The sequence below is a fragment of the Mixophyes fleayi genome, chromosome 1, assembly GCF_038048845.1.
Source record: "Mixophyes fleayi isolate aMixFle1 chromosome 1, aMixFle1.hap1, whole genome shotgun sequence".
Taxonomy (NCBI): domain Eukaryota; kingdom Metazoa; phylum Chordata; class Amphibia; order Anura; family Limnodynastidae; genus Mixophyes; species Mixophyes fleayi.
The window spans coordinates 300,339,061-300,411,149 of NC_134402.1; the positions used below are offsets into that span (position 1 = coordinate 300,339,061).

Consider the following 72,089-nt stretch of genomic DNA (forward strand, 5'->3'; position numbering starts at 1 on the left):
GCCCCCTACACACTCACCTCCCCTTTGCAGCTCCCGGAAGAAAAATAGTAAATGTTGGCAAGTATGGTATTAGCTCAAACCCACCACACCAGGGGGTAAATGTATAAATCTGCAAATTTCCAGCGTGTTTGAAAAGTGGAGCTATTGCTTATTGTAATCAGATTCTAGTTACCTTTTGTTTAGTACATTCTACAAAATGAAAGCTAGAATCTGATTGGTTGTTATATGCACCACCTCCACTTTTCAAACCCACCAGAAACTCGCAGCTTAATACAATTACCCCCAGGTGAGTGGAAAGACACCTAGGGCTAGATTTACTAAGCTGCGGGTTTGAAAAAGTGGGGATGTTGCCTATAGCAACCAATCAGATTCTAGCTGTCATTTTGTAGAAAGCACTAAATAAATGAAAGCTAGAATCTGATTGGTTGCTATAGGCAACATCCCCATTTTTTCAAACCCGCAGCTTAGTAAATCTAGCCCCTAGTGTTATTGCATAGGGCTGTTTTCCCTAGGGGAGTAAGGTGGCAGTGCAACACTGTAGATTGTTGGGGCCCTAGAGCAGCTAATTGCAATGGCTGTTTTTTGTAATGCAATGAAGAAAACAATAAATACAATATTTTATTAGGGAAACATAAAAACATTTATATAGAGCATACAAACAAGTCAATGCATAGTGACAACAGGTATAGTGACAGCAAGCAAAACATGTCTTTCTCAACTTCTTTGAAGCAAATTCATCAATGGTTTTGCTGAAGTCTATTTTTTTAACTCTGTCATTTTCTACAGATGACAGTGCCTCGGCCCTTACCGACCTATAGAGCTATGTAGTTCATTTTAAAATATAAACAGAGCAATAAATTATATGGTAATATCCACACCCACTGAGCAAACCCAAACCCATGAACTGAGGAGTTTGCAATCCCAGGAAATGTTAGTAGTTGCTAAATTCTTAAAAATTAGCAAACTGATCACTTTCAAACATAAATAAAATGACACATGTAATCCAAATTCACCTACTTGCTTGAAAAGTGCTTGAGAATTTTAAAGTACTGTCTATGGGGGCATTTTTTGGCCGGTGAGTGTTAGGAACTCCCAAGTCAGTACAGTGAAACTCGGAAACTACTCTGAAGGCCAGGTGTTCGCTGGAGCCCCTAGTGGTGGGGACAGACTGGGCTGCGGGCCGCCCGAGGGTCGAGTAACGTATACTGACTTAAAGGAGTTCCCAGAAGTGGAGTGATTGGTGGACTGTAGTATAAGAAGAATCCTAGGTCAAAAAGGTCACAGGCACAGATGCAATATCCAAGGGCAAGCGAAGGGTCAAACTCACAGGCAGAGAAGCAAAATCCGAATTCCAGGCAAAAGGTCAAGGTCAGAAGAGAAGGGTCACAGGTCCAATAACAAGCAGGGGTCAAAACACGGGTAGTCAAATCCAAAATAGCAGGAACCAAAATGGATAGCACAAGCAGGCAGCAGAACTGAGGACAGAACGCTATAACCGGCAATGAGACAGCAGACCTCCTTGCATTAAATACCAACACAGACCAATCAGTAGTTGGATACACAGCTGCAGGCTAATTACTCATACAGAACAGGGCCAATCAGGGCTTGTCCCTGAAATACACAGATGCAGGCTAATGCCTGTAATATCAGCCCACAGCCTGCCTGTCATGCGCATGCGCCCGCCTACCGCCGCGACGCAGCGCTATAGTAGAGGCGTCCGGCCGTTGCCTTGGTGACGGCCGGGCAGGAAGAGGAAATGATGTCCCGGTTGTCATGGTGACGGCCGGGATGCCAGGGCGCACGGGAAGCGAGCCGCGGCGGCTGTGAATACCGCTGCGTGTCACTCACCAGACTGTGAGTGCTTCTTCCCGTGTGTTTAGGAACCGTGGATGTCCACCATCCTGAGGGTCTGCGCATGCGCAGCCCTTTCAAAACCTTCAGTACCTGTTCCTTTAACTTAATTGGCTGATCAGGCAACACTCCCTATTTAAAGCACCTGCTGTCCATACCTCGTTGCCTGATCTTGGAGTCTCATTCCCCATGAGCCTCTGAAGGTGTTCCTGTGTTTCCTCGTGTATTCAGCGCTGCTGATTCCTGTGGTTTCCAGACCACTTCTACTCCTGTGGTTTCCAGACCACTTCAACTCTCCTGTGTTTCATCGTGACTGTTAACTGATTCCTATCCGCTGCCTCCGTGCACTACAGTCTTCAGACCACTTCAACTCTCCTGTGTTTCATCGTGACTGTTAGCTGATTCCTATCCGCTGCCTCCGTGCACTACAGTCTTCAGACCACTTCAACTCTGCTGTGTTTCATCGTGACTGTTAGCTGATTCCTATCCGCTGCCTCCGTGCACTACAGTCTTCAGACCACTTCAACTCTCCTGTGTTTCATCGTGACTGTTAGCTGATTCCTATCCGCTGCCTCCGTGCACTACAGTCTTCAGACCACTTCAACTCTCCTATGTTTCATCGTGACTGTTAGCTGATTCCTATCCGCTGCCTCCGTACACTACAGTCTTCAGACCACTTCAACTCTCCTGTGTTTCATCGTGACTGTTAGCTGATTCCTATCCGCTGCCTCCGTGCACTACAGTCTTCAGACCACTTCAACTCTCCTGTGTTTCATCGTGACTGTTAGCTGATTCCTATCCGCTGCCTCCGTGCACTACAGTCTTCAGACCACTTCAACTCTGCTGTGTTTCATCGTGACTGTTAGCTGATTCCTATCCGCTGCCTCCGTGCACTACAGTCTTCAGACCACTTCAACTCTCCTGTGTTTCATCGTGACTGTTAGCTGATTCCTATCTGCTGCCTTCGTGCGCTACAGTCTTCAGCTCATCTCAACTCTCCCGTGTTTCCTCGAGACTGCTACAACTGATTCCTATCCGCTGCTCTCCTTGCTCAACAGTTCCAGCTCAGCTCTACTCTCCCATGTTTCATCGTGGCTGCACCTGCTGGTTGCTATCCCCTACCTCCGTGTACCTGCAGAGTCCTGCTGGCTGCTACTCCTCAGTTCTACTCGCGTCTGCAGCAGCTGATCCGCTCTCCGTGCTTCTCAGTGTTCCTGCTGGTCTCTACTCGCCAGTCTGCATCGGATCTGCGCCTCACTGCTTTCATCTCGTCTAGACCATCGCTACTCTTCAGGGTCCTCCAGGAGTCCAGTTCTACATACTACTGCTTCCTGAGTATTTGTTCCCCTGCTGGTCTACCTACCTGTGCGCTGCACCTACTTGATTACCGCTTCACCCTTCAGGGACTTCGCATCCTGCCGGCCTCCAGCCGTTCAGGTATCTCTGCACTCCTGTCTGACAGCCTGCTCCTGAACCACGGTATGCATACTTCTCTTTGACTGTGCTGGTGTATTGCATATCTTGCTGGACTGAGTTGTTCTCCTCTGGAACTTACTATCCGCTGGGACTTTTGCCATCATTGACTGTGTTATCTTTTGCCCAGATAGTTTCTATGACTTTGTATTATTGCAGTGCTGTTCAGTCATTACTATATTGTGCATGTCATTGTGGATCAAGTTCAAGGTGCCCGTGTATCCTCTGTATTGCAGTCTCTCCCCGTGCTCCTCCTCACGTATATATTCAGTGGTACAACTTGCTAGAGGCAGACCACTGATTCCTGTTTCCAGTGTCACCTGTTCCAGTGTCCTCTCACATAGCAGTGGTACAACTTGCTAACGCAGACCACTGACTTCCCGGATACCTTCACCTGGATCCCATTCCTTCACCCAGACAGCGGTACAACTTGCTAAAGGCAGACCGCTGACTCTCATCACCTCCTCGTTTCTGTTGGACATTCCTCCTCACTATAGCAGTGGTACAACTTGCTACCGCAGACCACTGACTACCCTCACGTGTCCTTTGTCCATTCAGTTCCTCGTGTATTACTACATATATATTACCAGTGCTGCTAGTCATAGACTTTCCCGAGCATCTCTATCCTCAGCTGTCTCCTGTTCCGTGATCACCCCGCTACCAGAGTACCATATTACCACCTATACTGCTCTGGTAAGCTTATCACCTGGTGATCCCTGGGTAAAGACTCCTAGTGCCCGTGACAGTGAGCTTGTGGCACTGCTCCTGCCGCCCCAGCCTAGATACGGCCCTGGAGAGGTGTTGCATTTTTGTTGTGGGCCGATTCACATAAGGCAGTTCAGTCCTGTGCTGAAAGGGCTAGGCCTGTGTGACGTTATGACAGGTGGTCTCCACAATGCGGTTTTCCCTGTCATAACGTCACCAGTCTGTCATAGCCTAGTGCTGGTAGCGGCCTTTTCCGCTACAAGTCTAGACTATGAATGCAAGTCTCAAAATGGTATTACTGTACCATTTTTTCTTCAAGTACCTGGAATGTGTGGGAAGCACTATCATATGGACCCTTTCACCTTCTGAAATAAAACAAGGTCTTTAGCATTGTAAAAGGACTTCCATGCTTTTCACAATTGATGTTATTCATTAACCGGCATGGCCGCGTAAGTCCCATATTCATCTGTTTAGAGAAATCATGCCACATTGTAAATATGTATAGTCATTCAATATCATGATGGAAGAAGTGACCTCTAGATCAGATATAATTATATTTTAGAAAAAGGAGGAAAATGTTCACTTAAGTCATATAAAAGCGGTATAATGCTTTAAAAAGAATCAATAATGTGAAATAGAAACAATGAAGATTGTGGCAACGAAAAACAAATAATGAAAATATGGCCTGCACTTCTAACGTGCAAGCATACTACAATTCAAATAAATACAGAGATTCTTAGTGCTAAATAGGCCAAGTTAGAAATCTCCCCCACCAGCGACAAGGTTATCTCTGTAAGGGGGAGACCTAGCACTAGGCTATACTCCAAGTCTGTGCAATAACAGGTTTTATAGAATTAATAATAATGGGATCAGCTGCAAACCTAGAGAAGGGCTAAAGTCTCCCAGTGCAACGGCAAAAATAAACATTTAAAAAAAGAAAAAGGTGTTCTAAAGCCATATAAAAGCAATGTTGCTCTTATAAAAGAATAATTAAATATAAGGCTTATATGAAAATGAAAATGTGAATTTTAAAAAAACCTCAGCATGTAATTCTATTTTATTCTAAATAGCGGTTTTAAATGCAGCTGCAAACTCACACACATAGATCTATTAGAATAATCTATTAGAATATTTTATCAGCTACTAATTGCAACTGGACTCTGATAAACAGACTCTGAGAAGTGTAGTTGTGTCATCTCAGTGAAGGCTCCAGGCTTTTCCAAAGCAATTTGCACTGAATCTGAGTGACTGATCAATAAATGTCAAGATAAGAAAAGCAATGCAATTGGATCAGCCACATTGATGATATAAGAAAGACAAGACAGTGCTGACCTCAAAGTAAGACACTCAATTGTTATCTTTGGTCTTGTGCTAAATAAAACCCTGTAACTGACAGGAAAACCAAGCCTGTCAGCATCCAGCTTATTTCCAAGCAGCTCAAATTTCAGTTTATTTCATTTTAACCCCATCATTATCTCAGCCATGTTTGCTTATAATAACAATCAGTTTGACATGATAGTAATTGTTCCTCTTAGAAAAATCTCAGAAAAAAATGAACATTAATAAATCAGCAGTGAACATAAGCTGCCGCTCTGTTAGTCCTGAAAATGACATGACAAACATATATTACGATGACAGTGAAAGGGGTCATGTCAACAGTTATTGATCATGACCCCTGTCACCTAAACTATGGCTGCCTTGGTTTTAATCTATTTGATACCAGTGAATCTTCTAAGAATGTTTGTATATCTTGTTGACATACTGCTAAAGATGTCAAACACATTTAATTGATCACTTTTCATTTTAAACAGGGGAAGCGTGAAATATAACAAGAAAGATGGCTGTTCAATGGCTATCAATTACTTTCTTCATGATGCAAATATTGCTGTAAGGACGCGTTGTAGTAGGGTTGTTATTGTTGTTTTTTAACAGCAGCATCACACAATACAAATGTGTTGCATGCATTTTGATCTGCTATTATCTAAATGTGATCTATTAAGTTTATTTTCCTAATGAGTTTGCAACACAAGAAAAAATCTCTTTATTGGTTCTATAAGTATATATTTCAGTGAGCATATGCTGTACTAAATGTTTAATTTCTATTCAGTACACTTCTTTTGGAATAAAAAATAACTGGTACTAACATATGTTTTCTTGGGGATCATTCTGTTATTGATATGCATAAAGGATCATTTCAGTTAATTGCTTCATATCCATCCACAAAATTGTGCCAGTGGGATTCTTTTAGATGCAGACAGATCACCTACAGAAACTACAATTCTGTATATTCCTTCAGGTTGAGCTCTTGTCCCCGGGGTTCTTATTCACAATTGCTCAAATACAATACCATTTTTTAATTTGCAATGGTATTATTTTTCACCAAAAAGATATTTAAAAGTCATTTATAGTCATCATTCTTTAGTTTTAGGTGGTAAACTATACTTAAAAGGGGAATTTTACCTAAATATTATATTTTCACAATAAACCCCCTTCTCTCAGTGAATAGAATGGCAGGGTTCAATGACCAAGACTTCCAGGCTGACAGCTGGGGGCAGGGCCACCAAGAGGAATTTTGGGACCCGATACAGCAACTTCATGGGGCCCCCCTGTTGTCGACTAGGGTCGAGAGGTATGTGCCGCCGCACATTGTTAAATGGGGTGTGGCCATACTATTGGGGGCGTGACTGTGTACCATTGCGGACGTGTCTAGGAGGTGAAAAGTGCTAAGTCATATAGAAAAAACCTGCATTGCTGCGTACACTATTGGCAGAAGTGGGTAGCATTTGAAAAAGTAGCAATTTATGTGGTTATTTCTAGCAATTTATGGAGCTATTTGTCTTTACTGGAAAAAAAGTCGTGATTTCTGCAAATCACCCTTTATTAGCTTGCCCCTTGGTACCTTGTATGTTGCACTAGTTAAAAACACATAATTTCCTATATAATAAGTAACAATTAATTAGTATATAAGTATAGTTACAAAAACAATTGGACATAAACAGCTCAGTCTGCGCTGTCAAAAGAATCTACAATTGATAATGGAGAGCCTGTATACTGTTAGACAAAGTTCAGATTGATCTTTATATATCCGATTGTTTTTGTAAATATACTTATATACTAAATAATTGTTATCTATTAAATAGGAAATGATATGTGTTTTTAACTGGTATACCCATATGAATCTCTAATTTCTCAATTATGATTAATTTTATAATAGAGAAGGGAACAATGGAAAATCTAAAATTATATGTATAGACTATAGAGAGCCTCAATGCAAGAAACTATAAATGAAAGAAAGTTCATACTAATAATCCCACTTTTTTAAAAAAAAATATATTATTTATGCAACTTTATCATTTACAATGTAAGTAATGAAACATTTGTGGGATCTAATCACATTATAGAAATATGTAAATATCCATAGAATACCAAGAGGTTTAACCTTAACTAAGAAGTCAACTCTTCAAGCCCATAAATTAAATGATTTTACAAAAAATTGTGACTTTTAACATGATTTGTTTAGGTGGATATTTAACATATAACTCACAATTCCCCCTGTGGTTCTGGCAGAGTGGCAGTCAGTATCTAATGGACTTTTGCCCGGTTGAACCTGGAGACAGCATTACAATTTCCCCTGCAGCTACAGGTTCTGTGTTCTGACAGTGGCAGTCTGTGTTGTACACAGCTGCATAAGGAGCCTGTCACTCACCGGACTGTGAGTGCTACTTCTAAAGTAGCTAGGAACCGTGTCCGTCCATTATTATGAGGTACTGCACATGTGCAGTCCCTTTTAACCTTCAGTTCTGTTCCTTTAACTTAATTGACTGATCAGGCAACACTCCCTATATTAAGCACCTGTGGTCAATACCACGTTGCCTGATCTTGGAATCTCATGGAGTCTCATGGAGTCTCATTCCTCATGAGTCTCTGAAGGTGTTCCAGTGCCTCCTCGTGTGTTCAGCTAATGCTGATTCCTGTTTGCCATTTGTGGTTTCCAGACCACTTCTATTCCTTGTGTTTCCTAGTGACTTCAGCAGCTGATTCCTATCCGCTGCCTCCGTGTATCTACAGTTACAGATTACTGCAAACTCTCCTGTGTTTCTTCGTGACTCCAGCAGCTGATTCCTATCCGCTGCCTCCGTGTATCTACAGCTACAGATTACTGCAAACTCTCCTGTGTTTCATCGTGACTCCAGCAGCTGATTCCTATCCGCTGCCTCCGTGTATCTACAGCTACAGATTACTGCAAACTCTCCTGTGTTTCTTCGTGACTCCAGCAGCTGTTTCCTATCCGCTGCCTCCGTGTATCTACAGCTACAGATTACTGCAAACTCTCCTGAGTTACATCGCTACTGTTCCAGCTGATTCCTGTTCGCTACTTCAGCGTGTCTACAGAGTCTGCTCGTCTCAGCGCTCCAGTCTGCATTCTACCTGCCGTCAGCTGACCCGCTGCCTACTGCTTCTACAGTGTGTCCATTTGTGTCAACTCGCCTGTTGCTTCGAGTCTTCGCTCCTCGGCTTCCAGCTTTGCTACATCGCTTCAACTCTTCCGTGGTCTCCTGCTGTTCTATTCAATATACTACTGCTTCCTGAGTATTTGTCATCTTTGCTGTCCTACCTACAGTGCGCTGCACCTACCTGCCGCTTCCATTCTGCAAGGACTTCGCATCTTGTCTGTTCCCGGCCGCTCAGGTATCCCTGCAGCTATCCCTAACAGCCTGCTCATCTGAACCACGGTATGCATACTTCTCATTGACTGTGCTGGTGTATTGCATATCCATCTGGACTGAGTTGTCCTCCTCCGGAGTTTCCATCCTCTGAGACTATTGCTATTATTGACTGTGTTTCCTTTTGCTGGACTATTTGAGTGACTTTGTTTATCTGTGCAGTGCTGTTCATTCATTATTATCATTGTGTGCAGTTCAACGTGGGATCAAGTTCAGTGTACCCGTGTAGACTCTGCATAGCATTTATCTCCTCGTGTCCTTCCTCACATATATATTCAGTGGTACAACTTGCTAGAGGCAGACCACTGATTCCTGTTTCCCTGTGTCACCAGTTGCATATATCCTCTCACATAAGCAGTGGTACAACTTGCTACTCGCAGACCACTGACTTCCCCGTGACCTTCACCTGGATTCCATTCCTTCACTACAGACAGCGGTACAACTTGCTATACGCAGACCGCTGACTTCCACCTCCTTATTACTCCTGGACATTCTTCTCACTATAGCAGTGGTACAACTTGCCGTGCGCAGACCACTGACTACCCTCACGTGCCTTGTCCATCCAGATCCTCGTGTTCAGTTACCCATTGTTTACCAGTGCTGCTAGTCATAGACTTTCTGAGCATTCTCTAACCATCTGCTGTTTCCAATTCCATTATCACCTTGCCATCAGAGTATCATATACCAACTCTACTGCTCTGATAAGACCATCAGCGGGTGATACTGGGTAAAGCCTCCTAGTGCCCATGACAGTAAGATCAGGCCATGACAGACCCAGATTCGGAACCCACAGCTAAAGAGATGCTGCAGCATCTGGTCACCCGGGTGCAGGGCCTGATTAAGGGTTCTGGCCGGCCTAGGCTAATACGGCCGCAGCGCCCCCCCCCCCCCCCCTCCGAATATATAGGTGTATAGGAACACTCCTGAATATGAATGTTCAGGTGTATTCTCCAGCATTCAAATTTAGACAGATTGTGCCATTGTCTCTTACCTGTCCTTGCTCTTCTCTCTTGCAACTTTGTTATCCTCTCGCTGGCTTCTGGAAAGTTGGCGTCCTTTTTTGAAAATGCAAAACTGTATTATAATGCAAACCCTGAATGATTAGGCCCTTTAGTTAAAACAAAACACTCCATTATGGCCAGCTAAAAGTACCCCATTGGACAGGCATATATAAGCAATATCTGAATATTTGTTGTCAATCAAATACAAACCTCTACCAGCCCCATCTCACTAATATTTAATATTCTAGTGATTGCTGAGACCACCCATGTGACCACCACACAATCATGAGATTCTGCCCCCCAAAGCTGCTCTATTTTTTAAATACCCCCTGCATCCATTTTCCTTAACCACAACCCCCCCCTTCCCCGCACAGCCATTTTCCTTAACCCCTGCTGCAGCCATTTTCTTTACCTCCCACCCTGCATCACAGTCCCCCTCTCCCTCCCTATACATATGCATGACAGTCCCCCCTCTCCCTCCCTATAGATATGCAGGGTAGTAGTCCCCCCCTCCCTATAGATATGCAGGGTAGTCCCCCCCCCCTCCCTATAGATATGCAGGGTAGTTCCCCCCCTCCCTATAGATATGCAGGGTAGTTCCCCCCCTTCCTATAGATATGCAGGGCAGTTCCCCCTCCCTATAGATATGCAGGGCAGTTCCCCCCCTCCTTATAGATATGCAGGGCAGTTCCCCCCCTCCCTATAGATATGCAGGGCAGTTCCCCCCCTCCCTATAGATATGCAGGGCAGTTCCCCCCCTCCTTATAGATATGCAGGGCAGTTTCCCCCCCTCCCTATAGATATGCAGGGCAGTCCCCCCCCTCCCTATAGATATGCTAGGCAGTTCCCCCCCTCCCTATAGATATGCAGGGTAGTTCCCCCCCTTCCTATAGATATGCAGGGCAGTTCCCCCTCCCTATAGATATGCAGGGCAGTTCCCCCCCTCCTTATAGATATGCAGGGCAGTTCCCCCCCTCCCTATAGATATGCAGGGCAGTTCCCTCCCTCCCTATAGATATGCAGGGCAGTTCCCTCCCTCCCTATAGATATGCAGGGCAGTTCCCCCCCTCCCTATAGATATGCAGGGCAGTCCCCCCCCTCCCTATAGATATGCAGGGCAGTTCCCCCTCCCTATAGATATGCAGGGCAGTTCCCCCCCCCTCCCTATAGATATGCAGGGCAGTTCCCCCCCCCCTATAGATATGCGGGGCAGTTCCCCCCCTCCCTATAGATATGCGGGGCAGTTCCCCCCCCTCCCTATAGATATGCAGGGCAGTCCCCCCCCCTCCCTATAGATATGCAGGGCAGTCCCCCCCCCTCCCTATAGATATGCAGGGCAGTTCCCCCCCCCTCCCTATAGATATGCAGGGCAGTTCCCCCCTTCACTTACCTGTAGTTGTGCCAGCATCGCTCCTCTCCTCAGATCAGCAGATAGGAAGTGAAGACGTCCTGCTTCCTGTCTGCTGCACAGCAACAGGCAACCTGGCGATTGGCTGTGTGTTGCTAACCACTGACCACCAATGCTTTTGATCGTCGAGCCCTCCACCCCCTTGCGGAGATCCCCAGCGGTGACCCCCCCTCCCCCACCCTGAAAAAAAAAATGAATGAAGAAAAAAAAAATGTAAAAAAAAAAAATTTTTTACAATTTTTTTTTAAAAAAAAAAAATACCCACAGTGCAGCGCCCCCCGGGACCCAGCGCCCCAGGCTGCAGCCTGGTCAGCCTAGTGGTTGATCAGGCCCTGCCCGGGTGGAACAACAGGATGTTCGTCAACAACTATTACTACAATGTTACCAGACGTTAGTCTCCCAAAGAACGTCTGGGCAGAATATTACACCTTCTGTTGATGCTCCTGTGCTTTCCTCTGTTTCCCCAGTGCCATCCCAGGTGTCTACGGCTTCCACGCTTCACCTGCCAACTCCGTCAAAGTATGATGGAGATCCCAAAACATGTAGAGGTTTCCTCAACCAATGCTCAGTACATTTTGAGCTCCAACCTCAAAACTTTTCGACTCATCGTTCCAGAGTGGCCTATCTCATCTCATTATTCTCCGGACAAGCTCTCGCATGGGCTTCCCCTCTGTGGGAAAGAAATGATCCGTTGTTACAGATAGTGCCAAATTTATTTCCATGTTTCGTAATGTATTCGATGAACCAGGTCGTGTTATTTCCGCTGCCTCCAGCATTCTACGTTTACGACAGGGTTCACGTACAGTAGGACAGTACGTCATTCAATTTAGGATCTTAGCCTCTGAGCTTCAGTGGAACACTGAAGCGTTAATTTCCGCCTTCTGGCAGGGGCTCTCGGACAAAAATAAAGACGCACTGACTACTCAAGAACTCCTTACGTCTTTAGAAGATTTGATTTCTCTTTGTCATCGTGTGGATCTCAGATTTCGTGAGAGGGACTCTGAAAGAACTACTTCAGCTAAAACATCTCTTCGTCCCACTTCTCAAATTCGTCCTGCTTCAACTCCGGTAATACCGATGGAGATTGGACGTTCCAAACTAACCTCTGCAGAGAGGAATCGAAGAACTAAGAATAGACTTTGTATCTATTGTGCTGATGCCACACATATGCTTCAGTCATGCCCCCAAAAAATCGGGAAATGCCAGGCCCTAACTAGTTCCGGAGAGGTGAAGTTAGGGTCCCTGGAGTCCTCTCCATCTTCTACGAAATCAAAAATCTGTGCATTTGACGTTACCATTTCATTTGCTACTAAGTCTTTTGAGTCCCAAGCTCTAATTGATTCAGGAGCTGCGGGAAATTTCATTTCTGAATCGATTGTAAATCAATGGTCCCTACCAGTGATTACCCTGAAGACTCCTGTTACGGTGACCGCTATCGATGGATCACGTATTATCAACGGTCTCATCACCCAAAGTACGTCTTCAGTTACCCTTCAGATTGGTGTTCTACACCGAGAAGAAATTTCGTTTTTAATCCTTCCTCTTACTACATGTCCGATTGTTTTAGGCCTTCCATGGCTTCAATGTCATTCTCCCCAGATTGACTGGCGCACTCCTCAAGTTACGTCTTGGGGACCCGAATGTCACCAACATTGTCTTTCTCGTGTTGTTCCTCGTAGAATACAGCAAACCTCCATTTCACCTTCCTCACCGGGACTTCCTCCTCAGTATGCTTCATTTGCCGACGTCTTTGATAAAGCTCAGTCTGAACGTCTTCCCCATCATCGTTCATGGGATTGTCCGATTGACCTGTTACCTGGCAAGATTCCACCTAGGGGTCGTGTTTATCCACTTTCATTACCTGAGACTCAGGCTACTGCTGAATACATCCAAGAGAATCTCCAGCGAGGATTTATTCGACCTTCTACTTCTCCCGCTGGAGCTGGGTTCTTTTTCGTGAAGAAGAAAGATGGATCATTACGCCCCTGCATAGATTTTCGTGGACTTAATGCTATCACTATCAAAAATCGGTACCCCATTCCTCTGATTACTGAGTTGTTTGATCGGATCAAGGGAGCCCGGATTTTTACTAAGTTGGATCTTCGTGGTGCCTACAATTTGATTAGAATCAGGTCCGGTGATGAATGGAAAACAGCTTTTAACACCAGAGATGGGCATTATGAATACTTAGTAATGCCCTTCGGGTTATGTAATGCCCCTGCTGTTTTCCAGGGCTTCATTAATGAGATCTTTTGGGACTTGTTATATGTATGTGTCGTAGTATATCTGGACGACATACTCATCTTTTCCCAAGACCTGCCTTCACATCACCAACACGTGGCCGAAGTTCTTTCCAGACTCCGGAAAAATTCATTATTCTGTAAACTAGAAAAATGTTCATTTGAGTTGCCCCAGATTCCATTTTTGGGTTATATTGTTTCCAGAGTTGGTCTACAAATGGATCCAGAAAAGGTGAATGATGTGTTACTTTGGCCTCAGCCAACCACTCTTCGGGCCATTCAGTGTTTTTTAGGTTACTATAGACGCTTCATTCAAGACTTCTCTTCAATTGCATCTCCCATTGTGGCTCTTACTCGCAAAGGGGCCAATACTAAGCAATGGTCATCTGAGGCTCTCCAAGCCTTTCAATTTCTTAAATAGTCCTTCTCCTCTGCTCCCATCCTTCGACAGCCTGATGTGATGCTTCCCTTCTTCCTAGAAGTAGACGCCTCTAATGTTGGTTTAGGAGCCATTCTCTCCCAGAAATCGGAGCAACAAAAGTTCCATCCTTGTGCCTTTTACTCTCGGGGTCTTCTGCCTGCGGAGAAGAATTACACCATCGGGGACAAGGAGTTGCTGGCTATTAAAGTAGCATTGGAGGAGTGGAGATATTTGTTAGAGGGAGCTCGTCATCCGGTGACAATTTTTACGGATCATAAAAATTTGTCATACCTACAGTCTGCTCAATGTTTAAATCCTCGTCAGGCAAGATGGTCTCTTTTCTTTTCCCGTTTTGATCTTATCATAACCTTCAAACCAGCTGCAAAGAATAAAAAAGCAGACGCTCTATCTCGGGTCTTCGTGGCGTCCTCAGACGTTGAAGAGAATCCCAACCACTTTATATTAGACCCCAAATGTGTTTCTCTGGCTGCTTCTTCCACGAAAGTGCTACCATTTGGGAAGACCCTCGTGCCTCCTGCTCTTAGGAAAAAAATCCTTTTATGGTTTCACTCTTCTCGTTTCTCTGGACACGCTGGTGAACGCAAGACCTTTGAAATCCTCTCTCGAAGTTATTGGTGGCCTTCTATGAGGAGAGATGTCAAAGAGTTTATCGCAGCATGCGATTTATGCTCCCAGTTCAAGACCCCCCGCAGAACTCCAGCGGGGTTGCTTCAGCCACTACCCATTCCATCTAAGCCTTGGACCCATATTAGTATGGACTTTGTCACTGAGCTTCCTCCTAGTAAGAATTGCAACACCATTTGGGTAGTGGTGGATAGATTTTCGAAGATGGCGCATTTCGTTCCCTTGTCTGGTTTACCTTCTTCTTCTACCCTGGCTGAACATTTCATTAGAGAAATTTTCCGTATCCATGGATGTCCGTCCGAAATCGTGTCAGATAGAGGAGTACAATTCGTGTCCAGATTCTGGCGGGCCCTTTGCAAGACCTTGGGCATACGATTGGCACTCTCATCGTCCTACCATCCCCAATCGAACGGACAAACTGAAAGAGTCAACCAAGATCTTGAGACTTTCTTAAGGATGTTCTCGTCAGCCAATCAAGACAACTGGGTAGAATTACTTCCTTGGGCTGAATTTGCTCATAACACCATGTACCACGAGTCATCATCTAAAACTCCATTCTTTGTGGTTTACGGTCACCATCCGTCTTTCCCGGAATTTCCTGCCCTCCCGCCCACCCAAGTTCCTGCTGTTGAGACTTTGTGTCAAACCTTCAAAAATATTTGGGCTCAGGTAAAAACCTGTTTAAAGAAGACATCTGCCAGATATAAGTCTTTTGCGGACAAAAAGAGACGGGCTATTCCACCATTGAAAGTCGGAGACCGGGTGTGGCTATCTACTAAGAATATTCGTTTGAAGGTTCCATCCATGAAATTTGCTCCCCGTTTTATTGGTCCATAAAGGATCATTCAAGTTATTAATCCAGTTTGCTTCAAACTTTTACTTCCCAAGAGTCTTCGTATTTCCAATGCCTGCCATGTTTCCTTGCTCAAACCTCTCATCATCAACCGTTTCTCGGTCCCTCCTTCAGCACCACAGCCACTTCAAGTTCATCAGGAGGAAGACTTTGAGATTACTCAGGTTTTGGATGCTAAAATTTCGCGAGGAGTTCTTCGTTTCCTCGTGCATTGGAAAGGCTTTGGTCCTGAGGAGCGTTCATGGATCAAAGCTGAAGATCTCAACGCTCCAGCGCTCTTGAAGAAGTTCTATACCAAATTCCCGGACAAACCCGGTTCCAGGTGTTCTGTGCCCACCTTTAAAAGGGGGGGTACTGTCACTCACCGGACTGTGAGTGCTACTTCTAAAGTAGCTAGGAACCGTGTCCGTCCATTATTATGAGGTACTGCGCATGTGCAGTCCCTTTTAACCTTCAGTTCTGTTCCTTTAACTTAATTGACTGATCAGGCAACACTCCCTATATTAAGCACCTGTGGTCAATACCACGTTGCCTGATCTTGGAGTCTCATGGAGTCTCATGGAGTCTCATTCCTCATGAGTCTCTGAAGGTGTTCCAGTGCCTCCTCGTGTGTTCAGCTAATGCTGATTCCTGTTTGCCGTTTGTGGTTTCCAGACCACTTCTATTCCTTGTGTTTCTTCGTGACTCCAGCAGCTGATTCCTATCCGCTGCCTCCGTGTATCTACAGCTACAGATTACTGCAAACTCTCCTGTGTTTCATCGTGACTCCAGCAGCTGATTCCTATCCGCTGCCTCCGTGTATCTACAGCTACAGATTACTGCAAACTCTCCTGTGTTTCATCGTGACTCCAGCAGCTGATTCCTATCCGCTGCCTCCGTGTATCTACAGCTACAGATTACTGCAAACTCTCCTGTGTTTCTTCGTGACTCCAGCAGCTGTTTCCTATCCGCTGCCTCCGTGTATCTACAGCTACAGATTACTGCAAACTCTCCTGAGTTACATCGCTACTGTTCCAGCTGATTCCTGTTCGCTACTTCAGCGTGTCTACAGAGTTTGCTCGTCTCAGCGCTCCAGTCTGCATTCTACCTGCCGTCAGCTGACCCGCTGCCTACTGCTTCTACAGTGTGTCCATTTGTGTCAACTCGCCTGTTGCTTCGAGTCTACGCTCCTCGGCTTCCAGCTTTGCTACATCGCTTCAACTCTTCCGTGGTCTCCTGCTGTTCTATTCAATATACTACTGCTTCCTGAGTATTTGTCATCTTTGCTGTCCTACCTACAGTGCGCTGCACCTACCTGCCGCTTCCATTCAGCAAGGACTTCGCATCTCGTCTGTTCCCGGCCGCTCAGGTATCCCTGCAGCTATCCCTAACAGCCTGCTCATCTGAACCACGGTATGCATACTTCTCATTGACTGTGCTGGTGTATTGCATATCCATCTGGACTGAGTTGTCCTCCTCCGGAGTTTCCATCCTCTGAGACTATTGCTATTATTGACTGTGTTTCCTTTTGCTGGACTATTTGAGTGACTTTGTTTATCTGTGCAGTGCTGTTCATTCATTATTATCATTGTGTGCAGTTCAACGTGGGATCAAGTTCAGTGTACCCGTGTAGACTCTGCATAGCATTTATCTCCTCGTGTTCTTCCTCACATATATATTCAGTGGTACAACTTGCTAGAGGCAGACCACTGATTCCTGTTTCCCTGTGTCACCAGTTGCATATATCCTCTCACATAAGCAGTGGTACAACTTGCTACTCGCAGACCACTGACTTCCCCGTGACCTTCACCTGGATTCCATTCCTTCACTACAGACAGCGGTACAACTTGCTATACGCAGACTGCTGACTTCCACCTCCTTATTACTCCTGGACATTCTTCTCACTATAGCAGTGGTACAACTTGCCGTGCGCAGACCACTGACTACCCTCACGTGCCTTGTCCATCCAGATCCTCGTGTTCAGTTACCCATTGTTTACCAGTGCTGCTAGTCATAGACTTTCTGAGCATTCTCTAACCATCTGCTGTTTCCAGTTCCATTATCACCCTGCCATCAGAGTATCATATACCAACTCTACTGCTCTGATAAGACCATCAGCGGGTGATACTGGGTAAAGCCTCCTAGTGCCCGTGACAGAGCCTATCACTCATTATAGGCATGGCTGGCATCTGATCAGTGATGTATAATCTCGCAAGATTATACATCAATAACCAGCAAGCACATCTCGCGAGCACAGCGGACCTAAAAGCCCAATGAAACCATCAGTGACCCCCTCCCCGGTCAACCCCCCCCCCCTTTGGTTAAAACACAACAATAACAAAAAAAAAAAAATGTTAAGAAAAAAATAAAAGGATGGCCGGGTTCCCTGGAATGCCTGGGCCATGGGCATCCCCCCTTCTTGGCACCCTTGGCTGGGGTTGATTGTCAATTCAGGGCTCTAAATGATTGTCAATATAGCTGATAGCTGATTAGATGGCTATCATGGATTGTCCAGTTAGCTGGCAGCATGGGGAAGGGTTTGTTGCACAGAATATGGATGTTGGCATATAACTAGGGCCGCCTTCAGAAATCATGGGGCCCGGTACGGGCCCCCCGTGTCCTCCGGGCCCCCCCCCCATGAGCAACAGCAACACATACTTACCTGGGGCCCCGTCGGTCTCCGGTACTCTGTCTTCAGCTCGGCTGTCACCGTGACAGCCAGGCACCAGGATGCGATCGCAGGGGTGGAGGAATCATTCCCCCTGCGATCATGTGCTCTGGCTGTGACAGCCAGATCACAGGTGAGCCCGTACCCCCTTGATGGCGGCCCTGCATATAACCAATACAGTTCTAATAATAGTTGGGGAAGGGAGCTTTTGCACAACTATTATTTCTATAAAAGTACCCATTAATAGAAAACAGGATTTCCATTTCTTATGTACTGCAATGCTTAAAACTTAAAAGTCAGCTAAATGATCCAAGAGCTGCATTAGCAAACATTTCAGTAGCATACCAAAACTGAGATTTTTAGAGATAATGCACTTTTGGGGAATTCAGAATAGTACCACAAAGAGGCACTCTGAACCTAAATGGGCTGATAATTCTATAGTTAAATGCAAGATACTATTAGGACATAACACTGTAATTATGTTTGTGAATGACAAGCTAGTTCTTTTCATATTGTATTATCATATATTTTATATTTTTATATGCCTACTTGTTTACAAGTTTATCAGAATTGCACCTGGAAGTAAAATCTAGTGTACTGTATGTGTACTACCACCCTTTTCCCCCTCCCTTTCCCCTCTCCAACTTTTTTTCCTCATTTTAATGATTTTAATGTTTCTTTTCCTTTATACAATGTAAATGAAAAATCTCAATAAAAACTATTATTAAAAAAAAAAAGAACTGCACCTGGAAGATCAATCTGTACCTGTACCTAGCTTTGTGATTTCTCAGATATACCTCCAATGTGGTTAAAACAGCTAAACATCACTCCAAAGTCCAACCTACTAATTAGGATCTCACCATTTATTCATTTAAACGTATTTACCACTTATTAATCATGTTGAGGATACATTGGAATTGTCCTCATTACATGTCACATTAGTGTATTAGTGTATTTAAATTACATTGCTTGAAGGGTACCATCAAATGTCACTGTAAACTTACCATATCTACCCCTTTATTTCAATTATTGTTTTGTAAGGTAGGGACTGGGTGAAGCAGTATATACAGCATAGGCGTGGGATTTCGGGTGAAGCACAGCTTTTAGGGCTATGCTGAGTATTATGAGTATTATGAGTTATCATAGTCAGCAGGTCTGTAGTCTTGCAGGTCCAGTGTTCCTTTTATTTGCGCTTTGGTAGTCCATAAATTCTTTACTGTAGCCAGATTGTCAAAGTCACTTCCTGCATTGGGAATTAAGTTTCAAGGAGAATGTAATCAAAGGGGGGTATTCAATTGTTAGCCAGAACCGCTAAAATCCCGCGCTCTAAAAATATTACCGTTAATACAATAATATCTCGCTGGATTTCAGCTCGCAGCTCCCTGAGCGGATCTTGCTAACAATTGAATACCCCTCAAAGAATGCACTGCTTTATTTGTGAATGTGAGCCTATTTCTCCTCGAAACCCAAGAATGTGCCTAGCTTGCCCTGAGCACATAGTTGGAGTAATGAAATTCCACCTCAATGTCCAAATTACTAAGCTTTTAGGAGTACCCCGTAATCATCATCAGCTATTTATATATCGCCACTAAATCCGTGATATATCCCCTGATATAGGGGATAATCAGATCAATGTATCTGTTTCACTCAAATGGTTAATATCTCCTCTTTCTAAAGTAATGCAAAATATTATTTTATCACAGAGAACTCACTCACATCAGTCCCTGCCCCATTGGAGCTTACAGTCTAAATTCCCTAACATACACAATTAACCTACTAGTGTATTTTTGGCGTTTGGGAGGAAACCGGAGCACCCGGAGGAAACCCACGCAAACGTAGGGAAAACATACAAACTCCACACAGATAAGGCCATGGACGGGACATCATCTCCCTTCTTGACTGTTGCAACCTCCTGCTCTCTGGTATTCCTGACACCCATATATCCACACTTCAATCCATCCTAAATGCTGCTGCAAGACTGATCTTCCAGTCTCTCACCGCTCCACATCTGCTGCACCATTTTGCAAATCCTTACACTGTCTCCCTGTGTCCTCCAGAATCAAATTCAAATTACTCACCCTTACCTACAAAGCCTTCAACACACTACCCCTGTATACATCTCAAACCTCATATCAAAATACTCTCTCCTGCCCTCTTAGATCTACCTCTGACCCAGGGGCGGATCTAGAAAACTACTGTACCCGGGGCGATGTTAAACACAATCAGAGCAGCCGGGCAGAACACTGTCTCTGCCTGTCACAGCTGGACGGACCTGCTCATACTGTGCAGCCATCGGCAGCAAGTGTCTGCTAGGGGGGGGCCATCGCCACGATGGCCCCCCCCTGGATCCGCCACTGCTCTGACCTGCGCCTTATCTTGTCTCTGGTAACCACCTCTCACTCATGCCCATAAAACTTCTCCCGTGCTGCTCCCCACTTATGGAATTCCCTACCATCCTCAATCAGCCTTCAAATCTTTAGACACTCTCTTTAAACCGATCTCTTTTTTAGGGGTGACCTTATCCCTGATAACACTTTTCACACTAATGCACCCTCACAACTGCCCCAATCTCCACTCTAAAGCTGGGTACACACTACACTGTTTTCATCCAATAATCGGCTCAAACAGCCGACATACGACCGCTCGTTCAAAAGTCGGGTCAGTGTGCACAGTGACACGATGGTCGAAAGTCTGCCCAAATGGACGATTATCGCCTCGTTTGGTTGGTCGTACCATTTAGTATTTTCGGTCCAATCTCGTTTCCGCTGTGTAGTGTGTATAAACTTCCGACCGATCCACAACAGTGAGTACGAAATTATAGTCATTGCTCACGACAACATGGCTGTAAAAAGTCGCTAAAGGGACGTCCGCTCTTCCCTTTATCGTCCCAAACAAGGCTAGTGTGTATGCAGTCCATGGACCGAGCAATCGGATCATCGATCGCATGTAAAATCGCTCTGCATAAAAAGTTGGTCGAAATTTCTGTAGTGTATACCCAGCTTAAGCCACACTCACTCCTCTTGTTTCAGCTGTGCCCACTTCACTTAGAATGTAAGCTCTCTAACGAGCAGGGTCCTTCATATCATTTGTTTTCATGTCTGCATTTATTTTGTCTGGCTTGTATGTCCATGTTTTATGTATGCACTGTTTTCCCTACTGTACGGCGCTGCTGGCCACTGTGGCCCATTACAATTCTATGATATTATAATAATCTATTTGTAAACAATATAATAATGTAATGAAGTGTCATATACAAAAGAGTGAACACTGTCTGAACGAATATCTGTTTTTTTTTCACCCTGTAAGAATCAAAAATTATTTTTTTTTCCTGCTACAATACAAATGGATAAATCGATTAAGTCATGCAAATAGACGGGCATAGTCTTCATATAATATAGCAGTCACACTAACGAATGGTATACCATCAGGGTGAGGGGTCAAAACACAATCAGCAGCGGGTAGTTAGTGTTGTCCATTGTCCTCATCACTGCATATTGTTGCACCAGCCTTCCAGCACCGTAAGAAAAACACCCCCTGAAAAGTATATATGGGTATACGTCCAGGTCTGCATACAGACACATACATATGCATTTTTGGAGTGCTTTCACAGTACTGAAAGCTGTATATTACGCAGAAAAGCCCAGACATGCATCCAACTATACATGAACTCCATAGTGGTTTGTAAAAAAAACACAACAATATTACGTTAAAAAGAGCATTCTACCTATTTTGGGGTGGCATTGGGCTGGTGAAGTATCACTTTAAATTATTCATGGGAGGGATAGGACATTGGGCCTGATTCATTAAGGAACTTAAGTAAGAAAGCTTACTCAAATTTTTTACTAAGATTTATGGACAAAACCATGTTGCAAAGCAAGGGGTGTAAATTAGTTTATTATTTTGCACATAAGTTAAATAATGGCTGTTTTTTCCATGTAGCACACAAATACCTGATAGCTTATTTGTACTGAAATTTAAAGATGATATTTGTGTGCTACATGAAAGAACAGCCAAAATGTATGTGCAAAATAATAAACTAATTTACACACCTTGTATTGCAACACGGTTTTGTCCAGAAAACTTAAGTGAGAAAACGTACTCAATTTCTTGCCTAAATTTGTTAATGAATCAGACCCATTGTATTTACATTTTTATTACATTTGTAAGTACAACTAGAATACCTGTATAAATTCTCCTCTCCACCCATTTATCTCATGTAAATAATCTAGTCCAACAAAAAAGAATCTTGTTTTTGCATATCGGTGCACAAGTAGGCACACTCGTGTACCTATGCTGTACTTAGCAAGGAAACCCTAGGTCCAACTTACTCCTCCCAGCAGATCATACAAACTTTTGAACCCATACAGATGTGGCTGTCTTGCCTGCAAATCTCAACTGTGAAGATTAATATATTTATGCAGAAGTAAGCTACTACATATTTAGCAATTAAAATTAATCTCTTCTAAACTACTTTTGATCTTTACATATATGCAAAGCTACTATATTTATCTTATGTCCAACAAAGTGTCAATATTTAGTAGTTCAGTTATTTAAAATATCTTGATATTTATGTTTATTTGCCCTTTAATATTGTGTAGTTAAATGCACACTCATTTTTATTTATAACTCGCTCATTTTTATTTGCAATCCATGGTAAGTTAGGATTTGAGGCTACTTCGCATTTCCTAATGCATATTTGTTTACTGAAGATTGATATTACACATGTAGACTTCTGTTGTAGTGTATACGAGTTGATCTAACATTTAAAATGTCATGTTTTCACCTCCTTGCCTCAACGGTTTTAAAGGCATTTTATCGGCAAGAGTAAAACAACTCTGCAGTGTAGTAGTTAGATTTGCAATATACACTCACTAGTGGTAAAGCAAATGCTTTCTTTTACGGAACTGGAAGATCACACTATATTCAAGTTCTATCAAGCTAGTTATATAAACTTCATTTTACATCATAATTATCCTGCATCAGTTTGGCAGGAGCATCAAATCCTTCCCCTGCCCTGTTCAGGGACGCTGCTCCTTTGATCATCAGCGTCAGTGAGTGGATTCCCTGCCTCCTCTCCACACCACACATCATGACATTCAATTAAATCTCATTTTTGCACTCTTCCACAAACTCAGCACCCAGTAATGGAGGGAGTGTGGGTTATTATAATAACCATTACAGCATCATCCAAAAGGTCTGTCATGAAAATCCCCAGCCCCCACTGAGTGCTCTCAATTACTTTGTGAATAATGCCTTCATCTGATTGGCCAGAGAAATATACAACTGAGAAATCAGACATGAGATGTTCCCACATATACCTTTAGAGTAGAGCTAATAAAAACAATTATTATAATAAAAATGCTTTATTTGTGGATTACATTAAATGTCAAAATGTTTACAAATTTACCAGGCAAATACACATCTCTTCAAAGTAAAATAACAAACAAAATAAAAAAAAAACAAGACGCAAAAATATAAAATTCTCAAAATTACTTAGTTGCCGATTGAATTCTTAGCTATGTGCTGCCGGACACTGAACTGTCCGACTACACACATTTCCAGGTACTATGGTATCCCATTATCACAGATTTTTCTGAGCACCTCTGAGGGGTGCAAGGAAAAATGTAATCTGCAATGCTGCATCACTATGGAGTGTCTTTGCAGCTATTGCGTGTCATATCGCTAAGGATTGAATCAGCCCCATAATGCAAAATACATACTAAAAATATTTTTTTATTTAACAGTGTGGTTTTTTTAGATTTAAAATCAAACTGATTCTTTAGAAAAAAAAATGTTTGTTTACATTAACAAAGTGCTACCTTTTTTCATCAATAAATTACAAATTGAATAAAGTGATTACTGCAGAGAACACTAGGTTAAGGGATTATCATGCTAATTGCAGTCAAAACAAACATCACAAAAGGGAGAGAGGACTTTGCAGGTGCGCCAGACTGTACCATTTCCACATCTTCAGTATATTCTTTTGTATCTATATTGTAAAATAAATAAATGTAAAACAATTACATTTCAGTCTCCTCATTCAATTAAGTGGGATGCAATAGTGAAAAGAAGAATGGAAGGTGTAAGGACATCACACAGAGAAAGCAAGGTCTATTTGCATGGGATAGAGAACCTAGATCTGGAATAAAGAGATGTTTGATTGTTATTGTGCACACACATGCAGGAAACCCTGTACAATTGCAAATTAAAAGAACATACTTCCTGCTTTGAGAAAGCAGAAGATGATGTAGTTCTTATTTTATTCCAAACCTTTATAGAGGCCCTGGGGCCTTTATGTGAGGTAAAAGGTGTTTAAATGTTTGCAGGCGATTTCTGAAGCTCCCTTTGTAGTCATAAAGGACTTTTGATAAGATAACTAGCGCATTGTCATTTTCCTGGTATGAAAAGGGCATACAATGCATGACAGCAGTGATGGCCTCCATATGCTCCTATTTTCTCACATAATCTAGTTTATCTGTCCATCTTAACCTGATCTGCTAGGTGACAAATGGAATCCAGGACAACTTATTTCTGACTGACATTTTATTGCTTGCAATATTCAGGTGCAGGATGAGTCTGTCAGATGCATTCCAATTCAGTGCGCGGTCAAAGTTTATTTCACTTTTTATTTTTTTAACCCTACACAGTAGGCTGCAAGCAATTTAACAGCAATTATTTTGAGTTTTTGTTTTTAAAGTATGGGAGTGGCAGAGTCTGTATGAAATATAAATTACAAATTAATTTAATTACTACAAAGTCAATTACAGGAAACACTGTATTCCTTGATACAATTAGTTTTTGTTTCCCGTTCTTGTAAACCTAGCATGCATGTCTTGTGTGTTTGTAATGCTTATAAAAGACAAACATGCTCTCTCAAAACACACTTTGGATCAGTTGGATTTTCTAAAATGACAAAAACAGAAGGCAATCATTTTCTGCTAAGCAGAGAAGATTGCCGCAGGCACAATTTAATTCCAACAGCTTATTGCTACAGCTTCCCAAGAAACGTGTACTTATATGTACACTTTGTTATTTTTATGTGTATATAAATGCCTGCACTGTAAACTGTGCTGTTGTTACATGGAATGTATTGCAACCTGGAGAGTCAATCATTTTACATTGCTTATATTTGCAAACTTCTATATTTAGACTTACCACAATCCCCAGATGGGAAGCAGTACATCACTCCATAAAAACATCTGCATAAAGCACATTTTCTGGGCAGCCAATGACTGTGGGCTATAGAACCACAATGCCTACATGTGAGAAATAGAGCAAAGATCAATTCGGTCTTCAAAGATAAAAATAGGGCATTGTATATATAGTAGTTTACATGCATACCACGTACCTGTTCCGCTCATCAAACTCACAATGCCTTCCAGTGAAATGCTTAGGGCAGGCACAGAAACTGCCCAGCATACAGGTGCCTCCATTCTTACAGCAGTGTTTGTCCAGGGTACTGGCTGAAAATAAAGTACATATTAACAGGCTGCATGAGACATACAAAGGTCGCCAACAAATCAGTCATGTCAACAGGGATGGACTGATAACCCTTAGCAGAGGGAACAAGCCCAGCTAAATGACCCAGAAAAAATGTAATGCTAGCCATGTCGGATGGTCCTGACTACCCAGCTGCCTGTTTTTTGTTCAAACCGGACACCATCAAGCTTGCACTCACAGGAGTCTTAGGAGAAACGTACATTTCTTAGTGTCAGCACTGTACATATTGACAGGAAGACTGAAATCCTTTGCCAAATCCTTTACTAATCACCAGTTCCTGCCAATATCTTCATTCAAGAAATTATTCATGAATGGGGCTGCAGAGAAAGCTATTCCTCCCAAAGCAGGTTTGGCTCTTATTACCTTTATAATCAGGCATCGCTCATTATGTTGCACATTGTTGCTAAAATCTATTAATTAGAAACAACATAAAAAATAAAGCTACAGAGCCAACCATTTTTGGCAGCGATCTTAGTTATTGTTAATAAAGTAAAACTGAATGCAGTTTCTAAACAAAGCTATCAACTATTTTTCTGCAACAAAGTCAAAATAAAAAGTACTGAATTTCCTTCCTTATAAAATATATGAAAACAAATAACTACTACTACAATTACTTTTGTACTTGCAGTGCTAATTTAATACTGCTTAAGTTATTATCCGAGATTACAATATGATTACAGATTACACTATACGACATAAAAATGTTTACAGGAGAAACAAGTGTTTAATCCTTTCAGGAATGTAGCTGGTTGTACATGACCTCTTATAATATGTAACAAACAGAATGCATATAGGGAAGATAAAAAAAATACACATTGTGGGCCTGATTCATCTTCTGACGTAAGTACCTTTACTTGCCGTATATTGCGTGAAATTGCTCTGCGCATGCTCAGAAATGACCATTATACCAATGAACGCAATTCCATGAAATTCCTATCTGAACGCAAATGACACTAAACTACTGCCTATGGCTTGAAGGGCAGAAGGGGGCAGGGAAGGGCCGGATGAACGTTGGCAATTTACAGTAGGGGGGGAGCGGAGGGTGTTTTAAAACATATTTTTATTAATGATTATTGTATTATGAGTTGTTAGTTTTTTTGCATGCTTCCAGTAGGGACTTTATATTGCACATATGCATGTGCATATTCTGCAGTTTGTTCTGGCTGTTAACACACGACAAGTACTGTTTAGGCAGAGTGTACTTATACCCAATTTCAAATGGAATCATATCTTGAGACCCACTTGGATTTGAATATGGACGCACTTATGTTCTGTGCTCGTTTTAGAAATGCAACTTATATCCTTCATATCAGTTACAAATAGAGATATAGGACCTCATTTAGAGTCAGATGCAAAGTCCGTTTTAGGCGCATCCAACAAAAAAACACTATCATGGATGTGTAGAAAGCACCAAATCCGCCTGCATCTTGGACACTTGCTCCTAAATGTAGGCAAACTGAGGGGGGATTTCCTAGTGCCTGGAAACCCCCTCCAAGTCTGGGGCACTGTATAATTGAGGTGGCTGGACCCTGCTCCCGCTTCACATAGCTCTGCTTGAAAAGGGAGAGCTGCGTGCACCTATCAGTAGTGCATGCAGCATTGCCCATGTATATTATGGGGATAGGAAGAGTTGGAGAGCAGCCAAGCACTGTCTAAAATAATAGCCACGCCCCCACGCATGCTGGTCACACCCACTGGCGGCATGGTGTGGAAACCCCTCTCTACAAATCCTGCGTTTGCCCCTGCTAAAACAGACTTTGCGTCCGACTCTAAATGAGGTCCACAGAGAAATACAGATATAAAATAGTTAAAATCTTTTAAACAACATTTTTTGTTCTTAAAAACAAGACACCCTTGCTCAGCAGTAGCTACCTTGTTTTATAGCAAGGTTTTGCAAGTCCATCAGTTTAACTATTCGTGTACTTTTCTAGGCATGACATTCATATAATTTTTAAGTGTGACATTCATATATTTTTCAAGGCGTGACATTTATATTTTTTTCTAAGCATGACATTCATTAAAAAAATACTAAGAGAAAAAAAGGAAACATGCCTGATTGATGGGGCTTTGTTCAGTAGTTATTTAATGTTTATTTTGACACCTGGGGCACTTTTCCATAATCAATCGTAGATGAATGAATGAATGATGCCAAAATGGATGAATGATTCATGTAGACATCATTTTTCTCACTGAGTTACAATGTTTTTAAGAAAAAATGCATTTAGGCACATGTTTATCTTACATCTCAATGAAGACAATGGGCAAGCATTTTAAATACGATTTGTATGGAAGCATTTTAGAAGCATACAAGACACTTATGAAATGCTAGGTAACAAATACAAATGTAAATGTGCATTTATATAAAAGTACAGTGAAAAAACACTAAATTAGGGTGTATTTTGTGCTTAATTCTAGACGTTTCCTTGGTGACTTAGGAAAACTAACTTCAAACTACTTGGTATTGTAATGCATGAAGCACTTCAACATTTCACTTTTAGAATACAGTTTTAATACATGATATTGTATTAGTTTCATATTGTGAGAACCAGCATGTAATAATGAAGTATTTTCACCTGGGAGGCTTCACCTGTGTACTCGGATTTACCGCAGTGTGTATAATACATATACAACACCATTTTGGAAGTCTGCCAATAACATGCAAGTTTCAGACAGTGCTAAAGCGTAACTTACTTTTTGTGAGTCCAATAAATGGAATCTTTTCTCCAAAGGTTTTATGCTTCCGAATCCCAGTGTGGTTAATGTCCCTCACAGGCCTCTCTAAATAGGTTTCTAAAGACAGCATGGAAGTGCCAGCATTCTTAGTTCCATGCTGAATTGCTGGTTTTAAGCAAGAAAAGAGTTTTAATAAACACATGGATCTTTGAAAAACTGGGGTTTTGGGATCTGGAAACTTAGTTAATGGACAGTTGTATCTAAAATATAGATTCATATCATAATTTTCAGTTTATACTGATCAGGATTTCTGTGATTCCTTACCACACACACCTCTGGATAGCTGCCCTTGTTTTTTTCCCCAGACATAAAAGTGTATCTACCAGCAGGAGGTACAAATGAGAACGCTACCACGGACCCTCTGGGGCAGGGTATTGTGACTGTTGCTAGAAGCTATGCTTCAAGGGTCCACATGATGCATGAATTAATATTATCTATTGAATGCACATATCAAACTGCTACACATCAAATGAACACAAAACAGAAAAAAACTGTGTTTATACAGAAGCAGCTGATTCAGTTTCTAACTGGCATCACAAAAATAATAATAATAATAAATTTCTCCGTGTTTCCTCATTTCACAGCTTGTTTAGCACTTTTAGACAGCTTCTGAGAGTGAGAATATTGATGTGACATAACTGCATCCCTTAAAAATCTCCAATATGTACTAAAGAGGCTCTGATATTTTCTTACACAGAAGCCTTCTTGTCAATAATCTCAGTAAAGGGCACTGTAGACAGCCACTTTATAAACAACTTTTGCAGAAAAAAGCTGACAACAGAATATTAACATGCACTTAACTTCACAGAAAATGTAAATACAGTGTCAAACGTCAAATTCTATCAAGGTAAGATAACACACACTTTACTATAATATATATATATATATATATATATATATATATATATATATATATATATATTAGTGAGTGTTTGAGAAGATCTTTTATAAAAGACAACTTGCATTTCATGTGTAGTTCTACACATGATGGGAAAGTGGTCATATAACCTGGAATTAGTCATCAATTAACCTATAATCCATATGACAATCACAGGTTTTTCTTTAATGTGATTTGAAATTGAGCAAACATTCATAGAGGTAAACAGCAAATACTCACCAATTCCCAGTTGAATGACAATAAGAAGCTGAACAACCAGGTAGAGAAATCTAGTTAATACAAAAAACAACATATTTAATTCATTTAATTTTCAAGTGTGAAGGTAAGTCTCTTAATACAGCAATTTGGCATTTTAAAATCCCATAGGCCACACATCTAAATGGCCTTGTAGGGATTTAAAGGGGCATCAACCCCAAATATTTTCTTTTGTTGGAGTATTTACACTAACAATCCTGCCAATAACTTAAGTGTGTTTTTCTTGTTGTAAATTGAAATAACATTTCCTTTGGGCAGACAGTTTGTTTATACTCCACATCAATGGTTGAAGTGGAAATTTATAAGTGATGGTATGGAAAATGTAAGAGGAATTTAAGTGGATGAAACATGATAGTTTTATGTCAGTAAAATGTCAGGGTCAGTATGGCACACCACTATATATGAGTGAACTTTAACCAGTACCCAAATCTCAGTAACCAGCCCTATTCAGACTCTGACTCCTATTGACCTAACCTCTTCCCCTCCTGCATAGGCTTCATGCACCACCATGGGTGCACTCAGGGCTGGATGCTGAGTTAGGAGCAGATTAAAAAGGGAATAAATTTGCTCTTGGACAAACTATGATATAATGCAAGAGGTGCAAATTACTTATTTTTTTGCATGCAGGGAATATACTAGTTGCTTTTTCATGTTGCAGACAAATATTTGATGACTTTATTTTTGCACTGAAATTTAAAGTTGATCTAGGACAGTGTTGGCTAATCTGTGACACTCCAGGTGTTGTGAAACTAAAAGTCCCAGCATGCCTTGCCAATATATAGCAGTTTATTGCTGGGACTTGTAGGTTCACAACACCTGGAGTGTCACAGGTTAGCTAACACTGATCTAGGACATACTCCCACATTGTAAATTTACCCTTTTTCGCCATAACAAAGTGGTTTATCCAAAGGGCAAATTTGCTCTTTTTTTTTTTTTTAAAACTTTGCTCCTAACTCAGCATTAGGCTCTCAGTTCATTGCAAATAGCCTAGTAATCAAGGACTGAGCAGGTTGCTTGGTTTACATTACTATAATCAATGGCAAACACATATCACATGTGTGCAAATCCTATTCATTTATAGCAAGCATCCTGTGCAGTCATTCATTTTCAGAGCATGCTGATTGTTATAAGACACTATGATCTGTGCATATTTGGTATGTGTCTGGTACCGAACAAAGGACAAATAGAAACAGTTTTTCAAATAGATCCTCTTGGAAAACCATTTAGAGTGAGCATTCTGCAGTTTTGCATGCTAACTGACCACTATGTGGCACTCTTCTACTAATCTCTAGTAATAATAAGCCACTGTAAAAGATAATTTATTACAGGTGCTTACATTTCTAATAACAAATGTAAACATGCAAAGATGGTTACTGTGTCAAATACAATATTTTCATGTTTTGCAGAACACTTTTAAGACCTTTAACTACCCCGAACAATTAGAGTATATGTTACTTTTACAATTTTAGGGTGCCCACAAATAATTTCAAGTACATTTAAAGTAATAAAGTAGACTCTTACCTGTTAAAACACATCTTCTATGATTACCAACTTACTCCACAACTAATCTGAAATTCAACAGCACCTTGCAGTCTAAAAAGGAAGGCAGTCCCTTGTCTTCAGGCTTTAAGTTGCATATCAATTGATGAAATATTTAAATTCAATCACACTGGAAATCACTTCAGGCAACACCCAGGAAACAGAGGTATTGTGCTAAAGAATGAAATTTATTCAAGGAAAACGTGGGTATTCAAATAAGTAAATAGTATTGCAGAGGCAACTAGATCAAATTCATGCTTCTATATATCAATATGGTATCCTTACTAGCCAAGTCACTTTGTAAGTGCATATTATGGTAATATATATATATATATATAATTATCTAATTACATACTTTCAATTACTGCATATCTTAAAACATAAAAAACATCATTTGATAAATTAGTGTTAAAAGACTCAAAATCAGTTAATCAACTGCATGCTGCCTGTGATCTATGTTATATTTATGCAAAAGTCAAGGCCAATGTGAAGGTTTGGCTTCCTCAGACATTATAGCAGTATTTATTATACAAATTCATATGTTGTTTGAAAAAATATGTGAACATTTGAACAACTTCTAGAGTCAGATATACCTTTGCTTTAAAAATAGTGGGCCTGCTTCATTAAGGAAAGTAAAGTAAAACATTCAGTAAGTTTTCTCTTGGATAAAACCATGTTACATTGCAAGGAGTGCAAATTAGTTTTCTATTTTGCTCATAAATTAAACACTGCCTGTTTTTTTTTTATGTAGCACACAAATATCAACTTTAGATTTTTAGTTTACAAATAAACTATCAACTATTTGTGTGCTTTATGAAAAAACAGACAGTATTTACTTATATGTAAAATAATAAAACTAATTTGCACCCCTTGCACTGCAACATGGTTTTGTTCAGAAAACTTACTGAATATTTTGGTTAACTTTCCTTAAAGAACCAGGCCCAGGATGTTTAGCTTAATTGCAATTAATTTGCATGCAGTTTTTACTATGCATGTGAAATAATTACAATGAAACCATACAACTTATATATTTTAGGTGTATCTAGATACACATGCTTGTAACCAAAAAGTTGATTTATTAGAAACAACCAGATTGTACTGATTTTCAGATGGCGACAGATGAAAATAATTTTCTTGATAATTTAGGTCAATGTGGGTAAGTAAATGTAATAGGTTTGAGATTAGTACTTTCTTGTGGGTAAAAGGTATATTTAACCATAGTAGTAGAAATTTAGATGTCAAAAGTATGGAATAAAACGCAAAAAAGATATTAATATTTATCATACTGATATCTATAACCGAATAAGTATTGACTAAAGGTATGTATATATAGAAATATAATTATGAGTCTTTGGTAATCTAGGGCTTTTCTCCCTATAGTAAACAGACCACTAAGTGAACTGTGCTGGAATTTAAAGTTAGAAGATAATATTCTGAGAGAGATGGTTTGGAAAATCTTTATTTCAGTTGTACACAGCTTCACTTACTGTTGCTGCACTATATGTACTTTGCTATTAAGCCTGCATGTGCAGATGAACCTGTTTGCTTAGCGTCATATTAAGGCATAGTGGGCTTGGAGCTGATAAAGATGGCAGGCCTGTCATGTGATGCATCAGTGGGTATAGTTTACTGGATGTGAGTGTGGTTTTACACACCAAATAAAAGTTATGGCAATTTGGCATTTTAGAGAGTTAGTTAAATACAACACTGTGCCATCAGAACACTGTAGAATGTAATGCCATCATCTGTTGATTATTACATTAGGTAAAGCCCCATTAACAGGACCAATATACTAGGCAGAGTCCTGCCAACTGGTTGCCAGTATACTAGGGAGAGTCCCACCATTTGGTTTCCAGTATACTAGGGAGAATCCCACCATCTGGTGTCCAGTATACTAGTTTGATACCCACAAACTGTTGGGCACTAGGACCCAGTGAAACAGAACTGGACTTTAAGACCCAAAAAAGTCCAGTCTGTGAGGGCTGCTAGAACGTTTTGTGTGACAGGAAAAATGATGAGACTGTGGATACAGTGATTCAAGGAAGCAGAGTAACAGAGAGAGGGCTGAAGAGCCATGTGAAAAGAAAATATAGAGGGAAAACAGATAAAAAAAAAGACAGCTAATAAACTGAAGTGACAGCAGCAGTGACCAGGAAAACTGATAGAGTGACAGAGGAGCAGCAGTGAGCAGAGGTGATGAGACCACAGTGAGAGAGAAATCTGAGAGAGACATTAAAAAGTGTGAGAAAGATAGCACTATAAAGAGATAGAAAGAGATAACAGAAGAGGATGAGACAGTGAGATATATTTATCGGTTTGTAAGTGACATTTACTCTGACAGGAAAACAACAAATAGTTTCACATATTTATCAGAATATCAGTATTATTTATTGCTCCCAATTTATAAGAAGAAATGTACTGAATATTTGACTGATACTTATGTTTAATCACAAGATAAGTGTGATGTGTGTCCAGTGACAGACTCTTACCTTAGTCACACAGAACCTCCATTATAACTGTAACCAATTATTACCTCAGAGACATCCTCCATCTTGTGGTGGTCATCCATATTGCCTAGCTATGTCCATGATCGGACCCTGCAAATACGCGCTTTAATTTTTTTGCGGGGTCCTTCAGCCTCCACATTTAAAACCATTAGATGTAATGTATTGGGATGCACAGGTATCACCTGAAGCCTTCTTTTATTAACCAAACCTTTGCTAGTGTCCATAATAGCGCTTAGTTTTAAAGTAAGGTCATATGGTGACACCTCACTTCAAGTAATTGAAATAAGGAATTCTACAGGATAGCGAGATGACACATGAAACTAATGAATCAGCACTTAGTTAAGTTTGCGATGTTCCTGGAAGTTGGAAAATAATCGTAGTGTTGATATGAGTACAATGTTCAATTCTTTTGGACAAAATATAGCTTTTCTATGAGTATTCTCAAGCGAATTTGGAAAGTCATATGCCGTCCTATAAGATCATTGTCTGGTTATAGGAATACATCAGGGGGTAAATGTATGAAATTGTGATTTTGCAAAATCAGCGATTTTCTCTGTAGAGCTGACACTTGCAGATGTATGAACCTGAGATTTCCAATATTGATAGAGATCAAACTCCGACTTTTTGCCACTCTAGTTATACAAGTCTCAAATGTATGAAGCTGCGATTAACCAAACTCTCCTGAGTTTACTTTAAAACACGCCAGATACAACACGCTGCATTCTAGCAGCGTGTTCAGAAAACACATCCCTCTTACACTGTCTGCCTATACAGACGGATGTCCCGGCAGCTGTCAAAACTGTTAAAAATAAATAAAAGTAAGAAAAAAAAGGTGGGGTCCCCCCGCCCGACCACTGTTAACCCTAGTGCTGCCAGCCTACTGCCGGTTACGTGAAAATTGGGGGAAAAGTTGCGTAGGGTCCCCCCGATTTTCACTGAACTGGCACTCGGCAAACCAGCCGGGGTTGTAGGAACTATAGCAGGGGGACACGCGGCAGGGGCCCCCTGCCATAATGACAACCAACCCCAGGCTATTCAGCGCTGGGCTGGATTCCCTGGGGAGTGGGGCCCGCCCAAAAAATGAGCTGAGCCCCCCCTCCCCTCCTTTCTAGGGACAACCAGCCCAGTGCTGAAAGCACTCGGGCTCTTCCTCTCTTCCTACACCCCTGGGCCGTTGGTTAATAACGGCGATAAAATAGTTAAAAAAACAAACAGATGCCAAGTCCCAGCCAGGTGGCCATAAACAGTGTGGGCATGCTGATATTTGTATAACTACAAGCACCAGCATACTCATGGCAGCCAGGGCATAATTCACATCCCACAATGCTATATATATATATATATATATATATATATATATATATATATATATATATATATATATATATATATATATCCACACACAATGCCATACATACATACATGCAATACCATGTATACATGCAATACCATGCATACACACACAATATCATATAGTGTTGTGGTATCTGTGCTTCTTCTACTGGTATTCCCTGTTGCTTACAATTCTGTGCACAAACATAGTAGAAACTCCAAAACATATATATAAGGGCATAGGCCACTCCATACAATGTGATAGAGTGTGAAATGAAACAAAGGTGTCTTTTGCACTCCTTCACAGATTTAAAATAAATGCATATTGCACAGAGACATGTTTATACTCTATTGATATAATCGCGGTCAGCAATCTAAGAAGTGATCTTGCCATATTCTTTCCCTGTTGCGCTTTTCCAGACAACATTCGGAACTCCTTCTTGTCAAATGCGTTCAAATGATAAAGATTCCCGTAGATTAAATGTTTGCTCGTGCTCTCTTGTTGCCTGGATGGCTTTTGGAGCACAGATGGAGTGCAGACAACTTTTGGTGATTACTGATGTCTGTAGGGGCCAAAACATTTCTGTTTGCTCTGTAGTGCTGGTCTGTATCCCACACACACACACACACAATGCCATACACATACACAATTGCATATACACACACACAGTGGCCTAGTGGTTAGCACTTCTGCCTCACAGCACTAGTGTCACGAGTTCGATTCCTGACCATGGCCTTATCTGTGAGGAGTTTGTATGTTCTCCCCATGTTTGATTGGGTTTCCTCCAGGTGCTCTGGTTTCCTCCCACACTCCAAAACATACTGGTAGGTTAATTGGCTGCTAACAAAATTGATCATATCCTCTCTCTCTGTCTGTGTGTGTATGTTAGGTAATTTAGACTGTAAGCTCCAATGGGGCAGGGACTGATGTGAATGAGTTCTCTGTACAGAGCTGCAGAATTAGTGGTGCTATATAAATAACTGATGATGATATATAAACACACAATTCCATATACATACACAATGTCATACATACATACACACACATACACAATGCCATATACACACACAGTACCATATATAAACAGACAATTCCATATACATACACAATGCCAGCCCCCTCTCCCCCCCCCTCCCCACAGCCTCTTGTACTTACCTACTGACATCTGTTGGAGACAATCTCTGTAGAGGATAGTAGTTCTGCTCCGCGCTCTGCAGTGACAGGCAGCCTGGCAGCAGTCTAATTTGGTGCCTGGCTGCCTGTCTCCATCAGATCACTGGGGCCCAACCGAACAACTCCACCCCTCCCAATTAGCCCTGTTCCCTCACGCCGGGTGAATAGAATTTTTTTTATGAAAAAAGCCAAAACAAGTTTGTGGTCTGCAGTCCACCCTCTCTACGCCCCTGGATCCAGCCGCCATAAAGCAGAACAATGTCGGGGACAGCCATTAAAAGCCCAATGCTGGCCTCGATTAGCTTAAAAAATTAATAACATTAAAGACACTTTATACAGAATTGACATGCTCCCGTCATGGGTCTATTTATGAAGAGGACCTGGAGCTGCAACTCTATCAATCCCTATGTAATCAGGCCCTCGGTTTACTGATGGATCCACAGAGGCCTGATAGAACCAGGTGGTAGACCTAAGAGTGTTCCGGAGATAGGTATTGTTGTGAAACTAGACTTAAACCATTTTGCAGACAGAAAGGGTGCTACATATACATAATAGATTTATGGATATATGTTTTTTACTAACTTCCAAAGTTTTCCTTTCCAAAGGGCCGCACATTACCATTAATCTCAATAATGCATTTTAAACAAGTATTACAAACTATATCAAGCAAATCTGACAATAAAGCAGTAAGGAGCTAGGTGCTGCAGGTGAAGACTTGCCCATCATTGTTGTAGAGGAACCAGGCGCTGATCTAGAATATTATTTTACGGGGGACATTTAGGAAGGGGTTATTTAGTCCCCACCCCCTTTTTGACCGCCAAGGCTGCCTGCGGCTGCACACTATATGCAGGTCCATTCGGCAGAGACAGGCAGGGACAGTGTGCTGCCCGGCCACTTTGATTGTGTATAAAACACAATCGGAGCAGTCGGGCAGGACTCTATCTGCCTGTCTCTGCCGAACGGACCTGCACATAGTGTGCTGCTACAGGCAGCAAGCCCCTGCAAAGGGGGGCGATTGCCCCGATCACCCCCCTCCCTCTTTCTTAGATCTGCCAGTGAGAGGAACACAATGTTTAAAACTGTATCTATTAGAAGGTGATCACTGATCAGAAACTTGGGGAGAATGGAATCGTAAACTAACAGCATGGGTCAATAGCAGTAGCTGATGCAAACATAAACAGGACACAGACACAATAAAGTTATATTGGCAAGAATAATAGATAGCTGAAGAAAAGAGAGAACCTGACCGTTAAATCACTACTGGGCAACCAAATTCTCAATCTAAGGAGTATATTTACTAAACTGCGGGTTTAAAAATGTGGAGATGTTGCATATAGCAACCAATTAGATTCTAGCTGTCATTTTGTAGAATGTACTAAATAAATGATAGATAGATTCTGATTGGTTGCTATAGGCATCTCCACTTTTTCAAACCCGCAGTTTAGTAAATATACCCCTTGGTGTGCTCTAGGGCCTATAACAGTGGTTAACATTGCTACCTCACCTTATTGGGGTCATGGGTTTGATTCTGACAGGGCACTAGGGATGTGCACCGGCGACTTTTGAGGTCTCGTGTTTTGTGTTTTGGATCCGGATTTTCATTATTTTTGGGGTTCGGATTTGTCTCGCAAAACACTTGACGAAAGGTCTCGGTTCGGATTTAAGGTTTTGGATTCGGATTTTTTTTTGGGAAAACATAAAAAGTTTAAAAATCAAGTTTTTGGGCTTATTTTCACTCCTATGCTATTAGTAACCTCAATAACATTCAATAACAAGCATTTCCACTAATTTACAGTGTATTCTGAACACCTCACAATATAGTTATTAGTCCAAAACGTTGCAACGAGGTATCTTTCTGGACTGCGTAGAGGAGTGGGTCACCACAATATATATAATAAGAAAACCATCAACTTGTATGATTCGCACCAATAAATGTACCTGGACTGCGTAGAGGAGTGGGTCACCACAATATATATTAAAAACCCTGAACTTTTATGATTCGCACCAATAAATGTACCTGGACTGCGTAGAGGAGTGGGTCACCACAATATATATTAAAAACCCTGAACTTGTATGATTCGCACCAATAAATGTACCTGGACTGCGTAGAGGAGTGGGTCACCACAATATATATTAAAAACCCTGAACTTTTATGATTCGCACCAATAAATGTATCTGGACTGCGTAGAGGAGTGGGTCACCACAATATATATAATAAGAAAACCATCAACTTGTATGATTCGCACCAATAAATGTACCTGGACTGCGTAGAGGAGTGGGTCACCACAATATATATTAAAAACCCTGAACTTTTATGATTCGCACCAATAAATGTATCTGGACTGCGTAGAGGAGTGGGCACTAGGCACCACAATAAAATATATAAAAAACCTTCAACAGGTCTGCATTACACTGCACATACGGCTGCTCCTCCATCCTCTCCATCATATACATGTTGGAGTTTTAGCGTGTGACAACCTCTTGTTTTTGATAATGTCAGTGCATTTTGAATATTTTTCAATTTGCCCCACACCACTGAATGTACTTTATCTATGATACGCATCTATCTATCTTGACTGCGTAGTGTGGTGGCCCCGGTACACAATTTGGTACCGAGGCCACAATATAATTAAAAAACCCTCCACGGGTCAGAATTCCACCAAAAAAGGGTATGGACTGCGTAGTGTGGTGGCCCCGGGACACAATTTGGTACCGAGGCCACAATATAATTAAAAAATTGGGCATCAACTGTCACCGTTGTTTAATATCTGATACACCTAAATATGGACTGCACAGTGGAGTGGCCCCGGTAGTAAATTTGGTGCCGGGGCCACAATACCTCCTCCAACTTCCAAGTGTAGTGTTTATAAAGACAGACAGCGTCGAAGTGTTATTAGTTGACTTTCTTAACCCTAAAATTGTCCCTGTTGCAAATATTCTTGCAATGGACAGTTACTTTTTTATTGAAAGACTCAATGTCAGGCGCCGTCCGCACGGCCGCCTGACTGCCTGACCGCACGTCTGGTTGCTATGCAACCAGACGCATCACTTCCGGATCCCCCCTGCCATCCATCTCCTAGCAGTATGACGCGCCCCGTTGCTAGGCAACGGGACGCTATGTGATTCCCGGCGGCAGGCATGACAGCGCTGCAGCGCTGATGCTGATTGGATCCCCACACTATTTAAACCTCTTCCTGTCCTCTAATCAGTGCCAGAGTATCAGGTCTTCCTGTCTCCAGCGTTTGTGTGTACCAGTTGCTGTATTGTTCCTGACATTCCTCGTGCTGCTTGTGACCCTTTTGACCCGGACCGTTTGACCACCCCTATCTGGATTCTGCCTTTGTACTGCGCTCCCTGAAAGTTACCGACTCGGCTTGCCTCACCATTCTTCTGGATTTCCCTTTGTACCTCCTCTACCTGAACGTTGCTGAACCGGCCTGTCTGACACCCCCTTGTATCTCGCTGTGGACTCTAGGAAGGACCGCGACCTGCGTGTCCCTGCAGCGGAGTCCATACTTCCTTGCGGGGGTTCCTGGTGAATACCAGGGGCACGTTAGACTCTGCGCCTTCCTCTGAGTTGCGCCAACAACAGCAGGTACCCACTATCAGTCATACACCCACTTTCAGTCGTGACAGTATACTCTGGCCATGACAACGGAGGGGTCTGGTGAACCGTCTGCTCGTGACCTACTCCTGCATTTGGCTCAACGAGTGAAGCAACAAGAAGCAGCCCAAGCGCATCTTCTACAATGTGTCCAAGGGATTGCTACCCGCTTCGATACATTTCAGAATGCTGCACCCGCTACACCAGCCATAACCTCTGCGGCATCCACAGCATCCAGTGTGGTTACGGTCTCTACAGCGGGTTGTGTCACTCAAGTCTCCATCTCCTCCATGACTTCTCCTGTTCGGTTGAGGGTAGGAGTACTTCATAGCGAAATGATCCAACTTTTGGTGTTGCCGAGGTCCATTAATCCCCTCATCTTGGGGCTACCGTGGCTGAGAAAACATTCTCCTCAGATGGATTGGGACCACGCTCAAGTTATGTCGTGGGGTTTAGGATGTCGCTTTGAATGTCTGTCTAGAGTCTTGCCTCCAAAATGTCAAGTAATGGCTCATTCCGAGCTAACCCACCTTCCTGAGGCCTATATGGAATTCCAAGATGTATTCAGTAAAGTGGAAGCGGAGATCTTGCCTCCTCATCGTCCCTGGGATTGCGCTATTGTTTTATCTCCTGACCAACCCATCCCCAAAGGGAGGACCTACCCTTTATCTCGTCCAGAGACGTCAGCCATGTCTCAATATATTTCAGAAAACCTGAAACGGGGATTTATCCGCAAATCTACTTCCCCAGCGGGTGCAGGGTTTTTTTTTGTTAAGAAGAAGGATGGGTCTCTTCGGCCTTGTATTGATTATCGTCCTCTCAACCGCATCACTGTCAAAAATCGATATCCACTACCTCTCATCTCCGACCTCTTTGACAAACTCAGTGGATCTCAAATCTTTTCCAAACTAGATCTCCGTGGGGCCTATAATTTGATTCGCATCAAAGAAGGAGAGGAATGTAAAACGGCCTTTAACACCAGAGATGGACATTTCGAGTACCTGGTGATGCCCTTCGGCCTCTGCAACGCCCCAGCCATCTTCCAAACCTTTGTTAACGATATCTTTCATGACCTGTTATACACTTCTGTGGTAGTGTATTTAGACGATATATTAATATTTTCTAAAGATCTGAAGACTCATCGGGAACAAGTAAAAGAGGTCTTACGTAGACTTCGGAAACATCACCTCTACTGCAAGCTGGAAAAATGTGTGTTTGAGATTAGCCAGGTACCTTTTCTTGGTTTCATCGTGTCGGGTCAAGGTCTTTGTATGGATCCCACCAAGGTGTCAGCTATTCTGGACTGGCCTCAGCCACAAGGCCTTAAAGCTATTCAAAGGTTCATCGGCTTTGCAAACTATTATCACCAATTTATTCAGGGATTCTCCACCATTATAGCCCCCATTACAGCTTTAACCAGGAAGACTGCCAACCCCAGGGTTTGGTCCTCGGAGGCCATGTCTGCCTTCATAACGTTAAAGAAAGCATTTTCTTCAGCCCCAGTTCTGTCCCAGCCAGATCAAGAACAACCTTTCTTCTTAGAGGTAGATGCATCCTCGGTAGGCATTGGGGCGGTGCTTTTTCAAGAGTCTCCGGCTGGCTCACACAACCCGTGTGGGTTTTTCTCCAGACGATTTCTTCCAAGTGAATGTAATTATGGAATAGGGGACAAGGAGTTACTGGCCATCAAGGCGGCTCTGGAGGAGTGGCGGCATCTGTTGGAGGGGGCTATATTTCCTGTTACTGTGTTTACCGACCATCGGAACCTAGTGTTCATTCAAGAGGCTCGTTGCCTTAATCCTCGGCAAGCCCGCTGGGCATCCTTCTTTGCTCGATTTAACATGAAGCTCACTTTCTGCCCGGGAGCCAAGAATGGACGTGCCGATGCATTATCTCGCTCATTTGACGATTCCGATCGTTTAAGACCGTTGGTTCCTCAGCATATTATTGATCCTTCTAACATCGTAGCCCTTACTAGGACCAAAACGTCCTCTCCTCCTCCAGGCCGGTCATTCGTGGAACCCCATCTCCGGTTCAAGACCCTGCAGTGGGCTCATTCATCCCGCATTGCCAGCCATGCTGGAATAAAGAAGACAACATCGCTGCTTTGCCGACGCTTCTGGTGGCCTAATGTACGTGCCGATGTTGAGAGATTTATTGCTTCCTGCACTACTTGTGCTCAACACAAAACTTGTAGAAGAGTTCCGGCAGGCCTTCTTCGTCCACTCCCTATCCCCGATGCTCCTTGGGAAAGTGTGGCCATGGATTTTATCACAGACCTACCCCTCAGTGCAGGGTTTACCACTATCTGGGTGGTTATTGATCGATTTTCGAAGATGGCACATTTTACTCCTCTAACTGGACTGCCCACGGCCAGTCGTCTGGCAGATATCTTTATCAAGGAGATATTCAGACTACATGGTTGCCCGAAGGAGATCATTTCGGACTGCGGAGTCCAATTCACATCCCAGTTTTGGAGAACCTTTTGTAAGAGATTGAACATAGAATTGAAATTCTCTTCGGGATACCATCCGCAAACCAACGGACAGATGGAGCGAATCAATCAGGATCTCGAGACATTCCTCCGCTGTTTTACCTCCGACAACCAGAATAAATGGTCTCAATTCCTTCCTTGGGCGGAGTTCTCCCATAATCAACACATTCATAAGTCTACCGGATTCTCCCCTTTCTTTATTGTATACGGAAGTCATCCTGTGTTTCCGGATCCTTTTCCAGTGTCCTCTTCTCCGGTTCCAGCCGTAGATACTCTTTATCGGGAGTTTTCTCTCATTTGGGCTAAGACTAAGACGGCTTTACTCAAGGCTACTCAGCATCACAAAATCTTTGCAGATCGTCATCGGAGGGCCACTCCTCTCTTAAAGGTGGGAGACCAAGTATGGCTATCCACCCGGGACCTAAGACTAAAGGTTCCTTCTATGAAGATGGCTCCTCGATTTATTGGCCCGTACACCATCATGCAAGTCATTAATCCTGTATGCTTTAAATTGAAACTTCCTCCTTCTCTGAGATGTCATAATACTTTTCATGTCTCATTACTACGACCAGTGGTACTCAATAAATTCTATCGACCTCCCGGTCGTCCCCCACCAATACAAACCTCTTCTGGAACTGAATTCGAAGTCAGTCGGATCTTGGCCTCTCGTATTCTTCGTGGCAAACAGCAATTTCTTGTCCATTGGAAAGGATTTGGCCCAGAGGAGAGATCATGGGTGGACAAGCAGGACCTTCACGCTCCTAGAATTCTCAAAAAGTTCCTTCAAACAGGAGGAAGAAGAGGAGGGTATACTGTCAGGCGCCGTCCGCACGACTGCCTGACCGCGCGTCTGGTTGCTATGCAACCAGACGCATCACTTCCGGATCCCCCCTGCCATCCATCTCCTAGCAGTATGACGCGCCCCGTTGCTAGGCAACGGGACGCTATGTGATTCCCGGCGGCAGGCATGACAGCGCTGCAGCGCTGATGCTGATTGGATCCCCACACTATTTAAACCTCTTCCTGTCCTCTAATCAGTGCCAGAGTATCAGGTCTTCCTGTCTCCAGCGTTTGTGTGTACCAGTTGCTGTATTGTTCCTGACATTCCTCGTGCTGCTTGTGACCCTTTTGACCCGGACCGTTTGACCACCCCTATCTGGATTCTGCCTTTGTACTGCGCTCCCTGAAAGTTACCGACTCGGCTTGCCTCACCATTCTTCTGGATTTCCCTTTGTACCTCCTCTACCTGAACGTTGCTGAACCGGCCTGTCTGACACCCCCTTGTATCTCGCTGTGGACTCTAGGAAGGACCGCGACCTGCGTGTCCCTGCAGCGGAGTCCATACTTCCTTGCGGGGGTTCCTGGTGAATACCAGGGGCACGTTAGACTCCGCGCCTTCCTCTGAGTTGCGCCAACAACAGCAGGTACCCACTATCAGTCATACACCCACTTTCAGTCGTGACACTCAAGCTTTCAAGTGTAGTGTTTATAAAATATAAACAACAATACAGTAGTTTTAGAGCACGTCAATACCTCTTGTTTTAAATTATGACAGGGCATTTTACTTTTGGTTTAATTTCTTGAATTTGTTTAAATTTGGTTTTACTTTTTGAACATGGCAAACGACTGTTGATTGGTCATATAATGCAAAAAAAAAAGTTCCAAGATGGAATTGTCCTTGGGCCCTCACACCCACCCTTATGTTGTTGAAATAGGACATGCACACTTTAACAAACCAATCATTTCAGCGACAGGGCCTACCAAACAACTTTGGCTGAAATGATTGGTTTGTTTGGGCCCCCACACCAAAAAAGCTATTCATCTCTCCCTGTACAGACTAAACAGGCTCTACTGAGGCAAGATGTCGTCCTCATCCTCAACCTCTGATTCCTCTCCCCCTACAGTGTGTACTTCCTCCTCATCACACATTATCAATTCGTCCCCGCTGGACTCCACAACCACAGGTCCCTCTGTAGTATCTGGAGGGCAGTGCTGTACTTCATTGAGGAATTGATTATTCATTTTTATAAACATCATTTTTTGAACGTTATGAGGAAGCAACCTCCTTCGCCGCTCACTGACCAGGTTCCCCGCTGCACTAAAAACTCTTTCCGAGTACACACTGGAGGGGGGACAACTCAGGTAAAATAGAGCCAGTTTGTACAGGGGCTTCCAAACTGCCTTTTTTTTCCTGCCAGTAACAATATGGACTGTCTGACATGTCTACTTGGATGGTGTCAGCAAAGTAATCATCCACAATTTTTTCTATTGTGACAGCATCCAATGCAGCGAGAGTAGACATGTCTGCAATGGTTGGCAGGTCCTTCAGTCCGGACCAGATGTTATCAGCATCCCCGCCAGTGCCTCTTTTGGGAAAACTGAGCTTTTTCCTCGCAGCCATAGATGTGGAAGAAAATGAGGGTGGAGCTGTTGGCATGTCACGGTCCTCTTCAGAGGACAATCTCCTGACCAGCAGGTCTTTGCACCGCTGTAGACTTGTGTCCGCCGGAAACAGAGACACAACATACGCTTTAAACCGAGGATCGAGCACGGTGGCCAGAATGTATTCCTCTGACTTTAAAAGAGTGACCACCCTCGGATCCTGGCAAAGCGTACGAAGGGCTACATCCACAAGAGCTACATGCTTGGTGTAATCGCAATGGCTTACCAGCTCCTCCCTCACTTTCTCCAGCTGCTTCTGCAACAGCCTGATCAGTGAATGACCTGACTCAAGCTGGCAGTGTCGGAACTGACTTCTCGTGTGGCAAGTTCAAATGGCTGCAGAACCTTGCACAACACGGAAATCAGTCTCCACTGCGCTTGACTGAGGCGCATCCCCACTCCTTTGCCTATGTCGTAGGTGGCTGTGTAGGCCTGAATGGCCTTTTGCTGCTCCTCCATCCTCTGCAGCATATAGAGGGTGGAGTTCCAGAGCGTCACAACCTCTTGTTTGAGGTGATGGCAGGGCAGGTTCATGCTTTTTTGATGTGCCTCTAGTCTGCGGTAGGCACTGGCTGAATGCCGAAAGTGTCCAGCAATTTTGCGCGCCACCGCAAGCATCTCCTGCACACCCCTGTCACTCTTGAGGTAATGCTGCACCACCAAATTAATGGTGTGGGCAAAACATGGGACGTGCTGGAAATTGCCCATATTTAATGCCCGCACAATGTTACTGGCATTGTCTGACACCACAAATCCCCATGAGAGTCTAAGTGGGGTAAGCCACTGGGAGATAATTTCCCTCATTTTCTCTAATATGTTGTCAGCGTTGTGCCTCTTATTAAAGCCTGTAATACACAATGTTGCCTGCCTTTGCAGCCATTTTGTAGTTGCTGCTACTGATGCAGCTGTTGCTGTTGCTGCGGAAGGGGATGCATCTACCCAGTGGGCTGTCACAGTCATATAGTCCTTTGTTTGCCCAGAACCACTTGTCCACATGTCCGTGGTTAAGTGGACAGTGGGTACAACCGCATTTTTTAGAGCACTGAGGACACTTGATCGTACTTCTCTGTACATTTTTGGTATCGCCTGCCTAGTGAAGTGGAATCTCGAGGGGATTTGGTACCGGGGACACAATACCTCCATCAACCCTCTAAATCCCACTCCACTGATGGCGGACACCGGGCGCACATCTAACACCAACATTGCAGTTACAGCCGCAGTTATACGCTTTGCAATAGGGTGACTACTATCGTATTTTGTGGTCATGGCAAACGACTGTTGGACGGTCAATTGTTTTGTGAAAGACTTAGCGGTCTTACGACTTCCCCTCTGGGAAGATGACCGACTAACAGCAGCAACAGCAGCAGTGGCAGTAGTAGGCGTACCGCTGCAGGATTCCTCGGATGAATCCCGTATTGAGGAGGACTCAGTCTGGCTGCTGACTTGGGCTGCAGGACTGAATCTGATGGAGATTGTGGAGGAAGTTGACGAGGAGGGTGTTGCTGGTGTGTATCCAACTGGACCACGGGATTTAGGTGTCCCTGTACCGATGAGGGTCCTAGCCCCAGTTCCTGAACTAACCACTGAACTATGAAGGTTATTCAGGTGACGTATAAGGGAGGATGTTCCTAGGTGGGCAAGATCCTTACCCCTGCTTATTTGAGCTTTACATAAGCTACATATGGCCATACATTGGTTGTCTGGATTTGGATAAAAATAACTCCAGACCGAAGAGGTGCATTTTTTGGTCTTCTGACCAGGCATGACGATGGGCTTTTTCATCCCATGGACATCAGCTGTTTCCCCCCCCTGGTGCCTCATTTACAATAACCACATCACCATCCTCATCATCAAGTTCCTCCACAGCGCCAGCTACATCATCAATAGCCTCCTCCCGAGCCACCTCTTCCCGCACAGTGATGGGAAGGTCAGGCTTGACAACCACCAACATCCTTGGACTCGCCTTGTGGATTTGTGATAATTTCTCTTTAGAAGGCAGAGTTGTTTGCTGTTTTGTTGCTGACAGCATAACTCTCTTCAATTTTTTGTAGGGGGGGGAGGAGGAGGAGGGCTAAGATCCGTGGGTGAAGCTGAACCACTAGTCATGAACACGGGCCAGGGCCTAAGCCGTTCCTTGCCACTCCGTGTCGTAAATGGCATATTGGCAACTTTACGTTTCTCCTCAGATGATTTAAAGTTTCTCTTTTTGCTACTTTTTCTTAACTTGGGCTTTTTGGATTTTACATGCCCGGTACTACGAGATTGGGCATCGGGCTTGGAAGACGACGTTGATGGCATTTCATCGTCTATGTCATGACTAGTGGCAGCAGCTTCAGCATTAGGAGGAAGTGGGTCTTGATCTTTCCCTACTTTATCCTCCAAATTTTTGGTCTCCGTTATATGTAGCACAAGATACTGCAGAATGTGTGAACTTGGTAATATTGCAGTACCAATGGACTTATACTGCTGGATTGGTTTTGCAAATTTGGTTATAATTATATATTTTTTTTTTCATTTTTAATTTTTTTTTACTTTTTTTTTATTTTTTAAAAACTTGGGAATAATGGGGAAATAACTATGCCCTTAGAAGCACAGAGCACAGGACACAGCACCACTGGACTGAACAGGACACGGCACAGGACCCAGCAGCACTACGGAACTCAGCAGGACAGAGCACAGGACACAGCACCACTGGACTGATACTGCAGAATGTGTGAACTTTGTAATATTGCAGTACCACTGGACTTTTACTGCTGAATGTGTGAACTTGGTAATATTGCAGTACCAATGGGCTTATACTGCAGGATTGGTTGTGCAAATTTTGTGGTAATTAAAAAAAATTAAATTAGTTTTTGGTATTTTTTTAAATAACTTTTTTTTATTTTTTTAAACACAGGGGAATATTGGGGAAATAACTATGCCCTTAGAAGCACAGAGCACAGGACACAGCACCACTGGACTGAACAGGACACAGCACAGGACCCAGCAGCACCACTGACCTCAGAAGGACAGAGCACAGCACACAGCACCACTGGACTGATACTGCAGAACACAGCACAGCACAGCACAGAACTAAACAGCACAGCACGAGATCTACCAGGACAGAGGACCACCTAACACACCCTCCCTCTACCCTGATCAATGCCCGAGTGAAGATGGCGGCGACTAGCGGGGAATTTATAGGATCCGAGTATCGCGAGATCCGACAACGGGATTATGAGTCAGAGCCTCAGTTTCAGATTTGAATTTGGCGCCAATACCCGGATCTGTCTCGGATCCGACTCGGATCGGCAACGTTCGGGTGGGCTCGGATTTCAGAAATCCGAGTGCGCTCATCTCTACAGGGCACTATATGTTCTCTCCATGTTGGAATAGGTTTTAGCCCCAATGTAGCAGGAACTGATGTGAATGATTCAATTTGTTGTAGACAGCGCTGTGTGAGATAGTAATGCTGTACAAATGTAACGCTTATTGCATTACAGGCATTAATGAGCTTAACTGCACAGAAGCGCCAGCGCTGGTTAAGTGAGGCTAAGTAAGGCTCATATGTGGGTCTAAAATCTAGAAAGACTCTGGTTTACCCACAATAACGGAAAAGCAGCCATTTATAAGCTGAGATCTGGGAAAAGGACGAGGGGGTTGAGCAGCTCATGTTGAGAGGCACAAATGTTCCATAACCCCTGCAGGGGGTAATCAAGGGGTCTGTAATTGTCTGTCTGCATGCCTGAGACTGGGTGAGATAAGAGTCAATTCATGCACCTGTAGTCTGTGCCTGTGGAACTACTGCTCCCAGCAGATGGTGTGTAATATGACAATATCTATATTGTAGAGACTGTGTGAGGAGTTAATTAACATCTGCTGACGAATGTGCACAAGTAGACTGGTGTTGTGCAGCAATTAGCCACAACATTAAAACCACCAACAAGTGAAGTGAATAAAATTGATTATCTCGTCACAATAGCACCTGTCAAGGGTTGGGATATACTAAACGGCAAGTGAACAATCAGTGTTTTGAAGGTGGTGGAAGCAGAAAAAATAGGCAAGTATAAGGATCTGCATCCAAATTCTCTATCTTCAAAAAAGAGTGTGGCTGTAAATCCTGCAGACATTCATTCTGTGCTGGATGTCTTGGATTCAGCGCCGTTTTACCTACATATGATAACGCAAAGCAAAAAATCTGCAAGAAATGTTATGAAAATATTAGCAGTGGCATGAGAACAACAAACAATACATCCAAGTGGTCTCCACCAGAGAATTACAAGAAGAGAGTGGCAGCATTAGAAGCTAAACAGAGTCATTATAAAGAGATGCAGAAGGGTCCAGGATCTTTGCATATTGATGCCAACTTGAGGTATCGGGGGTTGTCACCAGAAGACCGAGCTATAGCTGAACGACTGGAAAAACTCAAACAGGTAACCAAACCTACGACACTGCATGGAGTATATTAGAATCATAATCTATTTTGTGGGCGAAATCACATGACCGGACTGCAAGAACTTATAAGGACATTTCTTTGGGTTTCCTGTTACCTTGATAAAGAATATTATATATTCGAAACGCGTTGGTTGATCAGGAAGACCGGCTTCTGGACTACCCCACGGATTCATTTGCTGATTGAGAGCTGATGGACATTGGGTAAACCCACTCCTATCCTCACTCTAAGACGCTATTTTGAATCATACATTGGGGTACGCTCCTAGAAGCACATTAGAACTTGTTGATTGTTTTATAATACTTTTAATAAAAATGGAATTATACTATGATCTTTTCTTTGTACATATATCCCACATCATTGGAGTTCTGTATGGATGATAACGTTGGAGTCACCGCCAGATGGTTGTTTGATGTGCTGTACCCAAAGAAAGTATCCTGTAAGCTTACACCCTGCGGGGGACCCCTCCACGTGGTTATTAATATTAGTTGGCCACATAGATCACCATTGGAAGAGGGGTTTTCTCACTGGAAGATATTTCTGACATTTATCCATCTGTTGGGACTGTACTGCTCTATGTGTGTATTATTTTATGTGTTACAGCTATCCATGTATTCTGGCATTCCATTGCATGTGATCCTTCTAGCGCTGTGAGTTACACCTATCTGTTATAAATTGTCTATTTTTGGGAGTCGGTGGCTCCCTTTGTGTACCTCGGGCTGCTGTTGGGAGATACATCAGCGCTCATTCTTGATTTTGTATCTATATGAAGTATAAGGATCTGAGCGTCTTTGACATGGCCTAAATTGTGGTGACTAGATGACTGGGTTAGAGCATCTTCAAAACAGCAGGTCTTTTGGGTCATTCCCACTAAGCAGAGGTTAGTACCTACCAAAAGTGTTTCAAGGAAGGCCAACCTTATCGGTTGGCCCTCCGCGACAGAGGCACCAAAGACACATTGATGCCTGTTGGGAGCAAAGGCTAACCCGTCTGGTCCAGAGATGCTGTAACACATATTGCTGTAAAAGACAAAGATGGTTATGAAAGAAAGGTGTCAGAACACACAGTGCATCACAGCTTGCAGCATATGGAGCTGAGCAGTAGACCGGTCAGAGTGCCCATGTTGATCCCTGTCCACCACTAAAAGCACCTAGAATGGGCATGTGAGTGCTAGAACTGGACCATAGAGCAATGGAAGTAGGTGGTCTGATGAATCACATTTTCTTTTGCATCATCTGGACGGCCGGGTGTTTGTGCACCATTTACCTAAGAAAAAGGAGGCAGCACGGTGGCGTAGTGGTTAGCACATCTGCCTTGCAGCACTGGGGTCATGAGTTCAATTCCCGACCATGGCCTTATCTGTGAGGAGTTTGTATGTTCTCCCCGTGTTTGCGTGGGTTTCCTCCGGGTGCTCCGGTTTCCTCCCACACTCCAAAAAAACCCCCATACTGTTAGGTTAATTGGCTGCTAACAAATTGACACTAGTCTGTGTGTGTGTGTTTGTGTGTGTGTGTGTGTGTGTGTGTGTGTTAGGGATTTTAGACTGTAAGCTCCAATGGGGCAGGGACTGATGTGAATGAGTTCTCTGTACAGCGCTGCGGAATTAGTGGCGCTATATAAATAAATGGTGATGATGATGATGATATGAAGAAAGCAAGTCGGTGGACACAGCAGGATGCTCTAGGCAATGTTCTGCTGGGAAACTTTGGGTCCTGACATTCATGTAGATGTTACTTTGACACGTACCACTTACCTAACATGTTGCAGAACATGTACATCCCTTCATGGCAACGGTATTTCCTGATAGCAGTGGCCTTTTTCAGCAGGATAATGGGCCCTGCCACTTGGCCTCCAAATTCCCCAGATCTCAATCCAATCGAGCTTCTGAGAAATGTGCTGGAAAAACAAGTCCAAGCTATGGAGGCCCTATCTCGCAACTTACAGGACGAAAAACCTGCGCTAACGTCTTGGTGCCAGATACCACAGGATACCTTCAGAAGTCTTGTGAAGTCCAGGCCTCAATGGGTCAGAGCTGTTTGAGGCACAATGAAGATCTACAAAATATTATACAGATGGTTTTAATGTTGTCTGGTCAGTGAATATGTACAAGTATTGTTGCAACCATTATGCATTGGTAACCTAAATGTCTTTTATCTTAATCTGTTTCTCAACTCGTTAAATTTCCATTGGAAAGGAAAAACCATGACAAATACACGGCACACAGGTTTTAATATAAAACTTACTGTAAAGCTGATAACATGACTTTTTTTTGTAAAACAAGAGCAGTGGTCATGCTGCAGAAACTTGTGCTATACAATTTAAAATAAAAGAACTTAATATAACCTTGAAGGATTTTATTTAATTTTTTTTTCAAATTTGAATATGTGTGATAATATTTATTTTATTTGGAAATTAGTTGCTATTATATACTGTGCATAAATATATTTAAATACACCTATTGATTGAGTGAATAGATTGCTGCATATATTTTAAAAGATGGCTATTTAAAATGTGCGCAGCATTCTAGTTAACCATTCTTTAGGGGTATTAAAATACTACACAATTTTCACTTTCCTGTTTTATTGTATTATTTCTTTTCTTATTGGGGACTACACGGGAGAAACTGTATTCTGATATCTAGAAACATTGGAGAACAGCACAGTGATTGGCATAGTGTGTGTATGTATGTATATATGTGTGTGTGTGTAATATATAATTATATATATAAAAAAAAAACGATAATAATAAATATAAAAATATATATATAATATATATATTTTTATCTTTATTATCATTATATTTTTTTATATATATATATATATATAATTATATATTACACAAACACACACACACACACACACACACACACACACACACACACACACACACACACACAATTTTGTCCTTTTGTTGTCAGTCCCCGTACCCAGGAACCTTTAGTTTGTTCTGGGTTTCTCCTGTGTACTTCTTTATCTTGTGTATATATCCAGTTAATCTTAAGTAAATGTGAAAAAATTAAATCACAATCCCCTTTTCAGGGCTAAACATTAATTTCTATTCAACCTCTATTCTCCGTGCTTATAATAACCTGACCTCTTGCTCTTCACTTTGCTTTCTTCATAACCCATCATTTCTCATTGTGGTGCATCAAAATTTCTTTCCTTGCTTTGCCAGAAAGGGCAATTCCTACACAATTTGATACATCCTAATGTTCAGAGTTTTACTTCAAAAGGTACAGCTCCCAAATCTTCAAATACATTGGTAGTCTTTGAAAATATAGCTGAAAGACATAAGCAACTGGGAAATATTTTCCTGTACTGAACATCTCCAATTTTTTTTTAAACTTTAATTATAAACATTTTAATTATGTTTTGCAGGGAGTAAAACGGTTTCATATTTGCTAAGAAAATGTTGCTGCTTTGATGTTACAATCTCCTGTAAAACAATAGATTCTCAGTCTGACACCATAATCTGTTGATAGAAACATTAAGCTTTAAATGCAAGATTCATGAATGTTGACAAGATAGCTGGCACCCTCATGGTATGAGAACTTTACTTTTTACTTAAATAAAGCCATTTTTAATATTTTAAAAAGATAATACTGGACAAAGACTGGTAGAAAAGATCACTTAAACATATTTAAGAAGTAGGACCAACCCAACCCATTAATGTGAAATGACTGGGCATGAACCTGGCATTCATTGGAATGTATTACTGTTGACTGTTAATTTTCAAAACAAGCAGGGTGTCATAGTTATGACATAATCGGGGGTTTCAAATATCTAACATGCTTTGTGCGTAATTTCTGATCTTTCAGTGGGCAATTAACAAAGGGTTTAACAGACCATTTGCTAGAGCAGGCATCCCTACTATTCATTGCGTCCTGAGTCATAGCAGGAGCCTATAGCCAGGGGACAGAGTGTTTCTGCAGCACAGTTATCAGATCACATGTCAGATAGAAATGTTTGACCATTCATAGTGAATTCAGAGAACGTGGTCAGCCTTATAATTTCAAATAGGAAATGTCCACATCTAAGCAATTTTTGTGTATCCTTCCTATTTGAGCACATTCCTGTGCATAGTCATACTCTGTACAATTAACTATACCTAATATGTAAAGCAGAAAGGTGTACCTGGCCGGGAAACTATAGAACAAAGTATTGACCTAAAAAAATATTTTATTGTAATCCTTAATGTCTACACATAGGAAAAATAGACTCTGTTGATTGCAGGCATTATTATCAATCTGTGATGTTCGAAAAGAAAAGTTTTGCTGGTATAAGAATTTCTGGCTATTCTCGACTATATTGTTTTTACATCCAGGTGTGAATTCCCACCCTATTAGTATATACACTGTTTTTTAAAGCAACCACATAAGGGGGGGGTTGAGGGGAAAAGGACTTGGTTTAAGGAGCCATGAAAAACTGTTGTACTTTTTCAGACTAAGGGAATCAGTTGGTTAGTGAAGTTCTGTCCAAATTTCCACTTTCGCCAGTATAGAAATCCAGGATTTTTTTTAGAAGTTTTTCTATTTCTACATTTCTCAATGTTATATTTAAAGAATATTGTTTATATTACTGTATGTCACTTTTATCTTATTGTGAATATCTTAATCATAGCAGCTATTTTGCCATATTAAATTATATTTAATAATGATCTGCCTTTGTGTTCTTAAATTCATGTGCTAGTTTGCTTGTATAGTACTAAATGCAGAGTATTAGTTGGTTAATTATAATTCTGGTTGATTTAAAATTTAACTGTAGTGGGATATACATTTTGATGGTATTCTGAGTTAAGAGTAAAGCGAGTAATCTAAATATTTTTCATGGTGTGATCTTTGAAACCAAATCTTGGTGGTGGCAGTTTTTGACCCTCTATTTTTCTGCTTTAATCTCTGCCTTTTTATAGGGTCTGTGGCCAAGCTGACTAGATCGCTTCACCTTCTGCCAGCCTTTTGCATCACAAAAAAGGCGCCATGGCACTGAACAATAGGGCTTCAGTAACCACCTTCTGTCAAGTCTCTCAGAATGCATCTCTGGATCTTCTGACCACAACCTGATGAGCTGTGCAACAAGGTGGATAACCATTTCAGAGACTGTAACAAAGAGAAGCTTCATGTCGGGAAAATTACACTCTCATATAGTTTCCAACATTCTTAACTTCTACAGAAAATCATTAAGTCTATGTTTATATTGTGGAACCAAATTGTCATTTTGTCAACTTATGTGCTCAGAAGATGGGACATTTGATGTCTAACAAGTATTGCTCCTCTTTAATTAGCAATAAATAATTTTATTTTTCTGCAGTGGTGAATATTTCTTAAGACATAATAAGATTTTATACACTGCCTTTATAGACTCTGCAGCAGATGGAAACTTTAAAGAATGCAGTCTCCTTAAAAAAAATTGAAATATCTAAAGTACCCTTAAAAAACAAAACCTTGGCTCCCTGTGCTTATCACGGGAGTTTCATGCCAGGAGATTTAAGCATACACTAGTCTTAGAACAGGGACAGGGGTTATTTTGCTTCTCCTCTTGCCTTGAGAAAGTCATTCCTAATTCCCTTTGCCTGTGACATTTATGTAGATGCTAGCTAAAGGCTTTTTTGTTGAGATGAAGGACCACACTCTCAGATTTTGCATTGACTACTGAGGCCTCAACACAATCAGTATCAAAAATGTTTTCCTCTTCTGAAATATTTGATCACATCCATGTAGCTTACTAAGCTTGATTTACAGAGAATGTATCATTTTAATCTTTATAATGCAAGAGGATCAGAGAAAATAAAGCTTTCAATACTCAGGATAACAACTGTGAAGACATTGTGATGCCCTTTGGTCCTTGTAATGTACCTGCAGTCCTTAAAAGATGTTGTTAAAATCTTTTGGTAAATTTTGTCTCTTTCATTTTGTCTTTATATATAACTAGCCAATATTTTAAGTTTTTGTCCAGGTTTGTCCTCTCATTGTAAACCATTCAAGATATTTCTAACATGCCTATGAGAGAATGGACTTTATGTGAAATTTATTTATTATATAGTCACAAATTCCATTATTGTATTCAGTCACCAAGTGGTTTTAATAACATTATCAACTTTGGAATTGATTATTGGTGGCCTGTAGAGTTTCATGAAACCGCTGAAATATGTTTTCCACAATTCAACTGGATTTCAGTTAAAATCTTGAGATGTGCAGCAAATGTTGTTTGGTTGCTTGAGCACTTGTTTAACTTTAACAAGTGTCATTGGGTTAATGTAACTTTTTTCAAAGTACTTAACCGTTTGGATTGGTATTGACCACAAGAAGGTCTTACCTTCACTGGCCAGCCAATCCTAAGTGATAACCATGGGATAATGGTTCTGATTGGTTGGTGAAGTAGAGTCATGAGGACTCCTGGCATTAATCATTTAGTGTCAGTTAGCTCTATTGTGAAAAAAAATGTATTGAGGAGTAAACAAGGGTTTGGGGAAAGGCGTTTCATTCATTTTATAGTTTACTTGAAATTTGTGTATGGGTTTGTTTGTTTTTTTGGGAGGTTAATGAATTTAGGTTTTAAGTACCCCTGTCTGTTATACATCTTATGAAATTATTTTATTTGCTTACTTTATTTCAGTCCTGCGAAACTAGCACTGAGGTCTATGAGGCTGGAAGTGGGGCTAAGGACTTCCCTAATATTACTTCCCAAAAGATTACATAACTCCACAATTGGTAAGTATTGTGAAATGGAAGAAGGTGTATCCACAGCTCATTTATACCAGCCACTGCGTATATAGAAGCTCTAGAACTCTGTGGGATCCTTTATAGCTGGACCCAAGACAATAAGGAGAAAAAGGTAGAGCAGAAGTGGTTCTCCAATAACCAGGGAGACTCCAGTTTGGCAACTGGTGTTGCTCATCTAATGTCATCAATGAGGGAGAATAATCTGCTGGATGTAGACCTGACCTTTTCATGTTAATTATATCTACTGTGATGGTGAGCTGGTAGAAGAAACATGCTACTTCAGAGTTTATGAGATTCCACGGAAAGGTTTATGCCCCCCCTTCCTTAGGAGAGAGGAACTATATTAAGATGTACATCTAAGAAATGGCTATTAACTTTTTTCAATTAATGTGCATTCCAAAAAAATGTGTGATACTGCGATTTATATAATTGTGTAAAATAAAATCTAGCCCTAAATTAACTTTCCAATTGTGAGGAATAGTCTCTGGCCACCAGAGATCACACTTGTACGTAAATTTGTTATCAAACTAGTCATTATCGAAGATGACCAGTATTGTCTCCACATAATCCTGTAACAAATCTCAGAGTAGATGGATTCAAGTGTCAACCTAGTTAAGTGCTGGCCGGGCAGAGGTGCAGAGCTTAATGAACTCCCCTATCTTCACCAAGAACTGCTGCATGGCGGGATGGGCTTTGCAGCTGGGAATTTGCAGGTCGTGGTCCTCTGGACTGCCACTAGGTGTAACATGAGGGTAGCTGGAGATGGGGGTAATTCAAAGCAGGTGAACAAGCCAGGGACTGGAACACTGAGGACAACGAGGCACAGAATCGGTATCCTGGAGAAGCGTCAAACAAGCCAGGAACTGGTACACAGATGGTCAGTGGAATGCAGAATCAGGATCCAAAAAGAGTTGTCAAAAAAAGCAGAGGACCGGTACACGAAGGGTTAACAAAGGCAGAAGCACTATCCAAGAAAGAATCACAAGGGAAGCCAAGATCAGCAGCTATATGTAGTATATTTATATAGTATGGATACCTGTTGCTCTGGCAGTGCTGCAGTGTCAGAGTGAGCTTTATCTACTGTGCAAATTAATATATCACCTCCCAGGCATGATCATGTGGCCGCCGGAACCAGAAAGTGCTGACCTCTACACAGAGATAGAGGTAATCAGCAGCACAGGAGTGTAGAGCAGGTAAGTTTGTGAAAAATCCATCTTTAATCCTGTTTCCTTATGAGTCTATATATAGGCACACACTGATCTGTAGTCTTTGCATGAGAATAATGCATATATGGTATATATCAGAAAATCAGCTACTAATATATGATACTTAAGCTTTATAACAAAATCCACCAAAAATGGACCTCTTAAGTGTCACGTGTCAGATTTCCAAGTTGCTAAATCTTAAACCATTTGAAACGTGCAAGACCAAAGAATTACCAGGAGTTTAAGTCACAAACTTTTCAGGAAGTACTTGTCCTCAGATAACTAAACAAGAACTTCTAAAATGCTGATCTTACAACTAAAGTAGCGCAGAAAAAGGTTGTGTTATGGCATTACAAAAAGTTTTGCAGATTCAATCACTCTTCCACTCCCACCTACTCGATTCGGAGTTAATCGGCAAAATTTTTGTTGATTCATTAGTCCGTGTCAGATAGACTTTGAAAGTATTCTTCCCATTTCACTTCCCAAATGAAGCTCTAGTAGAGGCATCTCACCAGCTTACTGACTTACAGGAAAAAAAATGGGACTCTAATGTTTATCCAAATTAGTGCATTAATCCTGATAGAGCTTTATTGAAAGAGTCATGGAAAATAGACACCTGCAGCCTTTGGTTAAATAATTTGATTGCTCGGCTCCTGTTACTTGAAGGTGCTCCTTTTGGATTATCTACCACTATGTGACAGGTTTACTACTGACTAGAGATGCTCACTGACCCCCGTGTTTTGGTTTTGATTTTGGTTTTGGATCTGGATTACCTTCGTGTTTTGGTTTTGTTTTGCAATTTTGTTTAAAAATCAATGTTTTTGGGCATAAATTAACCTAATTTAGTGCTCCACCTGTTTCTTGGATAAGTTATAACACCATTTATGACACGGACACCTTCAAGATGACACTTACAATATATTTCTGATGAACAGACTCTGCTTTATTACCAGGATGGCAGACAACTTAAACAAAACACATTGAATTTCTTTTTGACTATTTATATTCGAGATGGTCACTGACCCCCGTGTTTTGGTTTTGTATTCGGTTTTGGATCTGGATTACCTTCGTGTTTTGGTTTTGGTTTTGCAAAACCGCCCTTGTGTGTTTTGGTTTTGGAAAAAAATACAATTACAAATAACCGAATTTAGTGCTCCACCAGTTTCTCAGATAAGTGAGAATTCTAAAGCTAATAAATTAGGAAGAAAACAGTTTAATCCCTGGTAGGTCGTCCTTAATTCTCCACACAAACCTGGTTGTCTTCCTCTTCATCTTTGCCTATTGGCAATGCAGCCATCGTCTTTGGGTGTATATTACACCCTCCACTTGTAGTTGAATAGAAAAAAAGCAGCTTGCATAGACTGTGGAATTAGAAAGTAAAAATAAATGGACCACGGTAGTTTGGTGGCTATCTATGCCCCCCCCCCCCCCCCACCCTCCACTTGTAGTTGAATAGAAAAAAAAAAATGCAGCCTGCATAGACTGAAATTAGAAAGTAAAAATAAATGGACCAAGGTAGTTTGGTATCTGTCTGCATCAGACTCCCTCTCCACTAGGAGTAAAATAGTAAACTATTCAGCCGTTATAGAGTCTAGAATATAAATAGAAATTGAGAAAGGCAATTTGGTATCTGTCTGCATCATAATCATCAACATCATCATTAGAGCCCCATGTCGCCTACACAAATATCCCCCTCATCCTCTTCTAATTCAAAAGTGGCATCCTCAATTGGTGTATCACCGACTACACTCGGGCTGTTAATGCACACATCAGCAGAACTGCTGAAAGGAACCTTCTTTATGGGTACACTGTCACTAACAGAAAGCTCACGATTAGACATATACCACTGGTGGATGGACTCTCCACAGGGATTGGTGTCATTTCTGATTCAGAGCATACATTATCCTCTAATGCCTTACTGTTTTCTTGCAGCTCTGCTTTAGACTCCAAATTACTTGGTTTTGCTTTGTCACAAAAGAAAAAGGCTCAGTAACATTTTATGATCTGCCACTAATAGAGAAAGGCGAAGGCCTCATTCTTTCTTTACCACTGCGTGTGTAGAATGGCCTGTTGGCAATTTTATTTTTATCGACAGTTAACTTTTCCTCAGTTACACTTCTTTTGCGCTTCAACACGGTAATTTTTTTTTGGGGGTGTGTTTTTTTGCCTGATTTCAAAAGACTGTGTAGTTTGACATCGCCTTTCCCAGATGACGTACTTGGAACACTACCATCAGGACTGGTGACAGAACCTGGTTGCTGAATCTGCTCATATGTGTGTCACGGTCGTCTGAATTTCTTGATACGATTCGGGACCCTTGGGCCTAGCTGGAGCAGGTCTGAAACAGAAACTAGCAGCCTGGATAATCTTCCTGCTCATGTTCTTGCTGAATGTAAAATATAGCAGGGGAATGAGCAGTCTGGAAATGCAGACAGGAACACTGGAACCAGGAACCAAGAATTATCCTCTGGAGAGAAGTGTGTTGTTCTGGCAATGAACAGATCACAGCAGCAGGTTTAAATAGGATGTCCCAAACAACTATTGGCTGATCAGTTCATGTGATCACAGCTTCTGAATCTGGTTGGTTTGGAATGATCACCTGACTGCATCCAAGATGGCCACGCCCATGCAGCAGAACAAACAATATGTGTTTGTTTACAAACGGAGGTGTGGAGAACGGGACTGCTGCAGATGACCAGAAGGGACCCAGGTAGCCGTGATATGACAGTGGCGGATGAGGTAAGTGCGGCTAAGATCCCGATTTGTGACAATGTGGACTGCTTAGAATCCATTATGAGCCCAACGCACTTGTAGTGCTACAAATTGTTTTAGATACTGCTGACAAATATGACTTTTGACAGCCAGAAATATTAATGCAAAAGAATGGGGGACACCCCAAAGCACTTGTAGTGCCAAATATTGAAAAAAAAGACTCCTCTATCCTCCTCTCTTCTCTATCAATTTTTATCAGAATTGTAATCAGAATTGTTATCAGAATTGTATTCTCTGTCCCTGCTCTAATCAGCCTGTGACTACACCCTGCTCTCTCCCTCTGTCAAATGGCGATGGATTGCTGTGGAGGCAGGTATTTTTAATTTTCAAGTATCGCGAGAACCGAGCCCTGAGATCCGACGACGTCACAATGACGTTTGGCCTCTATTTGGAATCCGAGCGGGCGGGAGAGTACCGAGCCAGCTCGGCTTTGTATTTGGATAGGGTAAATTCAGATGGATTCGGTTCTCGGGGAACCGAGCCCGCCCATCTCTACTACTGACTACCCACTTGCGTGCTGTAATGTTCGTTTTGTCGCTACTAATAAACCTGTCCAATGCAATTTATTGTGATTACAAAGCACAAAGATTTAATAGCAAAAGATAACAGTATTTAAAGCAAGCCATGATGACGCATAAAAGGTATACCAATACACAGGAAAGTATAAACCGAAAACATTACATTCTGCACGTGCGTCCTGGGCCCAGGTCCATATTCAATATGGTAGTCTGCAGTCAGGAAGAGAGAGCTTTACACTGGCCCAGGGACTTGCTTATATGCAGTGTGAATGAACAGAAACAGTGACGATGTCACAAATATACACAGATAACACTAAGAGAGGTCTTCATTGGTCCAGGGTTAACGATGTTCCAGTAGACTGCTGGCCATAGGTCAGTTCATTTGATCTCTTCTCCAAAGGTGGGGGCAACTTACTCCAATTGTTGCCTACGTGTCTTCCTGACGAAAAACCAGTTTAAACTGACCCATAATCAAAGTAGTTTTGAGTATTAATCTCATATCATTCATAACTTGCGATCGCAATATGCTATCATTTCTCAATTGACTCCGGACTTCAGCTGGTAAAGTATAAATTAATATGAGACCAAACTCCACACATTTCTGTGGACCTGAACCATAATTACCCTTAGTGTAGTATTATCTATGTATAAATAATTTCTAAAATTGTATTAATAAATAAATGTGTATTGGAAGTAGGAATGTAAATGTGTGTGTTATCAATTCGTGCGATTACGTCATTACACGTGGCGTACTAATCGCAATCGCACGGTAAACCAATATTAATTAATTTAGCTGACTTCATCCGATTATTTGACTTGTACAGTGCCAACACAGGTTATTACTGGTTATGCACTTATGTACCAAACTGGCTTAGGTCTGACTAAATGTTTATGTGCCAACCTAGCATACTTTTGAATATAAGCTACCATACCCTCCAACAATTATCTGGGCAAAATCAAACAAAATATGTCCCATCCCTGATCTGCACTGACCACACAACCAATTCACACAAACTCCTTGGCTTCAACTAATTTAAGGACAAGAGAAATTATGGAAATTATATTGCAATATCCTGCTTACCTTAAAAATGACACCCACTAGCCTTAACCTAGAACTGTATGCCCACAACAGCTGTTTTTATTTCACTCTGCTTTTAAGATGGTGAATTTTTATAATATTACCTGCTTTCTCACTCACATCCTCACTGGATCATATCCATTTGTAGTACAGACATCTGTTTTACTTTAAAATAATTTAATGTAAGAACATAATGTGATGTGAGTGGGGAGTATCATCACTTAAAAGTACTGGCTTCTGCCACAATTGGACCAATACAGAGATATTGTGACTCAAGCTGGGTACACACTACAGAAATTTCAACCAACTTTTTATGTCGAGCGATTTTACATGCAATCGATGTTCCGATCGCTCGGTCCATGGACTGCATACACACTAGCCTTGTTTAGGACGATAAAGGGAAGAGCAGACATCCCTTTAGCGACTTTTTACAGCCATGTTGTCGTAAGCAATGACTGTAATTTCATACTCACTGTTGTGGATCGTTCGGAAGTTTATACACACTACACAGCGGAAACGAGATTGGAACGAAAATATTAAACGGTACGACCAACCAAATGAGGCGACAATCGTCGATTTGGGCAGATTTTCGACCATCGTGTCACTGCACACACTGACCTGACTTTTGAACGAGCGGTCGTATGTCGGCTGATTTAGCCGATTATTGGATGAAAACTCTGTAGTGTGTACCCAGTTTCAGACACCTGCATGATGATGCTCACAATGTGTTGTTCCTTGGGAACTTTTCAAGTCTGCAGCTTAAATACCTCTGGCTCTAGAACAGTGGGCCTGATTCATTAAGTATCTTACCTTAAGAAACTTCTTACTTAAGTCTCCTGGACAAAACCATGTTACAATGCAAGGGGTGCAAATTAGTATTCTTTTGTTAAATACTGACTATTTTTTCATGTAGCACACAAATATCAACTTTTAAATTTCAGTGTACAAATAAGCTATCAAGTATTTGTGTGCTACATGAATAAACAGTCAGTATTTAACTGATGTGCAAAACAGAATACTAATTTGCACCCCTTGCATTGTAACATGGTTTTGTCCAGGAGACTTAAGTAAGAAGTTTCTTAAGGTAAGATACTTAATGAATCAGGCCCAGTATTCTTTCCATCCAAACTGGTGGGTGCCCTTAAGAAACTTGTGTGGGCCTTCCTTAAATGCAATGTCGGGAGTTTCAGTGGCTGTACATCAGTGTATAAGCTGTATGTCTGCTGGTCTATAAATAATGCATTTTCTACCTCTACAATAAGTATAGTCTTCTTACTGCAGATCATCTTCTGTATGTCCTCAAACTGTGACATGTACACCCTTAGGTGATTCACACATGATCATCTTCTTGGGCCAAACAGTGCTTTTTTTGTTCTTTCGCAATAACACAGCATACACTATGTCAGTATGACACCAGGAAACCTAACTCTGGCTAGTCCCAGCTTCCCCTCTCTGGTCACCGGTCACTAGCGTGTATTGGTCACAATGCAAAAGTGCCCAATACAGGCTTTTATAGTTGAGGCTCCTCATATAGCCTTACTTCTGGAGGGGGATACCTCTAGTTATGATAGTTGGTATTGTAACAAAGGGAGTGGTTTTCCACAAGCATCTAAGAGAAAAATCAGCTATTCAGAGGTTTCTGGACTTCCAATTTGGTTTATTTATTTATATTTTTCTTAGGCGCATCCTTTTGGAGACTTTGCAAGTGACAACTCATCATTAGAATCCTCTTCAACTTGGGACCAACAACCACATTGTTTCTTGAAAGCCTCCATATTGCTTTCTAGCATAGTCTTCACCTCATTGGCTAGCTAAATACACCCACTCTCCACACTCTCCCACTTGCACATTTTAAGTTTGCCCTTTCTGGACCAGACAGACTCTGCATCAGCATTACCTTTATCTTCCTACAAATCTGTTTTTCTTCAGAAAAAATATATTTGAATTTTCTCACGTAACCCCTCTGTTTTGACTGAAGCCTTCTGATTCACAGTAGTTACAAAGGCCATAAAATACTTTTCATCAGTTTAAACTACTTAATTTCTCAAACACTATCCTCTTATGCCTTACTGTTATCTTGCAGCTAGGCTTTGACGCGTTACAGTAGTTGTGCACCAATTGTAGGCTCGGTAACTTTTTGGGATCTGCCACTAATAGCCAAAGGTGAAGGCCTCATTCTCTCTTTGCCACTGCGTGTGTAGAATGGCATGTTGGCAATTTTTTTTTATCGGCACTTAACTTTTGCTCAGTACCACTTCTTTTTCGGTTCAACACAATAAAAAAAAAATTTTATTTTGTTTTTATGGACTGATTTCGAAACACTCTGTAGTTTGACATCGCCTTGCCCAGATGACGTACTGGGAACACTAACATCAGGACTGGTGACAGAACCTGGTTGCTCATTCTGATCATATGTGGACTGCTTTGAATCCATTCTGAGCGCAAAGCACTTGTAGTGGTAAAAATTATTTGGTAAGATACTGCTGACAAATATGACTTTTGACAACCAGAAATATTTATGCACAATTATGGGGACACCCCAAAAGCACTGAGGAGTGCTAAAAATTATTTGGTAAATACTGCTGACAGATATAACTTTTGACAGCCAGAAATATTTATGCACAATTATGGGGGACACCCCAAAAGCACTGGGGAGTGCTAAAAATTATTTGGTAGATACTGCTGACAGATATGACTCTTGACAGCCAGAAATATTTATGCACAATTATGGGGAACACCTCAAAAGCACTGGGGAGTGCCAAATATTACAAAAATAAAATAAACCTCTATCCTCCTCTCTTCTCTAGCAATTTTTGTTACAGCAATTGGAATAAGAATATTGTATTCTCTGTCCCTGCTCTAATCAGCCTGTGACTACACCCTGCTCTCTCCCTCTGTCCAATGGCGATGGATTGCTGTGGAGGCAGGTATTTATAATCTTGAAGTATCGCGAGAACCGAGCCACGAGATCCGACGATGTCACGATGACGTTCGGCCTCGATTTGGATTCGGAGCGGGCAGGAAGAGTACCGAGCTACTCAGCTCGGTACTTGGATACCCAAAGTTCGGGTGGGTTCGGTTCTCGGGGAACTGGACCCGCCCATCTTTAATTTATATATCGCTCTCATAACGCTGTTTATATAGCGCTATTGTAGTGCTGTACCAAAAATATATCTTTGGAGATCCCTTAGCACTAATTTGCACATAAACACTGTCACACATAGGACCCAGAGTTTGGTTGTCATTTAGCGGACCCACTGTCCAGCACTTCCTTTGCTCACAGTGCTTGCTTCCCCTTTTCCTCTGTGGTTGCTCCACTCTGCTATAGCAGTGGGTGCGATGCTCTTTAAGGGATTTATGCTTATGGTCACATGACTGCTGATATCACAAGCCAACCAAAATCTAAATTCTACAGGCTATTTAAGTACAGTTCAGTACTAGAATTTTAGACTCCATAACTGTACTTCTTCTGTGTTCCTACAAATATTTCAGTGGCTAATTCCTTTGCTTCGGTGTTATTCCAGTACAGACCTCTCCTGCCTGTATTTTTGGTACTCTTTCTGCTTCTGATACTTTTGCTGACTTGATTTGTTCTGACGTTCCCTTCTGTTCTGGATTTTGGCACTCCACAGTCTGACAATGGTCAAGTAGCCGGGAATTGGTACATTCTTCTCAATTGGCACCAGCTTGTCACACCTGGCTGAAAGACAGATGCTGCAACCTGCAAACCTACCAGCAGCAAAGCCCAAATCCCTTTAGGAAGGGGGGTACCTTGTAAAAACTTTGGTTTGTTGGACTCCGCACCTTTGTTCCTGCCGGTGCTAACCCCCGGCTAATAATAGTCAGTATTCTAATTAAACATTATTTTATGTCCAAAAAGGAAAACTTATTTTTGCACTATTGCTCAGAATCACACATTATATAGGCCATTCCACATTCAGCTTTGAATGCACTGATACACCCTGGACCGTCCAGCTCCATCCATCATAAGGAGCAAAATTTACTCCTACCTAAACCATCTGGCAGCGCTTCTCCATATACTGTTGCCACAAGCTTGATACTACTTTTATACAACTTTATTACTTGCTATTGCCTAAAATAAGTAATATGGAGCCTTCATATATTGGAATTAAGCGCAAAAACTTTTTTGTTTTATGTTTGAAAGATGTGTCTGGCCTCTTAACGAAGAAAACTTAGCAAGACCATACTGAGTTGATTTAATAAAATATTTGTACGCTATCACATCTATCTGTGTCTTTAGAATAAATGCGATATAAAGCTATCAACATAAAGCAAATAACATAATATTAAAGTATCAAAGAATAAAATAAAAATATAATATCATCTATTAGGGACTGCTATGCAATTTCATGCTGCTGTCATACACAAACTAAAGTCGGCAAAATAATCTTGCTAGTTGGCACTGTCATCCATTCCCTCACACACGCTACACTAACAAACATGCAGGTGTGATACCCCACTAAAGCCGGATATCCCTTAAAGATATTCTGGAATTGCTGGCAACCATGTATGTGGCATTTGGAGTGAGTAACTACATTTTCCAGCATGCTTCAAGACTTTGGAGGAAAGAGCAGAACTACAGGAGGGAGGAGTTAGTATTCTGCCCTGGTAAGCAGTGAGTGTGAGAAGATAACCTAAAAGAACCTACAGCTGTAACTTTTATTAAACTGCCATATATTTTTGCTGCTACTCACTCATTCATTTTAGTCAGCCAGTTTGCTGCATACTTTGGCCAAAATTTATGAAAATTGGCAAAAATGTGGACAGTTGTGAAGAAATCATTAGAAAATAGACTAGAACCAAAATCAAAACACATCTTTAGTTCTAATACACCCCTAGTGGTTATATGCATTATATTGTGTGTCATTAACCAGGAGCGACACCCATATCCACAATCACCTGAACTTTTAGCTCAGGCTGGGGAAGCAGTTAACACTTGAGAATGTCAACTGTGTAATGCTCACTACATTTGAGCACATAGATTGGAAAAAACCTGCAGTCATAAACTGTGAAGTGCATAATAATTAGTGCAGCCCATACATTGCATTATTAGAGTGTTGTGTTTAAAGGCTCAAAATCATCTCTTTCCAGCTCATAAAGATGCAGAAGGTTTGCTTGGTTGAGCCAGAACATTTAGACAACTTCCTGATCTGAGAGCGAGTCCAGGGCCAAGCTATAAAAACATGTACTCTGTGGTTCCTCCGCAGATGCTTCTCTACTCCTCCAAAACATGCAGTGCAAATTGTTGCACTATTCCATCAATAACATTGTCTATGGCCAACATATGGCACATTCACAGCTGCAAAGAGGTTTAGGGTCCTTTTTCATACAGTTTTCACTTCGGTTTGTCAAACCACTACTTCATAAATCTCACACTTTGCATTCTTATGGGACGGTGATGTGTAAAGTGTCACTTTGTAAAAATTAGATTGTCTGGTGGATTTTCAGAAGTTTTGCCTTTAGTAATCTTGCAGTTGAAAAACCGCCACAGAAAGCCAAAAAATAGTGGTTTCACCAAACCCCATAAATGCAAGGAAAGAGCATCTAATCAAGACGTGCTCAGTAGGCAATTAGCAATTACAGTATATTCAGCTCTGAAATAACTTGTGTGGTTGAAAAAGATATACACTTAACCATGATATCAAAATCCCCCCTCCAAAAAAATACATTTTGGTTACATAAAAAAGTTATTCCTTGCAAAACTGATACATGGCAAAAATGGTGTGGCGTAAAATTGGCACACTCCTGTATTATCATTAGATATTTTTACTGTATACCAGTGCAAAATAAGTAGTTGGATAACCATCACTAGCTTTTTTTATAAACTGTTATGTATTACTAAATTTAAAAGTGTGCATGTGTGTATTATAAAATTTAAAAGCAAGTGTGGATATTTGCTTCACGGGGGAAGGGAAAGCATCATGGCACTGACCCTGTAATAAATGTGTAACACTAAATAACAGACACAATAGTCAGGTCAAGAAGTGTAACAAAACAGTTTTGAAAATGAACATAAAGCAAACCTTGCATTCTAGGGTCAAACTCAACTCAATTATATGGAAGTCAATGAAAAGCATTTTAAAAAGCCTTTTGAATTGGATTCCTTGTTTAATATGTATTCCTTGATTTAAATTTGGTAGGAGAATTGGGTGGGAGGGGGTCAAAGTAAAGTGAACTATACTTTTACCTGTAAACATAGAACTCTAAACTATTACCTAACAGCTAAATAAAAAGGCTAAATAACACTAAACTATATTACCCAATAGCCAAAACCCACACATACCCCCATTAAAAGGGAGTCAAGCAGAGCATAATATGTAATAGGGTAAAAAGGATAAAGGAATGTGGACAGAGATAGATGAAGACCCCATAGGGTCCTGTGCAAAATATTGGTTTTGGACCTCTCCTGCCCCTACGATACATCCATGTTTATAGAACCCTGTATATCCCCCCAACATTTTTTCAGTTTTCCTCTTTGTTTACAACATTATAAGACATATACTTATATAAATATAATCTTCACAAAGCACACTAATTTGCCCCACATAAACATAAACATAAATCTCTGTCCCTGTCAACCCTTAGTTCCACTTTGCCAGACACCATTGTATTCGCAAAGAGAACTCACCCCCCACTGCCCCCACCATTCTTTAGCTGTTGTAAAACTACGACATACCAGGCATGATGGTGCTTTCGAAGGATGTTGCCAATTTCATATTACTGGTCTGCTCAATCTGACTACAGATTGCTCCACTTTCAAGTGTTATTACAAATTTCTCTGTTGATCATACTTGCCAACTCTCCCTGAATGTAACGGAGACTCCCTGAAATAGGAGTGATCTCCCTCACTCCCTGAAGAGTCTGGCATTCTCCCTGATGCTGAGCCAGTACAAGACATGGCTGGCTTCGCTATCTGTTGCATGATGACACAGTTCAGAAATTGTGTCCTATGTCCATGTTTTGATGCCTATGGAGGTGGAGCCAAAATAATGCGATTCATCAAGCCCCACCCCTGCACGCCTACCTCCGCCGGGATCTCCCGGAAGCCAACAAGGAAAAGTTGGCAAGTATGCTGTTGATCCTGCACTGTTGAGGGCTGATTGCAGTCAGATACAGATGCTTGCTCAGTGAGCTCACTAAGTCATTCAACCTGTCATGTGAGGCTGAGCGCCAACATTGTCAGGGCACTGTGTGCTGAGCCCTGATGGGAGGAGCTTAGCATGTTATCATAGCCGTGGGAGCGGTGCAGCACAGGGACCTGCATGATCTAGGCTGCACTGTAAGGGATAGCCACCGACAGGTACATTGGGTGCAAGCATCTCTACCTTCACAAGTGTGAAGCAGGGACATAACTCCTGATTGTCCCTGGAATTGGTACAAAACACCTTGCAGCATGCAGGGGCGCCGAGGGGGAAGGAAGCTGGTACAAAGCATCGGGGCCTGGTGCTGTCTGGGCGCCTTGATCTGCTTGTGTAGCGAGAGGAACCATCAACCTGGTGTGGCCATGCCTCCTTCGGCGGCTTTGAATGTGGCCCCAAGAAGTTGCCCGAAATTCTTCTTGGCGGCCCTGGTAGTGTGAGACAATCACTGAAAATCGAACAGCTGGTAGACAGTGTCTTAGCACTCTCCCTCCAACCAGTATCAATATTACATCAATAACAAACACTTTAATAATTATGTATCCATCTCCTCATTCAGCCCTGACAATTTACTAAGAACATTTCTATTTAAAAAATAGGCCTACTCCTCCAGTTAGAACTGACACTGACATTTAATCAACAGCATTCACATTATATATAAAGTGCTATAGTGCTATTCTTGTAGCACTTTTGACACCTTCGGACGCCACTTGTTGCAAGAACACCCTGCAGAAATCAGCAACACTTCTTGTTGTAAATCAAAAGTACATTTATTGTTTGCATCACAATAAATGAACTAAACATAGTTCAGCTCTCTCATACTGGCCAACTAGTTTAGCATCAGTCACCACTAACAACTGCACCATTCAGGATTAAATACACAAGTCTCCGCCCTTTGATCGAATTGCTTCATTATACCACTAGTGTGTGTGCAGGCTAGGAGTCAGACTCTACAAGGATTTAACCCTGTATGCAGCCTTTCTCTGAAGACCTCACCTGTCCCTATGTAACAAAGGTGTGGCAAAAAGGCCTCTTTGCCACAATATATATAGGCTTATCCCGACCCAATAACAATTTAAGCACATTCAAATTTAATAAATAGTCTTATTTGCCCCCAAATACCCCCATTAAATAAATAGCCCCCACAATTAAGAAAAAGCCTGCAAATAATATTAATAACCCTCGTCAGCTACCACATTTAATATGGGTTTATAACATATTATTAATATCCCCTACAAACATTCACATCAGCCTCCACATTACAGTAATATACCACCCAAATCACATTAATACACCCAAAGTCATATTTTGAATGATGAGGAGAAAAGTTGGGAGGGGATGAGAGAAAGTACTATGGGAGTGGAGGAGAGGACATGACAGCTCAGTAAATTGGTGAATAGTCACATGGGAGGGGTCAGTCACCATGAATAAGAGCAATATTGTGGTCAACTTTGACCTAAATGTCCCCCACAACCCACCAGTCCCCTACACCTTGGAGACTGGGCTCCTGCTTATTATCCAGAACTCCACTATTAAAAATGTCCTTAGTGGTATAAGTACTATAAACACAGCGGGTCAGGGTGTGTTCTTATGTTAGTGTACTAAGAAATACATTTTCAATTAAGATTTGAATAAAGCTGATGCAAAGTGATGGAAAAAAGCCAGAGGGATCCAGATATGGAGACATATAATGTAAAGGAGGTAAATTGTTGTTACAACTCGTATGAAACTGGAATGTAGCTACTAGTGTAGACACAGCTCAAGAAGAAAGTGCAGAGTCTAACACGACACTGGCCTTTTCCATGAACCCCCGCAAGAAAGTATGGGTTTTGCTGCGGTCCTCAAACTGAGCCACCAGTGAGATACAGGAAGTGGAGGGTAGTCAGTCTAGTCGGGTGAGCAACGTTCTGGCAGCGAAGGTACACAGGGATATCCAGGAGGAGTGGTCAAGTACGAGCTGGATCAGTAACATTCTGAAGACAGCAGTACACGAGGAGAATACGAAATGGTGGTCATAGACAAGCGAAGAGTAAGCCAGGTTTGCCAAATGGAAGAGAAGTCAGGAGAATAGTCAGAAACAAGCCGAGATCATACACTGGAATCAATACAGGAACACACTAGAAGCGCTGGAGCTGAGAGACCCAATACTCTGATGCCAGCATGGTGTGAGAGCCTGCATTAAATAGCGCCAGGGAAAAATAGTAATGCTGGTGGCGTGACAACAGCGGGCACCACTAGAGATCCTGATAGTGTCCCGTTGCCTAGGGACGAGCATGCCCAGCAGAGCCGGCGGGACTGCCAGAAGTAGTGCCTGGCAACCAGACACAGCCAGGGAAATGACAGGCGACCATCCCAAGGCAGCAGAGGGACGCTTGACAATTGTAAAGGCAGTAAGTTCCTTAGTGTTGTAGATAAGACAATCAGGAAGATCAAGGAAAAAATAGAAACTAGTCAGGTGATGGCGAGCCTTGAATGCTATCATGGCAATTCTACAAGTAAATGGGTGCATATATGGAAATTGAAAAGTTTGTATTCTTGCTGGTTGTGGGGCTGGATTTACCACATAAGCAAACTAGGCACTTGCCTAGGGCACAAGGGCTTAGGTAGCATTATTGATAATGTTCACTTTAATTATTTTCACCTTTTAATTATCTTTGACTAGTAGTTTGCCTTTCCAAATTGACTATTTTTATGGAGGGAGAATGTTGGATGTACAACAGATCTGCAACATGCAATTGCCATGAACTCTTCTCTCTTAAATAGTAGAAGGGTTGGGTTCAAATGGCCAGGGACCTCAACAGTTCATGAGATCATTGCTTCTTTTGGCAGCTGCAATGGACTACTTCTGGCAAAACTGACATGAGAGTTTTTAATACAAGCAGCACTCTCCAAAGTTGTCCAGAAGAAGCTAATTGAGCAAGAATTTAAAATGAATAATATACTCTATAATGTTAATCATTAAGTGTCATGATTACTTCTTTAATTTCACTCAGGTTTTATGAAAGTCATTATTTCATATTTCATGATCCTAGTTAGCCACGTGAGTGACAAATAACAATTCTCAGAGTTTTTATCTTAGGTCATTAAAATGTGTAATTGTTGTTAAGCATTTTCAGAAGGGTCCTTAATTTGCATTTACGTCTTGTTTGGAACTTTGGTGGTCAGGTAGTAAAGCTAGCGTTGATCTAGTACATTACAGATCAATGTTTTTATACAACTTTGTCCTGCTCTCTCTCTTGAATAATGGGCAATAATCCATTTGTTTTTTATATTTACCCTGCTTAATTAAATTGCTGAACTTTAGTAAATCATGCAATCACTTTCGTAGATCTTCAGCTAATACAAGATAATAAATTTGAGCAGAGGGCAATGCTTGCTGCAAGTTAGCATGGTGGTTATTTGGTGAGTAGAAGATCGGTGGTTTATTGGTATATTGTGTCCTATGTTATACTGTCCAGCACATGTATGTTTTTTCATAAAATAAAATGAAATACATCCACAGGCTTGCAGCTTGAAGATTACAAAAACATGTCTATAAAGTAAAATAAAATACATACATGGATATAGAACTGCTGATATAGTTGATACATATAAACTAAGCAATTAAATAAAATGGAGAGCAAAAGTAATGTTTTAAATAACACAACTAATTATTAAAACATGTTCATGCTCTTCTTTGAATTAAAATTTAAGAGACTGATAATGTCTCTGCTATAATAAGCAAGTGCAGCAGCTATGCAGATACTCTCCACTCTGTAAT

General features: G+C 41.7%; 1 protein-coding gene across 1 annotated transcript; it reads right to left on the reverse strand.

Moving 5' to 3' along the window:
* Positions 1-23,379: 23,379 nt before the first annotated feature.
* Positions 23,380-31,005, reverse strand: LOC142108270 (teratocarcinoma-derived growth factor-like). The gene is made up of 6 exons (XM_075191910.1): positions 30,876-31,005; positions 29,319-29,368; positions 28,160-28,306; positions 25,317-25,431; positions 25,124-25,224; positions 23,380-23,957 (listed from the first exon to the last, which is right to left on the reverse strand). The coding sequence occupies exons 1-6, from the start codon at positions 30,887-30,889 to the stop codon at positions 23,845-23,847; spliced, it is 540 nt and encodes a 179-aa protein (XP_075048011.1). The 5' UTR covers positions 30,890-31,005; the 3' UTR covers positions 23,380-23,844.
* Positions 31,006-72,089: the final 41,084 nt, after the last annotated feature.

Excerpts from the sequence above, each read along its gene's own strand:
- LOC142108270 (XM_075191910.1), bottom strand. Across the intron at positions 25,225-25,316 it reads GAGTTTGATGAGCGGAACAG|GCATTGTGGTTCTATAGCCC; the intron begins GTACGTGGTATG and ends TCTCACATGTAG. Across the intron at positions 23,958-25,123 it reads CTTCCCATCTGGGGATTGTG|ATACAAAAGAATATACTGAA; the intron begins GTAAGTCTAAAT and ends TTTACAATATAG.